Source organism: Bubalus bubalis, chromosome 2 (genome assembly GCF_019923935.1).
Source record: "Bubalus bubalis isolate 160015118507 breed Murrah chromosome 2, NDDB_SH_1, whole genome shotgun sequence".
NCBI lineage: Eukaryota > Metazoa > Chordata > Mammalia > Artiodactyla > Bovidae > Bubalus > Bubalus bubalis.
In genome coordinates, this window is record NC_059158.1 from 171,477,021 (window position 1) to 171,548,785 (window position 71,765).

Consider the following 71,765-nt stretch of genomic DNA (forward strand, 5'->3'; position numbering starts at 1 on the left):
TCGTTTTCCTTGGCCGACAGACTGGTTCCCTGAGATCAACTATCTACCAGTGCTGCTTCTGGACCTTGAAACTTTGTACCAGAAGTTTTAAAGGTGGGACCAGAGGGGACAAAATCTGCCGCCCTAAAATGTCTCTTGATCATGAGGATTACTTCCAGCTGAAAACAATCAAGGCTCACCCACCACCCAGTTGTATCTTCTGAGACTCCACCAGGGAGGGACCCCAGGGCTACACCAGCCAAACTCCCCTCCTTGAGGGCAGCTCCTCAGCACTGGAGGCAAACACTGCTCTTCCAGATGGGGTCACCCAACCATCCTTTGAAGAATAACCACAGGAGACACTTCCCTGGTGGTCCAGGGGCTAACACTTCTACTGCTGCTGCTAAGTCGCTTCAGTCGTGTCCGACTCTGTGCGACCCCATAGACGGCAGCCCACCAGGCTCCCCCGTCCCTGCGGTTCTCCAGGCAAGAACACTGGAGTGGGTTGCCATTTCCTTCTCTAATGCATGAAAGTGAAAAGTGAAAGTGAGGTCGCTCAGTCATGTCCGACTCATAGCGTCGGACTATGACTGCAGCCCACCAGGCTCCTCCGTCCATGGGATTTTCCAGACAAGAATACTGGAGTGGGGTGCCATTGCCTTCTCCAGGGGCTAACACTTTGTGCTCCCAATTCGAGGGGCCTGGATTCAATCCCTGGTCAGGGAACATAGATCCCACATACCCAACTAAGAGTTCCCATGCCACAACTGAAGATATTGTGTGTCCCAACTAAAATTCAGTGCAACCGAATAAATTTTTTTAAAAGTTCAGTTCAGTTCAGTCGCTCAGTCATGTCCAACTCTTTGTGACCCCATGGACTGCAGCACACCAGGCTTCCCTGTCCATCATCAACTCCCAGAGCTTGCTCAAACTCATGTCCATCGAGTCAGTGATGCCATCCAACCATCTCATCCTCTGTCCTCCCCTTCTCCTCCCGCCTTCAATCTTTCCCAGCATCAGGGTCTTTTCCAATGAGTTAGTTCTTCGCATCAGCTGGCCAAAGTATTGGAGTCTCAGCTTCGGCTTTAGTCCTTCCAATGAATATTCAGGACTGATTTCCTTTAGGGTTGACTGGTTTATATATATATGAAGCAAGAATAACCACAGGCAACATGCTAGGGAGGGCTAAAGTAGCCCGACTGGGCCTTCTCTGCCTCACTGGCTTCTGCAGAGTCTGTGGGAACCTCCCCACCTCCAGCCCACACCACCTGACTGCCAGGATTGATGTGATCCTTCTCCCTGACCCTCTATTTAGATGTGTCTTAACCTGGGGGCCACGAATTCAGGGGAGCCATAAACTTGGATGGGAATAAAACTTACAACTTCACCTTCACTGACTTTTAAGTTTCCTTTGATTGCAAACATAGGCAACAAACCACAGTAATCTTAGAAGTTCTGTGACTGTCACTATCAATCAGGGTTTTAAGCAGAGAAACTGTCAGCAGAAGATACAGTTAATGCTTCATCTTTGCAGTAGTTATGTTCTATAAAATCGGTGCACACACTGGATTAGTGAACACGAAAGCATTGCTCCTGGGGAAAATGTCATCAACCAATCAATACATAACCTTGCTTACATGTGTTTCTGCTTAAAGACACATGGACATATGTCTAATTTCACATATATGTTGATTCATTAACACTGAATTCAGAGCCAAGAGCGGCATAACTCAGGCCTGAGTGAAGCTCATCTAACACATTTTCCCCTTAAGGCACACTGCACACAGCTTAGAACTGTATACACCACTTCAGCACTGCGTGGGGGACCATTTCAAACAGTAAAATCACCAGCAAGAAGGACAAAAGTGCAAAACCATGGCACTACATGGATTGTCAAAAGGATACTTGCTTACAGTGTGAGAGCTGCACCAAAAAGGCAGAGTCGGGACTTCCCTCTCAGTCCAGTGGTTAAGATGCTGCACTTCCACTGTGGAGGCTCAGGTTCAATCCCTGGTCAGGGAACTAAGAGCCCATAAGCCACGTGACATGGCAAAAAAGAAAAAAAGGCAGGGTCCCCCCCAAAAAAACCCCACAAAGCAGGGTCACCTTATTCAACTTCACTAGATGCATGTTAGGCGTCTCACAAGTTCTGCGCGCGTCCTGGAGGACCATGTGAATGATCTTGTATGATCTCAAAAACACATGTGCATGGATTTGGGGCTTACAAGTAGCCTTTAGCAAGTGGTTGAATTTGCAAATACAAAAATCAAAAACTAATAATGAGAATCAGCTGTATATATCAAGAGATTTATTGCATTGTAAGTGTAAGGAACTGGCTTTCAGGCTTATGGGGGTGGGCATGTCCCAAATACATAGGGCAGGCTGTTGGGAAGGGACAGGGCTGGAAGTACATGGACAGAATTTCTTTGGGGAATCTAACACTCTGCTCTTAAAGCCTTTCAACTGTTTGAAATCAGTCCCACCCAGAGGATCTAAGATAATCTCCTTGACTTAAAATCAACTGTCTATGGACTTTCAGCCCATCTACTGAACATCTTCTCTGCAACACCCAGTTTATGCTTGACTAAAGAACTGGGGACTCTCACTTGGCCAGGCTGACACATCAGAAGACCAGCAAGGTCTCTGTAAGAAGTCACATTATAGGAGTAATACTGAAGTACTATACAGAGGATGTATTATCTGGTTTCACTTTTATTTATTTTTAACTGAAGGATAATTGCTTTACACTATTGTGTTGCTTTTTCCATACATCAACATGAATCGGTCATAACTGTTTCGCTTTTAGTAATGAACATGACAGGATACAAAAGCCTCAGTGTTTCCTGTACTGAAAAATTCTTGTGAATGGAAGAATGGGATCGGCAAAACGGAAAGGGCACGGCACATCTATCTGTCCTGAAAATCATTAAAAGATGTTGGGGTGGGGGTGGTGGTTATGTAAGGAAAACTCAATTCAGAAAAGCTGGAGCACTTCCAACACTTGGATTTGCTATGTCACAGTAAGCTTTTATTGGAGCATCCTCCAAACTGCTTACCAGGGGCCCAGAGGAAAATCTCCCACGCCATCGGAGGGACATATTAGACTCCAATGGCACGTGCAGAAATTACCAGGCTGTTTTGGGAATTGGATCAGAAGGAAACACTGGAAGCAGTTACCCTGTCATGTGGTGTGATACGTTCTAGAATAGATGGCATGCCTTTCAACATTTTGAAGCAGATCTTTGAGGACAGAGCTGCCTCATCAGTCCCAACAGAGGGGTCTTCTTGTTTGCCTCACTGTTGGCATGCTGGCAGTACCAAAGAATCCTGACTTTCTGAGTGGCTTTTGCAAACTATAAAGACTGTGGACATTTTGGAAGCAGTAAAAAGGGTCTTTGCCAAATAGAACTTTGCCTGGGAAGAAAAGCTTCATTCTCTGCCCAGATGGACCTCCTGCAAAGCTGATTTCATTTGGACTTAGTGATGAAACTCTCCATGTCGTCATCTCTCAATGCACAGGCAGTAAAGACTTTTCCGACGTCTCTGAAAGATGTTTTGTCAACATTCATAAAGTCAGCAACTTCTGAAGAATCAGGTCCCTCAATCACTCCATTTGCAAAAACCTTGTCAGGAAATGGGAACAGAGTCCAGAAAGTGCTCCTCACTGGCTTTCAAAGGACAAGTGCTTTATTCAAACAAACAGCAGAAGTCTTACTGTCTTCTGAAAGAAAAAGAAAGGCACTTCTGGCAACATTTTGAACAAAAAAAAATTTTATCCTTGAATTGGCTTACTTAGATATATTTAGGAGAAGGCAATGGCAACCCACTCCAGTACTCTTGCCTGGAAAATCCCATAGACAGGGATGGAGGAGTCTGGTGGGCTGCAGTCCATGGGGTCACGAAGAGTCAGACACGACTGAGCAACTTCACTTTCACTTTTCACTTTCATGCATTGGAGAAGGAAATGGCAACCCACTCCAGTGTTCTTGCCTGGGATTCCCCAGGGACGATGGAGCCTGGTGGCCTGCCATCTATGGGGTCGCACAGAGTCGGACACAACTGAAGTGACTTAGCAGTAGTAGCAGATATATTTAACCATATGAATGAAACTTACCTGAGGTCCCAAAGTCATCATTTATGATGCTCCTAAAAATCCACCTTTGCAAATGATCTGGGCTGGAAAAGTGCTGTCTTAGGATAGAGACCAGACACAAAACATCGACTTCTTTGCATAGAAAAATTTGCCAACACCTAGCAACAGTTCATACCTCTTTCAAAAGTTATTTCAATCGTTGTTGTTGTTTAGTCACTAAGTCTTGTCTAATTCTTGCTACTCCATGGACTATAGCCTGCCAGGCTCCTCTGTCCAGAGGAGATTTACCAGGCAAGAATACTGGAGTGGGTTGCCATTCCTTTAAAAACTGTGAGAGTATATAAAAATTTCAGAGTATCTTCCCGACCCAGAGATTGAACCTGTGTCTCCTGTATTGCAGTGCTGATTCTCGGCACTGATCCTGGTGCTGAGCAACCAGGGAAGATTTCAATCTTTAGGGCATCAAAATTGAACCATGAATTCACAACCTTTTCTTTCTGAGATAGTGTGTTTCTGAATTGTGATCTAGCTAAAGAACTCATTTTTCTTAGAACAAATATACTTATGACAAGTAGAGTTAAACTAAAAGAGCCTTGAAGAATGCTGGTATTCTTTGAGAAAAGCCTATCTTCTAGTAAAGAAAGCCCTGGAAGCTTAGATATTTATGTTTGAAAGTGAAGATTTTCAAGACTTATACCATTGAACTGGAGAAGGAAATGGCAACCCACTCCAGTATTCTTGCCTAGAGAATCCCATGGACAGAGGAGCCTGGCAGGCTACAGTCCATGGTGTTGCAAGAGTCAGACACAACTCAGCAACTAAACCACCACCATACCATTGAAACAGAAAATTGAAATCAATTGGATGTAAAAAATTGTGTATGTATTGTCTTGTCAAAGCCCACCCTATAATTTTTTTAAGTTCATGTATTTACTTTTCTAATTAAGTATAACTGATGTACAATATTACATAAGTTACAGGTATATAATATAGTGATTCACAATTTTTAAAGGTTATACTCCATTTATAGGTAAGATTAAACACTGGCTGTATTTCCTGTGTTGTACAATATATCCTTGTAGTTATATAATATAGTGCTTTATTTCAAACTAAATAACAACTTTAACACCAATATGTCTTTAAAAACTAAAATTTAACTTTAATTTGCTTGTACATTTTAAAAGTCAATGTATAATTTACATTCAATAAAATGCACAAATCATAATGTGCAGTTTTATGAGTTTTGACAATTGCTCAATCTGTAACCACCACCGCAATCAAGATTTAGACTATTTCCGTCACCCTAGAAATTCCCTTGAGGTTCTTTCCACTCAATCCCCTGCCAACCCCAGAGGCAACCACTGTTCCAATTTGTATTTAAAAGTGATTGGTTTTGCTTGTTCATTCTGCCTTCTCTCACTGGATATACTATTTTTAAGTCATCCATGTTGTTGAGTATTTAAGTCGTTTGTTTCCTTTTATTGCTGAGGAGCATTCCATTGCATTATACCACAGTTGATTCATCCATTCTCCTCTTGATGGACATTTGAGTGGTTTCCAGTTTTTGGCTATTATGAACAAAGCTGCTGCAAGCATTTTTGTACAAGATTTTTTTGTGGATATATTATGTTTCCTCCTGAGTAAATATTTAGGAGTGGAATTGATGAGGCACCAGATAGGTATATCTTTAACTTCACCTTATTATAAACTTCCAGTGTAGGTGTATATTTAACTTTATAACAAACAGTCAAGCGCTTTCCAAAATGGCTATATAGGCACACCTTGGAGATATTGCAGGTTTGGTTCCAGATCGCTGTGATAAAGCAGATATCACAATAAAGTAAGTCATGTGAATTTTTTTGGTTTCCCAGTGCATATAGAAGTTGTGATAACCATCATCAGGGAGTTGTAGTCTTTATCCTGGTGGAGGGTCTTGCCTCTGTGTTGATGGCTGGTGGTTGTTGCTGAAGGTGGGATGGTTGTGCAATTTCTTAAAATAAGACAACAATGAAGTCGATTTACTCTTCCTTTCATGAATGATTTCTCGTAGCATGTGATGCGGTTTGATAACATTTTATCAATGGTAGAACTTTCCACATTGGAGTCAGTCCTCCAGGACCATGCTACTGCTTTATCAACCAAGTTTCTGTCATATTCTAAATCCTTTGTTGTAATTTCAACAATCTCCACAGCATCTTTACCAGGAGTAGATTCCATCTCAAGAAACCACTTTCTTTGTTCATCCATAAGAAGCAACTCCCCATCTGTTAAAGTGTTATCATGAGACTGCAGCAACTCAGTCACATCTTCAGGCTCCACTTTTTAAAAAAAAAATTTTATTTATTTCTTTTTATTTTTGGCTGTGCTGGGTCTTTGTTGCTGTGTGGGTTTTCCTCTAGACTTCCCCAGGGGCTCAGCAGTAAAAAATCCACCTGCAGTGCAGGAGTTGCAGGAAATGCAGGTTTGATCCTTGGGTTGGGAAAACTCCCCTGGAGGAGGACATGGCAACCCACTCTAGTATTCTTGCCTGGATAATCCCACGGACAGAGGAGCTTGGAGTCCATGGGGTCGAAAAGAGTCAGACACAACTGAAGCGACTTAGCATGCACACATGGGCTTTTCTCTAGCTGTGACAAACAGAGGCTACTCTCTAATTGCAGTGTGGGGGCTTCTTATTACAGTCGCTTTTCATTGCAGAACATGGGCTCTAGAGCATGGGTTTCAGTAGCTGTGGCATGAAGGCCTAGTTGCTCCATGACATGTGGGATCTTCCCAGACCACGGATTGAACCTGTGTCCCTACACTGACAGGCGGATTCTTAACCACTGGACCACCAGGCAAGTCTGAGGTTTTACTTCTAGTTCTCTTGCTATTTCTGCCACATCTACAGTTACTTCCTCCACTGAAGTACTTAGGTAGCACTACACAGATTTTCAACTGTGAGGAGGGTTGGAATCCCCAGTCCCTGTATTGTTCAAGGGTCAACTGTACATTACCCAGGTCCATCAGAGGAATGACAATCCATGGCAGCTATAGCATATGAAATGTATTTCTTAAACAATAAAACTCGAAAATCAAAATTACTCCTCAATTCATGTGTTGCAGAATGGATGCTGTGGGACTTCCCTGGTGGTGCAATGGATAAGAATCTGACTGCCAATGCAGGGGACATGGGTTTGATCCCTGTTCCGGGAAGATCCCACATGCCTCAGAGCAGCTAAACTCGTGCCTCTTAACTGATAAAGCCTGTGCGCCTAGAGCCTGTGCTCCACAACAAGAGAAGCCATTGCAATGAGAAGCCTGTGTGCAACTAGAGAAAGCCCACTTGTGGCAATGAAAACCCAGTGCAATCAAAAATAAGTAAATAATTTTTTCAAAAAAAAAATGGCTGCTGCATTAGCAGGCATGAAAACAACACAAATTTCATTGTACATCTTCATTAGCGCTCTTGGGTGACCAGGTGTATCATCAGTGAGCATAATATTTTGAAAGGAATCTTTTTTTCTGGGCAGTAGTTTTCATCAGTGGGATTAAAATACTCAGCAAACCATATTGTAAGGTACTGTGCATCATCCAGACTTTGTCATTCCATTTATAAAGCATGGACAGAGTAGATTTAGCATAATTCTGAAGGGCCTCAGGGTTTTGGAAACGGTAAAAGAACTTCAGTTTCATTTTGAAGTCACCAGCTGCTTTAGCCCCTAACAAGAAAGTCTGCCTGTCCTCTGAGGCATTGACTTCTCGTCTCCAGCTCTGAAAGTCCTATATGGCATCTTCTTCCATTATAAAGGTGTTCCCTGACAGTCCGGTGGTTAGGACTGGGCATTTTCACTGTCAATGGTGCAGGTTCAACCCCTCATTGGGGAGCTAAGACCCTGCAAACAATAAAAAAGAAAAATATATATTTTTTTTAATTTGTTTTGTCTACATTGAAAATCCATTGTTTAGTGTGCTGTGCTACATCACTTCATTTCCTTCTCCAGGGGATCTTCCCAATCCAGGAACCAAACCCAGGTCTCCTGCACTGCCAGACAGACTTTTTACCACTAGCTCCACCTGGGAAGTCCCAGCAGGGACTTTGTTTAGCGTAGCCCTCCATTCAGGATCCTCGCTGGATCTCCCGGTTAACTGGCTACAGCTTCTACATCAGCACTTGCTGCTTCACCTTGCAGTGCTCTGTTGTGGAGAGACCGTCATTCCTTAAACCTCATGAACCAACCTCTGCCTGCTTCACACTGTTCTTCTGCAGCTTTCTCACCTCCTTCAGGCTTCACAGAAGTGAAGAGAGCTGGGGCTTTGATTAGGATTGGGCTTTGGCTTAAGGGAGGGCTTCCCTGGTGGCTCAGATGGTAAAGAATCTGCCTGCAATGCAAGAGACTCAGGGTCAATCCCTGGATTGGGAAGACCCCACTCCAGCATTCTTGCCTGGAGAACTTCATGGACAAGGGTCTGGCAGGCCATAGTCCGTGGGGTCGCAAAGTTTACAACTGAGCAACTTTCACTTTTTGGCTTGCAGGGGTGCTGTGGCTCATTTGGTCTTCCCTCCAGGCCGCTGAGACATTCCCCACGTCAGCAGTAAGGCTGCTTCACTTTCTCATTACTCATGTGTCCACAAGTCACACTTTTAATTTCTTTCAGAAACTTTTCTTCTCCATTCACAACTTGGCTAACTGTTCTGTGCCAGAGGCCTACTTTTCAGCCTGTCTCAGCTTTCCACATGCCTTTCTCACTAAGCTTAATCATTTCTAGTCTTGTATTTAAATTGAGGGACATGTGACTCTTTCTTTCACTTGAACACTTAGAGGTCGTTGTAGGGTTATCATTAATAATTGGCCTAATTTCAATATTGCATCCCAGGGAACAGGGAGGCCCGAGGAGAGGGAGAGACAGAAGGACAGTCCACAGGGGAAGCAGCCAGATTACACACACATTAAATTTGCAGTCTTATGTGAATCTGGTTCACTATGCCTCAAAACAATTATAATAGTAACATCAAAGGACACTGATCACAGGGACTTCCATGGAAGTCCAGAGGTTAAGACTCTGACTTCCACTGCGGGGGACTCAGTTGGGGAGCTGGGATCCCACATATCACACCATGCGAAGCAGCCAAAAAGTGAAAAGAAAAAAAAAATTAAAGCACAATAAAACAAGGTGAACCTAGGGAGTTCCCTGGTCACCCAGTGGTTAAGATTCCAGATTTTCACTGCTGAGGCCTGGGTTCAATCCCTGGCTGGGGAACTGAGATCCCACAAGCCAGGTGGCATGGCCCCCTAAAAATAAATAACAAGGGTGCCTATACATGTACATTCTGCCAGTAATTTCAGAGTTCTAGCTCTATATTCTTGACCACATTTAGCATTGTCAGTAGTTTTAACTATGGCCCCACTGCTGGGTGTGTAGTGGTATCTTGTTGCAGTTTTGTATTTCTCTGATGACAACTAATGTTGACCACTTTTTCATGTGTTTTTTTCCTAACCAGATAGCTTCTTTCTTAAAATATCTGTTCAAGACACTTGCTTTCTACTGTCCCATCTAACCCTTGTTCTTCTATCTTATTTTAGGTTATTTTTTCACATTTTGCCACTTGGAATTAGTATTCTATATTCTGTATTGATTCTTCAGCTATCCCTCTTTGTATGATTTCATTTAATGGTTGCTCTGGGGATTACCATCTGAGCCACCAGGGAGGTCCAAGAAAAAGAAAAGATAGAGTGGCTGTCTGAGGAGGCTTTACAAATAGCTGAGAAAAGAAGAGAAGTGAAACGCAAAGGAGAAAGGGGAAAATATACCCAACTGAATGCAGAGTTCCAGAGAATAGCAAGGAGAAATAAGAAAACCTTCTTAAGTGAACAATGCAAAGAAATAGAGGAAAACAATAGGATGGGAAAGACTAGAGATCTTTTCAAGAATATTAGATACTAAGGGAACATTTCAAGCAAAGATGGGCACGGTAAAGGGCAGAAACAGTAAGTATCTAACAGAAGCTGAAGAGATTAAGAAGAGGTGGCAAGAACACACAGAACTATACAAAAAAGATCCTAATGACCCGGATAATCATGATGGTGTGATCACTCACCTAGAATCAGACATCTGGAATGTGAAGTCAAGTGGGCCTTAGGAAGCATTACTACAAACAAAGCTAGTAGAGGTGATGGAATTCCAGCTGAGCTATTTCAAATCCTAAAAGATAATGCTGTGAAAGTGCTGCACTCAGTATGCCAGCAAATTTGGAAAACTCAGCAATGGCCACAGGACTGGAAAGGTTTTTATTCCAATCCCAAAGAAAGGCAATGCCAAAGAATGTTCAAACTATCGCACAATTGCACTCATCTTACACACTAACAAAATAATGCTCAAAATTCTCCAAGCCAGGCTTCAACAGTTCGTGAACTGAGAACTTCCAGATGTTCAAGCTGGTTTTAGGAAAGGCAGAGGACCCAGAGATCAAATTGCTAACATCTGTTGGATCATAGAAAAAGCAAGAGAGTTCAAAAAAACATCTACTTCTGCTTTATGCTGCTGCTGCTAAGTCTCTTCAGTCGTGTCCAACTCTGTGCAATCTCATAGACGGTAGCCCACCAGGCTCCCCCGTCCTTGGGATTCTCTAGGCAAGAACACTTCTGCTTTATAGACTACGCCAAAGCCTTTGACTGTGTGGATCACAACAAATTGCGGAAAATTCTTCAAGAGGTGGAAATACCAGACCACCTTACCTGTCTCCTGAGAAACCTGTACACAGGTCAAGAAGCAACAGTTAGAATCAGACATGGAACAATGGCCTAGTTGGGGAAAGGAGTATGACAAGGCTATATATTGTCACCCTGCTTGTTTTAAACTTATATGCAGAGTACCTCATGTAAAATGCCTGGCTGGATAAATCACAAGCTGGAATCAAGATTTCTGGGAGAAATATCAATAAACTCAGATATGCAGATGATACCATTCTAATGGCTGAAAGTGAAGAGGAACTAAAGAACCTGTTGAGGGTGAAAGAGGAGAGTGAAAACACTGACTTAAAACTCAACATTCAAAAAACTAAGGTCATGGCATCCAGTCCCATCACTTCATGCAAATAGATGAGGGATATGTGGAAATAGTGACAGATTTTATTTTCTTGGGCTCCAAAATCACTGAGAATGATGACTGCAGCCACAAAATTAAAATACACTTGCTCTTTGGAAGGAAAGCTATGACAAAACTAAATGCCATATTAAAAAGCAGAGACATCACTTGCCCGACAAAGGTCTGTATAGTTAAAGCTATGGTTTTTCTAGTAGTTATGTATGGATGTGAGAGTTGGACTATAAAGCCATAAAGAAGACTGAGCACCAAAGAATTGATGCATTCAACTTGTGGTTCTGGCGAAGACTTTTGAGAGTGCCTTGGACAGCAAGGAGATCAAGCCAGTCGATCCTAAAGGAAATCAACCCTGAATATTCACTGGAAGGACTGATGCTGAAGCTCCAGTACTTTGGCCACCTGATGTGAAGAGCTGACTCATTGGAAAAGACCCCAAAGCTGGGAAAGATTCAGGGTAGGATAAGAGGGAGTGACAGAGGATGAGATGGTTGGATGGCATCACTGACTCAATGGACATGAGTTTGAGCAAGGTCCAGGAAATAGTGAAGGACAGGGAAGCCTAGCGTCCTGCAGTTCAGGGGGTCACAAAGAGTTGGACACTACTGAGCGACTGAACAACCAGGGTTAAACATACACTATGTATTTTTAATTTATCACGGTTTACCCTGAATTAACTTTATACTAGCTTAAGTCTAACACAAGGATCTCAAAATCATACAGCTTCATTGACCCACTTCCTTAGTTTGTGCTATTTTTATCATGTATTTTACTTTTATATATATTATAAACCCCAGCAAATATGTGTTAGGTTTTTGCTTTATGCAGTAGTCTTTCAAACGGTATTATTTAGCATTCTGGTGCTCTTTATTTCTTCTGGAAAACCCAGCTTTCCATTTGATATCATTCCCCTTCAGCATGAAAAACTTTCTTCAGCATTTCTCGAAACTCAAGTATACTTACTGATGAGCTCTCTCGGCTTCAGTTGTTTGAAAATGACTTATTTCCCTTTATTTTTGAAAAACACTTTATAGATACAGAATTCTAGATTGATACTTTTCCTTTAACACTATCATCCATTATCTTGTCATTTTCCTGTGAGTCTTAGCCTTCATTCTTTTGCCTGGCTTTGTTTAAAAGTTTATTTTGTTTTTCAACAACTCAGTTATGCTATGCTGAGGTGTGTGTGACTTTCTTCTTGGCTCTGTAGGTTGTTTTTCATCAATTTAGATATTTTTCTGCCATTATTTTTCTAAGAGATTTATTTGTGCCCATTCCTTCCTTCCTCTCCTTCTTGGACTCAATTCCACATATGATAGACAATTTGATATTGCCATTGAGGCTCTGTTTCTTTTTCTCCCAACTTTTTCTCTTAGAGCTTTAGTTTGGATCATGTTGGGGAGGAAAAGTATCTTTTTCCTTTACATGTCTAAGTTCTTGGCTAGAGCCCTGTAACAACAGATTAAAAAAAAAAAAAAGATTTAAAAAGAGAAAAGCAGGTGGATTCTTTACCAGCTGAACCACAAGGGAAGCCAGAAAGAGAAAGACAAATATTGTATTCTAACACATATATACAGAATCTAGGAGAATGGTACTGAAGAACTTATTTACAGGGAGGGCAGCAACGGAGAAACAGAGATAGAGAACAGACTTATGGACATGGGGAGAGGGGAGGAGAGGGTGGGATGTATGGAAAGAGTAACACGGAAACTTACATCATCATATGTAAAATAGATAGCCAATGGGAATTTGCTGTATGGCTCAGGAAACTCAAACAGGGGCTCTGTATCAACCTAGAGGGGTGGGGTGGGAAGGGAGATGGGAAGGAGGTTCAAAAGGGAGGGGATTTATATAGACCTATGGCTGATTCATGTTAAGGTTTGGCAGAAAACAACAAAATTTTGTAAAGCAATTATCCTGCAATTAAAAAATTTAACAAGAGACAGAGAGAAAAGCAGGCCTTCCCTGGTGATCCAATGGTTAAGAATCTGCCTTCTTATGCAGGGGACTTGCATTCAGTCCCTGGTGGGGGAAACTGAGATCCCACATAACACAGAGCAAACCTGTGCACCACCAACAAAGACCTGATGTAGCCAAATAAATAAGAGAAAAGCAGACAGATTTATTTAAGTCTTACGAGACATGGAAGCCTTTATAAGGAAATGAAGACTTGAATAAGTGGTTAAACCTGAGTATTTTTATGTTAGGTTTGATGAATAATGGAGAGTTGTGGAAAAATAAGAAAGGACCAAAAAAAAAAAAAAAAAAAGGATATAAACTGAGTGTAGTAAATGGGGAAAACAGCAGGCCTATTCCTTAAAATTCCCTCTTGGTGTCCCTCTGTCTTCAGAGACAGAAAGTGAAATTGCTCAGTCGTGTCCGGACTCTGCGACCCAGTGGACTGTAGCCTACCAGGCTCTTCCATCCATGGGATTTTCCAGGCAAGAATACTGGAGTAGGTTGCCATTTCCTTCTCCAGGAGATCTTCCCAACCCAGGGATTGAACCCGGGTCTCCCACATTGTAGGCAGACGCTTTACCATCAGAGCCACCAGGGAAGTCCTTCTTCTGGGTATAAGGAGGGTACATTCATATGAGGGTTTTATGAGCTGCTTCAGGGGACACTCCAAAAATCCTTCATGTACTTGCTGTTTCTCAAGTTCCTTCAGCTTGAAATATTTAATATCTATTGATATCATATTTAGGAGTAGCATGTTTTGAACTCTATACTGCTATTGGTCTATTTTCTAGACCGATCCTTTTGGATCCTTACGGATCCTTTTTGCTGCTACTAAGCCTTTCTAGCTAAATTTTTAACATAGCACTTTCACTTCTAGGATTTCCACTCAGTTCTTAGAGTTTCCATTCTCTCCAGAAATTCCTCATTTCTTCATTCAATATACTTATCTTTTCCTGTAGATTCTTTAACATGTTTACAATGATTGAAGTGCTTGCTTACAAATTTCAACATGAGTTGTTTGCCTTTTTCTCTTGATTGTGGACAGTCATGGTTCATTGCACGTCTATTAATCTTTTTGCTTACTGGACAATATGAATAACATATTGCAGAGTCTGGATTGTTATCTTCCCCTGAACACTGTTAGATTTTGTTCTAGTATGCAATTAAATTCCCAGCAGACTCCCCCACTGATTATGTGGGGGAGTTTTAGGTTTTACGCTTTGTTAGAGTGAGTCTACTTCAGTTTCGTATTTTGCCCTTAGTCCTAGTCCTTAGTCCTTAGTCCTGGAATGCGCTATTCTGTATGTCTAATGTATGACCCTTCTGAGTTTCGAAGAAACACTTTAAGTGTTTACCAAACCCTTCTAACTGGGCAAAATTTGAACTCCAAACTTCCCTCCAGCACCAGGTATCTGCTGGAATCTATAGCCAGCTCTTTCTCACCTTTCCTGTTTTCCCCTGGGAGGAGAGTGAAAAAGTTGACTTAAAACTCAACATTCAAAAAACAAAGATCATGGTGTCCAGCCCCATCACTTCATGGCAAAAAGATGGTGAAAAAACGGAAACAATGACAGACTTTATTTTCTTGGGCTCTAAAATCACTGTGGATAGTGACTGCAGCCATGAAATTAGAAGATGCTTGCTCCTTGGAAGAAAAGCTATGACAAAACTAGACAGTATATTTAAAAGCAGACATCACTTTCCCGACAAAGGTCCGTCTAGTCAAAGCTACGGTTTTTCCAGTAGATGTGTATGGATGTGAGAGTTAGACCATAAAGAAGACTGAAGGACTGATGCTTTTGAACTGTGGTGCTAAAGAAGACTCTTGAGAGTCCCTTGGACTGCAAGGAGATCTAACCAGTCAATCCTAAAGTAAATCAACCCTGAAAATTAATTGGAAGGACTGATGCTGAAGCTGAAGTTCCAGTACTTTGGCCACCTGATGAGAAGAACTGATAACTGGAAAAGACCTTGATGCTGGGAAAGATTGAAGGCAGGAGAGGAAGGGGACGACACAGGATGAGATGGCTGGATGCCATCACCGATTCAATGGACATGAGTTTGAGCAAGTTCCGGGAGACTGTGAAGGACAGGGAAGCCTGGCGTGCTGCAGTCCATGGGGTCACAGAGTCGGACACAACTGAGCAACTGAACAGCAACAACATGAGAGTCTTGCGCTGCTCATAAATATAGGACTCAATCAAGAATTTGAAGGCAATTAGTTCTCTTCTCTACAGGTAGGTTGCCAGATTCACATTTGCTCCAACCTGACTTCTCAGTTTAGTAAGACCCCCTTTCTACTTAAAGTCTATGTCCAAAGATTCATGCCAATCCGTGGTGGGTGGGGGAAATATCCTCAAGGGAAAAGCTGGTTAAACATGTATCTTCCCCAGTGTCTTTAGCTTCTTTCAAGGATGGTACCTGTTTCAGCTTCTATTGTTTGGTCTTCAACACCTCAGAAGTTGATTTTTATATTTTGTCAAGTTTATAATTACCAACAGGAGGGTTAATCTGTTAAAAGCCACTCCATCATCACCAGAACCAAACTCCCTAACTATATTTTGGGCTTCTCAGGTGGTGCAATGGTAAAGAATCCGCCTGCCAATGCAAGAGATGCAAGAGACACAGGTTCACTCCCTGGGTCAGGAAGATCCCCTGGGGTAGGAAATGGCAACCCACTCCAGCATTCTTGCCTGGAAAATCCCATGGACAGAGGAGTCTGGCAGGGGGGGTCACAAAGAGTCAAACACGACTGAGCACGCATGTTACAGGAACTGTATTTTAAATGTAAATACATCTTACCTGGGGCTTTCCTGGTGGCTCAGATGGTAAAGAATCTGCCTGCAATGTGGGAGACCCAGGTTCGAACCCAGGGTTCGAAAACCCTGGGTTGGGAAAATCCCCTGGAAAAGAAAATGGCAACCCACTCCAGTATTCTTGCCTGGAGAATCCCATGGACAGAGGAGCCTGGTGGGTTACAGTCCATAGGGTGGCACAGAGTTGGACACGACTGAAACGACTTAGCATGCACGCACACCTACCTAATGCATTAGTGAACACGTAATTCTATCACAAATGATGTATATTAATATTTTGAAAACTTTTTTCAGTATACTTATTTCCTTTATAATCCTTTTTTTTTTTTTTAATGGGAAACATTATTTTGAAGTTTTCAAAGGCTTTACCCAAGAATTTCCAACACAAAAAGGTTAAGAACTTCAAAAATATGTTAAGAATTCCTGGCCTTAGACACTCCTTCCTGCTGCTGCCATAGGTTTCCTGCAGTTGAGGGAAGGCGTTTCTCCAGGATTTCTTCATTCATTATCTACTGAGTACCTACTATGTGTCACAGACTATCCTAGGGCCATGAGACAGGACAGTAAATAAAACCAAGTCCCTCCATTCAGAAGTCAGCAGTTATACAAGTGTTCTTTTCACATTTCAAGTAGAAGGATCATTAAGTCTTTCTCCTCTAATTACGGGGTTACCTGACATGGAGGAACAGCCACTAGCTCACACATATTAATTGGGTAAAATTCTGAGAGGCTCTACTCCGAGGGGTATTTGTTCTTGTCCCCCTTCACACTGGTCTACTGTTAGAGCCACCACCCCTTTCCTAAGTGGGAGAAAAGGAAGTTTCAGGCAGAAAGGAATTATCAGATGCTGCAGGGAAGCCATAACCTAAGGGAAGACCAACCACTGGATTTACAGCCTTTGATCATGAGAACCCATTAACGGATTCAATGCTGGTGTGGGGACAGCAGCCACCCTGCTGGAGGCAAAGAAGTGGGAAGCAGCAGTGTTACCCTTCTCGAAGTTTGGCAATAAAGTTTAGAGGGAACAGCTAGGAAGGGAGGTAGGGTGAAGAGACAAACTCTTTTCAGATGAGAAAAGCTTTGCACTTTTTAAGGCTGAAGGGAGACAAAGACTGAGTTACAATGAAGTTATTAGTGGGCCAAGTATGGATAAGTGACAACTCAGAGAGATAAAGAGCATAGGACAACCATTCAACAAAATTTAGTTCTTGGGCCCAATTAGTATCCACTTTTTTGTGGGGATTCCACAGCATTCCTGTGCTCTGAGTGGACTTTCTGCAGATTCCTAAACCCGGGGTTTCTCTAGTGGTTCAGTGGTAAAGAATCCACCTACCAATGAAGGACTTCTTGGACTTCCCTGGTGGCTCAGACAGCAAAGTGTCTGCCTACAGTGTGGGAGACCTGGGTTCGATCCCTGGGTTAGGAAGATCCTCTGGAGAAGGAAATGGCAACCCACTTCAGTACTCTTGCCTGGAAAATCCCATGGACGGAGGAGCGTAGTAGGCTACAGTCCATGGGGTCGCCGAGTCAGACACCACTGAGCAACTTCACTTTACCAATGCAGGAGACGCGGGTTCGGCCCCTGGATCAGGAAGATCCTCTGGAGAAGGAAATAGCAACCCACTCCAGTATTCTTATCTGGGAAATCCTGTGGCTAGAGGAGCCTGGAGGGCTATAGTCCATGGGGTCACAAAGAGTTGGACACGGCTAATGACTACCACCACCACTACTTAAACTGAGATGGAAGACGCATTGACCTGAAACTAAACTTCAGGCTTCCCCCCAGACTCCTCCCTGTCAGGTGTCCACATCTTTGTGGGTGTGCTGCCACCTACTGGAAGAGTGATGAAAGTGGCGACAACCATTTGCTGTAGGGAGCTGCTTTTCTAAAATGGCTGCAAAACCCTCACCAAGAGACCAGACAGGCGCTGAGAAGGCCTAGGATTAAGAGGTTTGTTGGACTCCCTAAATTCAAGTGCTACAGGGTAACCACCCTTCATCTTCATCCCAGTGGAAATCACCATAATATCCCTGGCTGGAATAACTGTAGTATATAGTGTTTGACAATCTCCTTCACTTGACGGGAAGGAAGAACAGTTAGGATTAAAGAACTGTTTTTCTGCTCATCCTGCCCCACAGCAGGTTAGACACTGAGATCAAAGCCTGGCACACCATGGGTACAGCATAAGCAGCATTAGCTGCTAGTGGGTTAGCAAGCCAGCAAATGCTAATTCATGTTTCTAGATGGCCAACTTGTTTATTACACCTTCAGGTTTAAACCCAGGAACTTGTCTAAAGTTGAGCTAAGCAGTCAGGGATGGTACCCACAAGAGACAGCTGCTGGATAATGGAAAAGGCCCTGGAGAACTAGAGACCAATCATACAGGCCCTTCCTAAATGTCCAGTTTGTGACAGACTGAGCTGCCGCTGATGCAAATTTCCACACGTCCAGTCAAAAATTCTACATGTTTGCTTCAAGAGGTAACAGACAACATGAGCCATCCCAGATGGCTCAGTGGTGAAGAGTTCATCTCCCAATGCTAGAGACACAGAAGATGGAGGTTTGATCTCTGCATTTCCCATGGAGTAGGAAATGGCAACCCACTCTAGCATTCTTGCCTGGATAATCCCACAGACAGACGAGCCTGGTGGGCTACAGTCCATGGGGTCACGGGGTCTGACACGACTGAAGTGCCTCAGCCAGCATGCACTAACACAAACAGCTCTAACCAATTAGATCTTTTAAATCTAGAAAATATAGGTCACAAAGGGTTCATTTTCGTTTTTAGGTTTGGTTAATCGGATGATGTCCCTATGCTGGCTTTTCTTTCTAGCAGAACCAAATTTTCAATCTTCCCTGCTTCAAAGTAGGTATTTATCCTGCCCTCCTGCCCTGTCGTACAACAGACCTGGTAGGTAGTCAAGTGACACTAGTAAAGAATCCACCTGCCATGGAGATGTGAGACTAAGGTTCAATCCTGGGTGGGGAAAATTTTCTGGAGTAGGAAATGGCAACTCATTCTAATATCCATCCTTGCCTGGAATACTAGAGCTGCCTAGTAGGCTACTGTCCATGGGTCCACAAAGAGTGCACCAGAGTGACCGAGACATGGTGCATCGCATGCTCAAGGTTTAGACACCCTCACTCCACCAGCAACTCAGAGCCAGAAATCTGCACCAAGGACTGGTCGTTTTTTCCCATGGGGTGGGGATAGGTTGGGGGTGATTCAAGTGACATTATTTATGCCACTGCTGACCTGACAGGAGGCAGAGCTCAGCTGGTAATTCTGTGATGGCACTGGATCACCTATTATTCAGCCCGGTTCCTAACAGGCTTGGTGACCTCTGGTTTCTAGCTTTCAGCTGGCCTTCTATTCTACTAGTATCTTTCATTCTTTCTATCACCTAGGGCACTGTTTTTCAACTAAAATGTTAATCCCTTGACCTAGGTCTCTCATGTGACCTTTATTTGGAAGTGGGGTGGGCAGGGAACACTTGGCAAATGTCTGAATTAACCCAGTGCAAAACTGAAGGCCTTTCTTGTCAGTTTTAACCAAAGTTGTTGGAAGCTTTCATTTTGGCCCATACACCCCAGAAGAATTCTCATAAGGCACTGCTCTTGCATGCTTATCTAAGAGGCTCAACCAAAGCGTTCCTAGCCCTCTTTCCAGAGCACTTTTTCAGGACACCTGACCCTCAGGACTGTTTGTAATTGGGATAAGATCATAGCAGGCTTTCATATGAAGACACACAAGGCTGCAAGGCTGCGGTTGTTACTTTAGTAGCCATTTCACCAAAACTTATGGCTGGGACACTCAAAACCAAAGCAGAAACATCTTCATCAGGGGTGGAACAGATGTGGAGTGGTAGAACTTGGCTCCACCATGCTCCACTCTCAGTGATATTCCAGGAGAAACACTCTAAGACAGGAAGTACAAGGCTGGCACCAGAGTTCTAGGACTTTTAATCTGTCCCAAAATTGCTGAAGCAAAAATCATGATAAAACATTCTGCTTTCCTTTACACCCCCCAATGCGCAAAAGAACAAACAAACAAAAAAAAACAAACAAAAAAAACCTCCGTAGGAAAAAAATGGTTTTGTACATGGGAAGAAACAATATAAATTCAAAACTTACAGATAAGGGTTAGCTCTATCACTCTTTAAAAAGTTTATACGAATATCCAGTCAACACCAACAGGGTTACCTCCCTTGAAATGTTATCTATACGGATTTCCAAGTAGACCACAGAGCTGTATACTGTCTTGGAATGTCCTCAGAAGGCTCTGTCATTGATCAGTTAACAGAGTAAAAACCCCAGAGTCCTTTCTTTCAAATGGAAGAGGGAGAGACAGGGATAGAAGAAACTATTCAAACTTCGTCTTCTTTCCTTGTGGCTTGTGGTCTCCTCCTCCTCCTCTGCCTCCTCGGAAGCCTCCTCGCCCTGCAGAAAAGCAAGGCATCATTAAACAGGCTCCAAAACTGCCAGTCATCCCTCCCCAGCAGGGTGAGTAAGGACTTGGGGACGGATGCGGAAACATGGATTCGCAGGTTGGGAAGTGCATGGCCACTTAAACAGCATCCCGTGAACATAGCAGGGTGGCCCTCCACGCTTCTTACCTCCAAAGCCTCCCCGGCCTCTGCCACCAAAGCCACCTCGGCCTCCTCTGCCACCACCTCGGCCTCCAAAGCCACCTCTGCCTCCTCCTCGGCCACCAAAGCCACCTTCACCCTTAGGTTTGGCCCAGTCCAAAGTGACTTTGTTTCCATCGATTTCACCATCTTCCATGGCCTCCTTGGCAGCTTTGGCATCTTCCTCGCTGTTGAAGTCTACAAAACCAAACCTAAAACACCAAATGAAATTGCCTGTTATAAAGCACACATATGCCAAGTTTAATCTCACATGTTCCATACCGATCCCATAAGCCTTAAACTGAGAAAGACCCAGGTGAGAGCACTTCCCTACAGAAAGTTGAAACAGAATGTCTCACAAAACAGCTGAATAGGCCTCTGTGAAGACAGAAGGCAACAACGCTAGCTCCGTGAATTCTCTCTTCTTCTCGTGCGAATCCTCAACTGTCACTGATTGACAGAAAGGAGCTCAGTGAGAAGACTCAAGGTGGGAGAGCCGCACATTTCCTGCCTCTTACCCTTTGGAGGATCCAGTCTCCCGGTCAGTGACTATCCTTGCTCGAATAGAGCCATCAAACGACTCTTTTAACGTCTCTTCTGTGGTATCCTCAGAGAGACCTTTGACAAAGAGAGTTTTGGATGGCTCTGGGAAATAAAAATAAAAACTGTATCAGTCACAATCCATGACAACACTGGATTTACGTTACAGTCTAGCATCTGACTACTGGCTAAGAATGCTTGCCTTAGCAAATGCTAGCCTTTCACTTAAGAGTTTCTGTATGAGAAAAAGCAGGTTAAAGCAACTTGGGCCAATTAATGCTTAATTCAGCAAAGGGTTTGGACCAAATTCCACGTAATGTTTACACTGATCACCAGAGCAGTTAAGAATCTTTTTATGGAAAACAGAAGCAGCAGCAACCCAAGTAAGTAACTGCAGTCCTAAAACAGGCAGCTATAAACACAAGACAGTAAACCACAGGTCAATGTGCTGCTCAGTGCTGACTTGGCTGGATCAGAACTTGACTATCTAGAGGAATTTTCTTGAGATTTCATCAGTTACTTCTCAGATAATCAGTCATCATATCCAGTATCATTTACTCAGCAGCAACAGAAAGAAGCAAATGTTCTTCTGTAGATCTCAGGACCCAACCACAAATTCCTGTTAACAAAGTGACTTACGGCTTCTTGCATTAGGTGATCCCCTGGGTCCTTGCAACTCCAGTCTGATGGCTCTGCCCTCAATTTCCCTTTTATTACATGAATTTAAAGCTTCTTTAGCATCTTCAAATGAAGCAAATTCTATAAATGCATACCTGAGGATTAAGTCAATACTTAGTTACCAAGTCAAGTAATAAGTCAATACTAAGTTACCAAGCACATGACTCCGCTACTGCCACCAAGCCTTTTTCCTCAAGCAAATCCTTAAACAATGCAGCTTCTTCTAAATGTCAGAACATGATTTCACCTCCACAAGATAACTCTTAAAAAGCCTGTAACTGGTGACATAAAGATACTTTACCCTTTAGATTTGCCATTTTGGTTCTGGGGCACCTTGATATGAGTTGCCTTCTCAAATACTTCCTGAAGAGTTTCTTCCGTTGCACTATAGGAGAGGTTGCTTAAAACCAGGGTTTTTGATTCACCTATAAATAAAGAAATGTCAAGTTAAGACTCTGAAGCAGTACATCCCAACTTAAGTCACAGCTGTACCGTGTTCTCCAAGAACTTCTGTGCTTCAGAGAGGTAACACACCAATGTTAACATAGGTGGAATCCTACTTGCTGCTGCTAAGTCGCTTCAGTTGTGTCCGACTGTACAACCCCATAGACAGCAGCCCACAGAACACTGGAGTGGGTTGCCATTTCCTTCTCCAACGAATGAAAGTGAAGTGAAAGTCAAGTCGCTCAGTCATGTCCGACTCTTCACGACCCCATGGATTACAGCCTACCAGGCTCCTCTGTCCATGGGATTTTCCAGGCAAGAGTACTGGAGTGGGGTGCCATTGCCTTCTCCATCCTACTTACTACTCAACATCAAATACCTGTTAAGTACTCACATACTGGTTCCCTCCATTCCTACTGTGCAGATATGCAAGCTGACTATAGCCCTGTGTCTTCCTAGAACAATATTCTAATTTAAATGCACACAATCTAAGTTCTTTACAGTATAAAACATACAGAGGAAGCTAGATTTATCTATATTCTAGCACAAATATTTCATATAGCTCTCATTCAAGACAATTACAAATAGAGGTATAGCATGCTGATTTACATCCAGTTTATCCACTATATCAAGTACAAAGATGCAAAGGATTTCTTTTCTCTCCTAAATTTCAGAACCCAGAAGGACAACTTAAATTCTTACCACTCCAAGTGCTATTCTTTCCACCTCTATGGTCTTGACTTTGACCTTTCTCTCCGGTGTAGTACAGAGAAATGGATCGCCCATCTATCTCTGTTCCCTGCTTTTCTTCCAAGGTTTTTTCTGCATCAGCTTCTGTCTTAAATTCAATATAAGCAATCCTACAATAGGGGAAAAAAAAAGTAAAGAACTCACTCGGTTTTAAAAAACATATTAATTCTCTCTTAATCTCAACAATATGACTTTATTTCAGACAAGTAAAATAAAAATGCCCTTTGTTTTATATTAATTGAAATGTTCAAGGTTTCTGCCATTTCCCACTTTTCAACTAAAACTTTCCTCCCACTACAGAAAGCTTACCCAATACTTCTAGAAAGCTAGGCCTTAGGTAGTACTTTTATGTTAGTTTATAATAAAATTATTCTGAATTAGGTACATTATCCTCACTGTACAGATAGGAAACTGAGGTTATAGAATAATTTGCCCAAAATCACAAACATAGGAAAGTTAAATCAACATTTATTCTATAAATTAAAGTGCATTAATTCTAATGAAACATTTCAGTAGACACAAAACATACCCTTTACTCTTTCCATCCTTGCTGACTAATCTGATCTCCACAGCATCTTCAAACACTTCTTTTAATTCATCCTGAGTAACTTTGTAAGGCAGATTTTTAGCCAAAAGTGTTCTTGCATCTCGATCTAGATTAAAAAAAAAAAACAAAAACATAAAAATAAACTGAATGGCTTAAAAGACCCTTCTTGTCCCAAAGATCAAAGACTGACCAATGTACAAGTCCTTGCTAAAATTTTTATGGACTACTCTGGTAGTCCAGTGGTGAAGACTGAGCTCCTAATGCAGGAGCACAGGTTTGATCCTTGGTTGGGGAATTAAGACCCTGCTTGCAACAGGGCACAACCAAAAAATAATAATAATAATAATAATTTTTAGCTTTCATAACATAAAAGGCACTCTGCTGTTATGTATTATGGAGATATAGCAATGGCAAAACAAACTGCTTTCATGGCTGACAGCTAACTATGTGCTGAACACTTAAAAAGAGAGCTAAATATTGTATGCTATGTATATAAAGTGTTTAGTATGTTTTAATTTAAAAGACAATGGGAAAAAATACTGTAGAGAATTCCCTCATGGTCCAATGGTTGGGGCTCTTGTGCTTCCACTGCTGCATGGGGCACAGTTTGATTCCTGGTCAGGGAACTAGGATTTCATAAGGTATACAATGCAGGTGCCCCAAATTTTTATTTTAAAAAATTTAAAAATAAAAAGGGGATGAACACACACTTGAAAGGTGACAAGTGTCTAGAAAAGGGTAAAAGATGCAAAGAGAGTAGTTAAGAGATCTGCTCTAGGTCCAGTGAGGAAAAGACTATTAATTTAGATATACTGAACCAATTATTTTTTAAGTCTAGCAAGCAGTGCCAAGCACTGATGTAAACATTTAACATTCTAATTCATTTAATCCTCAACATATAAGGAAGCCAAAAGAAAAAGGTTAAACTACTTACCCCGGCTTGTCTACATTAAATTAGATACATAACTACGAACAAGCTATCAGTATCAGCGTTACCCAAAGCTTTACATACCTTTCTTACTGTCTTTTCCCTTTGGTTTTTCTAGTTTAATTTCATTGCCAAAGACTTTTAAACCAGTGAGTTCCAAGGCTTTTTCCAGGTCTTCAGCAGATTCAAAATCCACATAGCCAAACTTCCTTTAAAGTGAAGGGACAAAAATTTTAAAAATCACAGGTCAGGGGGTGGTGGGACAAACCCACAAGAGTCACAGCTAACAAGTACTCTGGACAAGCAGTAACACTAACATGATAGTGCAAACAAAGATTAAGAAGCACCTATACTATTAACAAAATTAAGTTAAGCCCTTTAAGATGGGGCTATAGAACAGGGTCTATAAGTATCAAGACCTAATGATGCAAGTTCATCTCTGAGATCTTCATTAGCTTCACTGCTGCTTAACAACTAATAGCACATGATAAAAGAACCTGTTTAAGCACTAAGAGAATCCTGTTTAAAAGCATTCACTATTATGGCTTTTCAGGTCTAAGAAATATTTAGTTTGTGTTATATCAAAAATTAAGGGGAATTATGAAAATTTCAATTTGGGGGTTTCACAATTTGATAATCAAATTATTTAATTCAATAATGTCTAATCTTTGAAGACTTTTAGATATTCTTGTTTAAGGATAATGAGCTAAGGTCCTAAAATTGAAAGGAAAAAGCAACAGCAGACCCACAAACAATGTGTGATGTTATGACACAGGCCCCCCATACTTACCTAGACACACCAATTCTGACATCGACAACAGCAAGATCATTTTTAGCAAAAAGATCACTGATACCCGTTTTCAATTCAGGAGCAGATTTATTGAAGTTCAGGTTTCCAACAAAGAGATTGAAAGACGTAGTTGGTTCTGTGCCTGTACAAAAATTTTCTCAAATTAGTCAATTTTTCAGTATACTTAAGTATTAATCAAATTATTTCTGTACACAGCACATCAGCACGTTGAAATATAACATCAGGTTTCAGTATTAAGTCCCTTTATTGTTCATCACTTGCGCTATGTGGTATCATTTCCCAATCCCCCAATTCTCTAAGTTACCTTCCACTTTTTGTTTCTTGGCTTCAGGAGCTGCTTTTTGTTTGGCCATTTCCTTCTTTCGTTTTCCAGGTGCTTCTTTGACAGGCTCTGGACAAGAGTTCAAACAATCTATGTCATCCACAAGTGTCATCCACACATACTCAAGTACCTCCTTTTAAACAAAACTCATATCAATGTACTTGAGAATCCAACTCATTACCTTCTTCCTCCTCCTCTTCTTCCTCCTCCTCCTCTTCTTCCTCCTCATCGTCGTCATCCTCTTCATCATCGTCATCCTCTTCCTCCTCCTCTTCATCATCATCATCCTCCTCTTCATCTTCATCTTCAGCAGTGCTCTTAGCCTTCACAGGAACAGCCTTTACTGGAGCTTTCTTTCCTTTGGCTGGTACAATCTCCATAGGTTCTTCTTCAGAGTCTGAAAGAGAAGCCACCTAGTCAAAAACTGAGTTCTATCCCAGTTCTACGAAGACCTAAAGGAAAATAAGTGTAATCTTATTCATGCCACTGTGCTTAGAGCTATGATAAGTAAATAAAGAATGAGCTGTTTGAAGCATTCTACTCAGGAGCAGCTATAATCTGTGGGGTTGCAAAGCATCGAAAGGACTGAGCAACACAAGCAGGCAATCTTTCATGGGTCCCAATCTAGTGCATCACAATCAGTCCAGAGAATCCCTGGGATGATTCTTATCTAACCCCCCAGGTTTTCAGCAACATGTAGTTCTACCACCCACACCTCATCCCTAATGTACCTTGCAAACAGGAGTCCAGGAACTACCAATACAATGCCTTACCATCTTCGTCCTCCTCATCCTCCTCATCCTCCTCCTCCTCATCATCGTCATCATCGTCGTCATCCTCGTCATCCTCATCATCTGTGGCAGGAGCAGCACCAAAAGCAGCAGCTGCCTTCCTCACTGCTGGCTCATCCTCCTCCTCATCATCATCGTCTTCCTCTTCACTGTCATCTTCATCTTCTTCATCACTGTCTTCCTTCTTGGCATTCTTGCCGTTCTTTGCTCCCTTGCCTGGGGTGGCTGCTCCCTTCTTACCAGAGGTTGCTACCACTGCTTTGCCTGGGGTGGCTCCCTTTTTGCCAGGTGTTACCACTGCTTTGGCAGGTGTAACTGTCTTCTTGGCTGGCATAGCTGCTGCCTTTTTGCCAGGGGTGACAACTGCTTTCTTTGCTGGTGTGGCAACTGCAACCTTTTTTGTTGGGGAAGCCACCATCTTCTTTGCTGGAGTTGTGGTAGCCTTCTTGCCTTTTTTCTGAGGGATAACAACCTTTAAGAATAAATAAAAAACAACATAAGCTTGTTTTCAAACTCAAAGAGTTGTCCCATAAATGAATGATCAACTCTAGCACTGCCTCAGTTCACCACCACATGCACCAGATGTGAGCAAGTTAAAAAGTAGGGTCAAATTAACATGTTCTGTACACTTGAAGTAACACTCTTAATCTTGCAGGAAACTCTAACACAGACCCTGAAAATAGACTAGATGCCACTGCATGGGCTTAGACAAAGTTTTAAAACTTAATTTTAAGCCTCAATAGTTTCCACATCTGAAAATAACTGTTGTTCAGTCGCTAAATCACGTCCAACTCTGGACTGCAGCCAGCTGTCCCTGTCCTCACCATCTCCTGGAGTTTGCTCAAATCCACGTCCATTGGGTCAGTGATGTTACCTAACCATCTCATCCTCTTCTGTCTGCCCTATTCTCCTTTTGCCATCAACCTTTCCCAGCATCAGGGTCTTTTCCACTGAGTTGGCTCTTTATACACTGTTTTAAGGATTATGACTTGACACATAAAGCCTTAACACATAGAGAAGACAACCTGTTAAATGTTATTAAGTCATTTGGGGCTCTCACAGTGGGTGGAGGTAGGAAGTTCACTGAATGCTCATTCTTAGAACCAAAGAGAAAATGAACATCAAAAAAGGCAAGTGGGATAATCAATAGTGGCAAAGTTAGTGAAGAGCACATTAGCTTGATAAAAACCATCACTTGTCTATATTTAAAGTTACACTCAAAACTACTTTTTGTTAACTATTGGTTTTATCAGGTAACGTGTGCCAAAATAAAACCTTCATTAAATTCTAAATAAGAAATATGAACAAATAAAGCAACGAGTCGTCTTTACAGTGAGCCAACAGTAGCTCGGAGTTCTAAATAAGTGCTAATACAATGAAAGGTGGCAACTCTCAATCCACACCACTGTAACAATGATTAGTATTATCAAACCCATACAGGGTAACAGAGACCAACTGATCCTACTGGAAGCTAGAAGAATCTGATAAGGCTAACCTCAGACCTGAATATAATGCTCAGAGCTGCCATTCGCAGGACAGTTAACTGTCCACCCTGATTATCTGGTATGTAGAACTCACTCTGTTTATCTGGTATGTGGAACTAACATGTTGAAAGTGGGAAACTAGTGATTTACTACAATATATCACACCAAGCCCTGCAGAAGGTGTGCACGCATGTGCACACGCACACACACACACCTACAGATCTTTGCTCTCGAGTTCATTCAAATATTCTTGTGCCATCTTGACAGGTCAATACAACTTTGTGAAATGCTCGACCATTACAACAGGTCCTATGTGAATTAACAGAATCCTGGTTTTTCTGCCAATATTTTCAGACATCCAATACCACCTGCTTTAAGTCTCCATTTTGTAGTTCAAGGCAATTCAACATTGAACTATATACAATTACCTCTTCTCCACTGCTCTCATCGTCTTCATCTTCTGACATTTCCTCATCTTCACTATCTTCTTCTACCTCCTTTGGGGGAGGAGCCATTTTCTTGGAGTCACCTTGATTTTTACCGGCCTAAAACAGAAGTGACACATTACACCCTCCCTCATTTCAAGCCATTCTTCAGAGCAAAACGGCAGTAATGTCCCTTAGAATTCTCTCTACATACTGTTAACTACAATTTACATAAAAATTATCCTTCATACCAATGTTAACACAGGGCTTCCCAGATGGCGCTAGTGATAAAAGAACCCGGTTGCCAATGTAGGAGACATAAGAGACGGAGGTTCAAACCCTGGATCGGGAAGATCCCCTGGAGGGTATGGCAACCCACTCCAGAATTCTTGCCTAGAGAATCCCATGGACAGAGAAGCCTGGCGGGCTACAGTCCATGGGGCCGCAAAGAAATGGATACGACCAAAGCGACTTAGCACTCAATTTCCTACGTATTTTCTCTCAAATTCTTTAAAAAAAAAAAAACAAAAAACTTTTGCTTTGGATAAAAAGGCTACTGTCTTCTTGCTACGTTCTTCAAGCACACCCGTTTTAAAAATTACACCTCCAACCAGAATCGAACCTTGCTTCACCGCACCGTTTCTCAATGCGGACTACAACTGGACCAATGTAACTGCCAACAATTCAAGGCCCTTCACGTGAGGAAAACCACCTTGAAAAAGCCTTTGAGGTAAACTGTGGCACCAAATCCCACCACCCTACTCTGAAGGCAGCTTTAAAAAAAAAAAAAAAAAAACCACGTCTAACCCGTAGTCTTCTATTAAGACTTCCTTTCCCAGGTTACCAACCCCGCCCCTTTCAGCCCTGGAAGAGCCACGTGGGATAAGTCGCAGGCCACCACGTGCGCGCAGCCTGGCGCAGAAAGCATGCGGCAGGGCCTCCTTCCGGAGCCCCGCTCCCATCCACCCACCCCGCTGGACCGGGAACGGAGACGAGGTGCACCGCCGCCTCCTCACAAGGCCAGGTCCTTCCGCAGGCCGCCGGCCCCACACGGCACGGCCCACGTGGCGAACCCCGCGCCGCCGCACGTGCGTCAGGAGGCGGGGACCCGCTCCGGCCCGTCGCAGGAGTTTCGCCTCATCAGTCCGAGGCCCTTCTCCCCCTCCCCGCTCTCAGCCCTTAAGTCCTTCCCCGCCGCATTCACTACCAGCGCGGCACCTGCCGAAGCTCTTCACTTCGCTACGAAGCAGCTAAAAACGCGAGACCTCCCAGCTAATCGCGCGAGACTTCCCACAGCATGGCGCCCTCGAACGCGCCCGGGACGGCGCGCAGGCCCTCCTCCTGGCGGCGCAGCGCGCGCGCTCCTCGAAAAACGGGCCTTGATGTCCATGCTCGCGCGGGCAAGGCCTCTTACCTTTGCGAGCTTTACCATGATGGCGGCTTATGACGGCGGAGTGTGTGGCGAGCGAGTGGCGCAGACGAGCCCAGAGGAACCTAAGCACCGTCGATGGCGGCCGCTAATCCCTGAGCGCGTACGCTTGGCTGCCAGCTAGCGCTCGAGACTGAGGCGAAAGACTGAGCCTGCCCAGTAATCGCCTCTGGAAAGGCGACGACGGCACCCTCGTGACTCCGCCTCGACCAACCAGATTTCGCGTCCCTCTCATGAGCCAATCGCGAGCCTCTAGCTGAGAACGGCGCGGGGCGGGGCGCGGGCCGGAGTGGGCGGGCCGACGCGGCCAAGGAAGGGGGAGGGGATTCGTGGCGGCGGCCTGGGGCGGGACTCGCTTTGTGCAAAGCCAGCTCTGATTGGGCCATTGGCGCGCGGTATCCGGGGTGCCCATCCGCGGCCCGCGCTCGCGGCGCCTGCGCTTTAGGACGGACATTTTGGCGCCGCGTGTTCCGTAACTCCCGGGCGGTGGATACCAGTTGTCTCTTGATTTTTCAGTCAGGGAGGGTCTTACCTGCCTCGGAGGGCTTGAGTTTCCTGAGAGGCTTCACGGGCGGCCCCGGCCCACATTCTACACAAAGCTTCCTGGAGGCAGTGCAGATAAGAGTTTGTCCCGTTTCCTCTCTAAAGGGTCCGAGACTTTCGGGAATTCAGACTCCACCGCGTTGATCGCCCACCTTAGTTCCCCCGCTAATGAACCGCGCCAGAAAGTACCCTTGTCTGCTGGTGACTCCCCCGGTGCCCCATCTCAGAGACTGCCTCCTGAGAACTGCTGATATAGACAGTCTAGTATGTGAGGTTTACAGTGAGCAGCGCACAAATAATATTTAATCTCAAGAAACCTTATGTGCTAGGTATTTTTCACAGTAGGCAACACCCTGGTGGTCACGGGATAACTGCGGGCTGAGGAGAAGAACTTGGTGAGGCCAACCACAAAGCAGGGCCTTTGACCACTTAAAAGTTCCCTCTTTGTTATTTGGAACTAAAGCACCTACTTTTTAAAAACGTTGGCTGCTAAGTCAGTGTCAGATGGTCCAGGAGTTAGTCAAAAGAGTCTAAAGGAAGGTTCCCTGGACGGAATAGAAAATTGTCTTTGCGTTGTGCTTTTGCCAGCTATTCAGATGGATCATTGGCAAAACTTAATTGATGTAAAATTCAACCCAGAGCACTTTCTTCAGTTTAGAGCTGCCCAGGTAGGAAGTTATATCTGGCATCTGGTACCTGAAACAAAACCAAGCTATCTTCAGCTATGACGATGTTTCCCCAAATGAACTAATGTTCAGAATCACTTCTGGGGTTCCTAATTAAGGAGATGTGGGGCTGGGCCCAGGGTTTTTGTATTTTAACAAGGGCTGATGGGGATTCTCTGAGCCATCAAATTATTTTGCAGTTCTTACTAAAACACTCCTGTGACTGAATGAATAGGAAGCCCACAGCTACCCACTGGGGCTGTCTGATCAGGGAGGAGACGGGCCCATGCTCTGGTCTGCACCCTGCTTTCTGATATCTGGCGAGCATCCTAAGGAGGTTTTCATTTTGAACTCTGGGATGGAGCCAAGCGGACACGTACTGGGTGACTGGGGACAGAAAAAACAGCATAAGCCAAGGCGTGGTAGAATAAAACCCCAGTGTTTGCAAACAGTTTGGCACAGAGCAAGCTTTGGACACTCATGGGAAGAGGCTAGGGAGATAAGCAGGGAACATGCTCAAGTGACAAGGATGAGCTATAGAAACATTGGCATGGCTGACTTGTCAGTTCAGATCTTAGCTTATATCACCTCTTAAGAGGCCTTCCCCCCCCTCCAGTGAAAAGTGCCACGCAGAGGCTTCCTACCACACCACCCTAATGGAGGCAGGTTCTTAACCGCTACCTAGCATTTTTTGTCTGTTTACTGCCCATTTGCTATTTCCCCAGCCTCAAAGAATACAGCGTTTGTTCTCTGCTGTATTCCTGGTGCCTTAAGCATTGCTTGACACAAGTAGTGGTGAAGATTTGTTGAATGAATGAAGTATTTAGGTAAAGGGAGCACTGGAGGAAGTCTGAGTATATGAGTGTTCAAGTGCTTTGCTTTGGAGTCAGCCTGAGATTAAAAAAAAAAATAGTAATCGCTGATACTTACATAATAATTATGAATTTCTAAGCACTATTCCAGTTCTTTATACCTCTAAAAATAAATTACCACTGTTTTACAGAAACTGAGGCAGAGAGATTAACTTGTCCAGGGTCACATAGCTAGGAACTAGAATTTATTTTTTTGAGCATTTATTTGACCACTTTTATGTGGTCAAAGGCCCTGGTTTGTGGCTGGCCTGACAAGTTCTTCTCCTCAGCCCGCAGTTACACCATCCTGTGACCACCAGGGTGGTTCCTACTGTGAACAATTCCTAGTACTAGAGGTTTCTTGAGATTAAATATTGTGTGCTGCTCACAGTAAACCAAATAAATTTTAATATTTTTACATATTTATTAAATAAATATCTATTAACATAAAATAAATAATATCTGTTAATAAATAGAATCCTCAAACTACCGCACAATTGCACTCATCTCACACGCTAGTAAAGTAATGCTCAAAATTCTCCAAGCCAGGCTTCAGCAATACGTGAACCATGAACTTCCAGATGTTCAAGCTGGTTTTAGAAAGGCAGAGGAACCAGAGATCAAATTGCCAACATCCACTGGATCATCAAATAAGCAAGGGAGTTCCAGAAAAACATCTATTTCTGCTTTATTGACTATGCCAAAGCCTTTGACTGTGTGGATCACAATAAACTGTGGAAAATTCTGAAAGAGATGGGCATACCAGACCACCTGACCTGCCTCTTGAGAAACCTATATGCAGGTCAGGAAGCAACAGTTAGAACTGGACATGGAACAACTGACTGGTTCCAAATAGGAAAAGGAGTATGTCAAGGCTGTTTATTGTCACCCTGCTTATTTAACTTCTATGCAGAGTATATCATGAGAAATGCTGGGCTGGAAGAAGCACAAGCTGGAATCAAGATTGCCAGGAGAAATATCAATAACCTCAGATATGCAGATGACACCACCCTTATGGCAGAAAGTGAAGAGGAACTAAAAAGCCTCTTGATGAAAGTGGAGATCAGCCCTGGGATTTCTTTGGAAGGAATGATGCTAAAGCTGAAACTCCAGTACTTTGGCCACCTCATGCGAAGAGTTGACTCATTGGAAAAGACTCTGAAGCTGGGAGGGATTGGGGGCAGGAGGAGAAGGGGACGACAAAGGATGAGATGGCTGGATGGCATCACTGACTCGATGGACGTGAGTCTGAGTGAACTCCAGGAGTTGGTGATGGACAGGGAGGCCTGGCGTGCTGCAATTCATGGGGTCACTAAGAGTCAGACACGACTGAACAACATGACTTTCACTTTTCACTTTCACCCATTGGAGAAGGAAATGGCAGCCTACTCCACTGTTCTTGCCTGGCGAGTCCCAGGGACGGGGGAGCCTGGTGGGCTGCCGTCTATGGGGTCACACAGAGTCGGACACGACTGAAGTGACTTAGCAGCTTAGCAGCTTCCAAAGAAATCCCAGGGCTAATCTCCTTCAGAATGGACTGGTTGGATCTCCTTGCAGTCCAAGGGACTCTCAAGAGTCTTCTCCAGCACCACAGTTCAAAAGCATCAATTCTTCGGCGCTCAGCTTTCTTCACAGTCCAACTCTCACATCCATACATGACCACTGGAAAAACCATAGCCTTGACTAGTCAGACCTTTGTTGGCAAAGTAATGTCTCTGCTTTTGAATATGCTATCTAGGTTGGTCATAACTTTCCTTCCAAGGAGTAAGCGTCTTTTAATTTCATGGCTGCAGTCACCATCTGCAGTGATTTTGGAGCCCAGAAAAATAAAGTCTGACACTGTTTCCATGGTTTCCCCATCTATTTCCCATGAAGTGACCGGACCAGATGCCATGATCTTCGTTTTCTGAATGTTGAGCTTTGAGCCAACTGTTTCACTCTCCTCTTTCAATTTCATCAAGAGGCTTTTTAGTTCCTCTTCACTTTCTGCCATAAGGGTGGTGTCATCTGCATATCTGAGGTTATTGATATTTCTCCCAGCAATCTTGATTCCAGCTTGTGTTTCTTCCAGTCCAGCGTTTCTCATGATGTACTCTGCATATAAGTTAAATAAACAGGGTGACAATATACAGCCTTGATGTACTCCTTTTCCTATTTGGAACCAGTCAGTTGTTCTATGTCCAGTTCTAACTGTTGCTTCCTGACCTGCCTAAGGTCTTAGTTGCAGCATGCAAACTTTATTTGTGGCAGGGGGATCTAGTACCCTGACCAGGGATCAAACCTGGGCCCTCTGCATTGAGAGCATGGAGTCAGCCACTGGACCACCAGGGAATCCTAGAACTAGGATTGAAATAGACCCTACTCTGTCATCCCAGTTTCTTTATAAAATGGGGATGATAATAGCACCTGACTTTGGGGTTGTAACAAGAATTAAATGAGATGTATAATAAGCCCTCAATACTAGTTAGTGTTATTATTGACAGACTTGGTGACTTAAATTATGGGCTTCCCTGATAGTTCAGTTGGTAAAGAAGCCACCTGCAATGAAGGAGACCCCAGTTCGATTCCTGGGTCAAGAAGGGATTGGCTACCCATTCCAGTATTCTTGGGCTTCCCTTGTGGCTCAGCTGGTAAAGAATCTGCCTGCAATGCAGGAGACCTGGGTTTGATGCCTGGGTTGGGAAGATCCCGTGGAGAAGATAAAGGCTACCCACTCCAGTATTCCGGCCTGGAGAATTCTGTGGACTGTATAGTCCATGGGGTCGCAAAGAGTCTGACACAACTGAGTGACTTTCACTTCACTTCATAGAGAGGGATAAAGGATCATTTATTTCCATTATCTGTTGAATGTGTGTATGTAAGTGGATTGACACCAACAGGGCTGCAGGTTTGGGGGGAAGCTCCTGAATTCAGTGTTGGACATGCTGCGTGCATGAGAAATACCAGTCACTTTAGGCAATTGGCTCTGAGAAGGTGGCCACCTGGCTGCAGACAGATGACATAAGGGACCAGACTAGAATAGCAGACGGAATGAGAGGAGAAGGCTGGGCAGACCCAGGTCCAGTGGTGGGAAAAGGCCTGGAGTCAGAAGCCAAGCTAGGAAAGGGGAGTTTTGGAAGCCAAGGGAAGAAAGAATTTAAGAAAAAGGGAAGCAAAGAACAGTGTCCAGTGCCTCCAGAAAAGTCAAATAAGGTAAGGCCTGAGAGGGTCTACTGGATTTGGTATTAAAAGATATCAGAGGTTTTGGCAAGTGTGATGGATAGCAGCCACACTGCTGTGGATAGAGAAGTTGTAAGGCCCCTGTGGGAAGTGCCCCTGGGAGAGGGAGTAGTCACAAATTTCTCCATAGCTTATAGCCTATGGGAAAGGAGCCAGTAAAGGGAGACTTGGAAGCTCAGGAAAAAACCACGAGAAGACAAGACTGACTGAGGATTGTCAAACCAAGGGGCTTCCCCTTGGTCAAGACCAATTTGACGCTAAAGGTAAGTGTACCTGTGTAACTGATGCAGATGGCTTAATGCCTCTTAAGTGTCCAGACAGTTCCCAGTGCATAAAAGTGCATAAAATGGACATTAATAAGTGTCCATTCAATGAATGGAGTATGGGCATGAAAATTAGGATAATTCCTGTCCGCTGGTGTCTTCTTTGGGAAGAATCGGAGGCTGGATGGGCATTTGTGCAGGTGCTTAGTCACTCAGTCATGTCTGACCTCTTTGGGACCCCATGGACTATAGCCACCAGGATCCTCTGTCCATGGGGGTTCTCCAGGAAAGACTACTGGAGTGGGTTGCCATGCCCTCCAGGAGATCTTCCCAACCCAGGGATCAAACCCAGGTCTCCCACATTGCAGACGGATTCTTTACCTTCTGAGCCACCAGGGAAGCCCATGAGTACTGGAGTGGGTAGTCTATCCCTTCTCCAGGGAATCTTCCCAACCCAGGAATCAAACAAGGGTCTCCTGTATTGCAGGCATGTTCTTTACCAGCTAAGCTACCAGGGAACCCCAGATGGGCATTTACAAGGCATCAACTGGCTGGAGAAAAGGAGGGAACACTTTCTTAAATGCCAGAAGATTGATTTAAAAGTAATAGAATGTAAATTGTTGCAGCCACTATGGAAAATAATATGGAGGTTCCTCAAAATATTAAAATAGTATTGCTGAAAGATATCTGCACTCTCATGTTCATTAAAACACTATTGCAATAGCTAGGAGGTGGAGGCTATGGGGAGAAGTTGGTAAAAGGGTACTAACTTTCAGTTATAAGATGAATAAGATCTGGACTTCCCTGGTGGTACAGTGGATAGGAATCCACCTGCCAGTGTTGGAGACAGTTCGATCCTTAGTTTGGGAAGATTCCACGTGCTGAGGAGCACCTAAGTTCATGCACCACGATGACTGAGCCCACATGCTGCAACTACTGAAGCCCTCACACTTAGAGCCTGTGCAACAACAGAAGCCACTACGATGAGAAGCCAGTGCACCACAGTGAAGAGTAGCGCTAGCCTGCCACAACTGGAGAAAGCTTGGATGCAGCAATGAAGACCCACTGCAGCCAAAAAAATAATAATAATGAATGAATTTTTCGAAAAGATGAATAAGGTCTGAGGACCTCATGTAAAACATGGTGACTATGGTTGATAACACTGTATGCTGCTGCTGCTGCGTCGCTTCAGTCGTGTCCAACTCTGTGCGACCCCATAGACGGCAGCCCACCAGGCTCCCCCGTCCCTGGGATTCTCCAGGCAAGAAGACTGGAGTGGGTTGCCATTTCCTTCTCCAATGCATGAAAGTGAAAAGTGAAAGTGAAGTTGCTCAGTCGTGTCCGACTCTTAGCAACCCCATGGACTGCAGCCTACCAGGCTCCTCCGTCCATGGGATTTTCCAGGCAAGAGTACTGGAGTGGGGTGCCACTGCCTTCAATATTTAAGTTGTACTATTTTAGCAAATTTCAGTTATAACACTGTATAGTATAACTGAAATTTGCTAAAATAGTACAACTTAAATATTCTCACACACAAAAAAAGGATAAAAATGTGAGGTGTTGGATGTGTTAATTAACTACTTGGGAAATCCTTTCACAGTATATAGATCACTACAATGTACACTTTAAATATCTTAAAATATTGTATGTCAATTATACCTCAAAGCTGAAATTTAAGCAAAAAGCCAGAGCATCTAAAATTTTAAAAATAAAAGTATATAAACATCAAATGAAGTAAATTGCCTACAGTCATAACAAGGAAGAACAGAATATTGTTTTGAATGAAATGATGTCCCTAGCAAATGCACAAGACTTTGCAGGAGTAGAAATGGTAAGATGTGAACCTTCCCTGACATGTGGTGGGTGGGCAAACATGAAATGTTTCTTCACTGTGTGGATTTCTGCCTCCCTATTTTTCATCTATTAAATGAAGGCAGGAATGCCTGTTCCCTTTTGCAAGGGTATGCTCATGTACTAGGAATAAGGCAGAGTTGGTTCAATCCACATCCTCAAGCGACCTGAGTCTGAGAGTCTGGAAGGGAAACAGGTGGCTACCCAAATGCTCAGATGTGTAATTAAGGCTTCTCATTGTTCAGTCACTAAGTCGTATCTGAATCTTTGCCACCCCGTGGACTATAGCACAACCAAGCTTCTCTGTCTTCCATCTCCAGGAGTTTGCTCAAATTCATGTTCATTGAGCCAGTGATGCTATCTTACCTATCTCATCCTCTGCCGTCCCCTTCTCCTTTTGCCTTCAAACTTTCCCAGCATCGGGGTCTTTTCTGATGACTTGGTTCTTCGCAGGTGGACAAAGTATTTGAACTTCAGCTTTCGTATCAGTCCTTCCAAGGAATATTCAGGGTTGATGTCCTTTAGGATTGACTGGTTTGATCTTACCATGTAAGGGACTCTCAAGAGTCTTCTCTAGCACCACAATTCAAAAGCATCAATTCTTCAGTGCTCAGCCTTCTTTATGGTCCAGCTCTCACATCCATACATGACTACTGGGAAAACCATAGCTTTGACTATATGGACCTTTATTAGCAAAGTGATGTCTCTGCTTTTTAATATGCTGTCTAGGTTGGTCATAGTCAGCAACATGATGTCTGCTTTTTAATATGCTGTCTCAGTTCAGTTCAGTCACTCAATCGTGTCCAACTCTTTGCGACCCAATGGACTGCAGCATGCCAGGCCTCCCTGTTCATCACCAACTCCTGGAGTTTACTCAAACTCACATCCATTGAGTAGGTGATGCCATCCAACCATCTCATCCTCTGTCATCCCCTTCTCCTCTCACTTTCAATTTTTCCCAGCATCAGGGTCTTTTCAAATGAGTCAGTTCTTCACATCAGGTGGCCAAAGTATTCGGAGTTTCAGCTTCAGCATCAGCCCTTCCAGTGAATATTCAGGACTGATTTCCTTTAGGATGGATCTGGTTGGATCTCCTTGTAGTCCAAGGGACTCTCAAAAGTCTTCTCCAACACCACAGTTCAAAAGCATCAATTCTTAAGTGCTCAGCTCTCTTTATAGTCCAACTCGCACATCCATACATGACTACTAGAAAAACCATAGCTTTGACTAGATGGACCTTTATTGGCAAAGTAATGTCTCTGCTTTTTAATATGCTGTCTAGTTTGGTCATAGCTTTCCTTCCAAGGAGCAAGCATCTTTTATTTTCATGGCTGCAGTTACCATCCACAGTGATTTTGGAACCTAAGAAAAGAAAATCTGTCACTGTTTCCACTTGTTCCCCATCTATTTGCCATGAAATGATGGGACTGGTTGCCATGATCTTAGTGGTCTTAATGCTGAGTTTCAAGCCAGCTTTTTCATTCTCCTCTTTCACCTTCATCAAGAGGCTCTTTAGTTACCTCCAGCTTTATTCTGTTGCCAGCAGAGTCCTCCCAACCCCTCATCTCCAACCCGTAACCAGGACCATAGTACCTGTGCAGAGTAAATTGGCAGGGGTGTAGGAGGTTTGTTTCCAAATCTGCCTTTTTTTTTTTTTTTTTTAGTTTTATAAAAGCGAATTATTTGTTGAGTTTTAAAGCACACTAATGGCACAAAGTTCAGAAAGTTCGAGAAAATACACAATAAACTGTCTCCTCCCTCCCTGCCCTCTAGCCACTCTGTCCTAGGACAGGGCCAGCAGCAGTCTCTCTATCCTTTCAGATTCACCAGTGTGTTTACAATTAGATATATGTATTATATTTCATAGAAATGCAGTCATACTATATACACTGTGCTGAACTCTCCTTTCTTCTTCAGTAACTAAGTTTATGTCCTAACTCATTCCGCATCAATGCATGCAGAGCTGCCTCGTTCTTCTCGATAGCTACAGAGTGTTCCTTGAGTGGAAGGGTCATTTATTTAACCAGTCTCCATGCTGGACATTTAGGGTTGTTTCCTATGTTTTGTTATTATAAGTTTCACAGTAAATAATCTTAAAAAACTTCTTTAATCATTTATTTTGTTGTGGCTCTTGGGCTTTCTCTAGTTAGTGGCACACAGGTACCAGTTCCCTGACCAGGGATCAAACCTACGTCCCCTGCATTGCAAGGCAGATTCGTAACCACTGGACCACCAGGGAAGTCTCCTCTTTTATTAATACTTTTTTTTTTGGCACTCCATTTAGCATGTGAGATCTTAGTTCCCTGACTAGAGATGGAACCCGTGCCCCCTGCACAAAGTCATAATCACTGGATCACCAGGGACGTTCAATAAACCTTTCTACATACTTCATTTTGCACATGTGCAGATTACACTTGTAGAATACTTAATTGTAAACAGTTGGATCAAAGGGGATGGCCTTTCATATTTTGATAGATGCTTTCTTAAATGCTGCCTTTGGCTGGTTTTTTGGGCTTCCTTGGTAGCTCAGATGGTAAAGCGTCTGCCTGCAATGTGGGAGACCTGGGTTCAATCCCTGGGTCGGGAAGATCCCTGAGTCGGGAAGATCCTCTGAAGGAACTGGCAACTGACTCCAGTATTCTTGCCTGGAAAATCCCATGGACGGAAGAGCCTGGTGGGTTACAGTCAATGGGGTCACAAAGAGCTGGACACAGCTGAGTGACTAACACTTTCACTTTCACTTTGGCTGGGTTTTTTTGGTGGCAGTTCCACCTGAGAGTGATCCCACCTGCCCTGGCCAGCTGGGGTTATCTGCTGGCCCAGAGCACTATACCCCTTGGTAGAGGAGGGACTGGGTGGGGGAGAGGTGGGAGGCTACCATACCCCCTAGAGGCATCATTTTAGTTCTTTTCCCTGAATTTTCACAGTGGAGACTTTGACCAGCTTCTGATACCAGCCCAGAGCCCCAGGGGTACTTGAGTGGCTGTGGGCCACCTCTTCGGCTTGTGGCCTGGCACAGCCGCACTGCCGTGGCCTGGCCAGCCCCCAGTACCCACTGCCCCTGTCTGTCCTGAGGCTCCCACTCTGGGCATCTGTGGGCAGTTCTGGACCCTTCTGACCCACCCAACCACAATGGGCTTCATGTGAATGTGAGGGTCTCCCAGGCCCCTGGAGGAAGTCTGCTGATCTTCAGAAGGGTTAATGCCAGTTCCCAGTTCCCGGCCTCCAGGAGCCAAATGCCTCCGTTAGGCTCCAACCAGCAAAGAAAAGTCACATCAGATATTTACTTATTTTTAAATATTTATCTAGCTGCTTTAGTTGTGACACACGGGATCTTCCTTGCATCATGTGGGCTCTAGAGCACTCGGGATTAGTTGCCCCACAGCATGTGGGGTCTTATTTCCCCAACCAGTAATCAAACCCCCATCTTCTGCATTGCATGGCATATTCTTCACCACTGGATCGCCACGAAAGTCCACATCAGGTATTTAAAACAGAAGGAGTTTGGGAATTCCCTGGCAGTCCAGTGATTAGGACTGTGCTTTCACTGCCAAGGGCCTGGGTTCTGTCCCTGGTCTGGGAACTAAGAGCCTGCAAGCAAGCTGTGAGGCGCAGCCAAAAATGAAAAAATGAAAACAGGAGTTTAATGCAGGGAATTGGTTACCAGGTCGATTTGATCCCTGGAAGGCTTGTGCACTCAAGGTAGGTCCACAGTGGGGGGACCAGGGCTGCACCCAAGGAAGCTTCCCAGAGGACCAGTGGGCACCTCTCTTTGCTAGGAGAACAATTCACAGCCTGAAGTCCAGTGCTCAAGCCTGCCGGAGCCCAGAGGCCTGGGGTGTCTGCTGTGAGGCTGTAAAGATGACCAGGTTCCCTTGACCAACCCGGCCTGCTTCTGTCTTCTGGGGCATCCCTGAGGCCTCGAGATGCTTTCCAGAACTTTCAGCCAGATTTCTGAAGAGGGATCCTAAGCGCTTCCTCCCCTGCCAGGCCTTGCTTGGCATTTAGGCCAATGTTTTCATGCTCAAGGCAACTTAGGCCTCTACTGCCTGTGGGGCTCAGAGGCCCGAGTCAAAAGACCCAGCATTTGTCTTCCCAAGAGCCCGCAAAGCTTCATCCGCCAACTCAGGGGTCAGCCCTCAGGTCCCCAGCCACACAGGGACCAGGAGGCCTCTGAGCCTGATGGAGGAGGGCTGGCAGTTCAGGCCCCCAGTCAGCTCTCCCGTCTCCTACATCCCAGAGGTTGACCACACTGGGGAGAAATCTTGTGATGACACAGGTTGGGGATCTCCAACTGTTCCGCCCTCAGCAGCTGCCTATGAAGTTCCCCAGGAGCTCACGTTCCCACCTCTCCAGCATCTGTTCCGAGTCTCTTCTCCCAGGAGGCTCCTCACCCTTCCCCTTCCACAGTCACCCCCCCCTTCTACTTCCTGAGAAAAACAGACCCTCCCCCAGGGCATTCCACTTTCTCATTTACAACAGCCTTAGGCCCTGGCTCTCCACCCTCAAGGCCCAAGGGAAGCTAGAATCCTTCTCTAAAACAACACCTTTCCCTGGGGCCAGGAGTCCCTCCCACCCGCCTCCTGGGCCCTACTTCATAATTGGCCTACTCCTACTCATCAGCCACACCTTTCATTTCAGTATCCTTCCCTTCCTTGGTCCTTTATAGGAACTAACTTCCACCAAGAATGGAGAAAAGTTGCTGCCAGACCCTGCAGGGCCTCCAGCACTCTTCCCTGGGAGGACCAGGCACCCTCTTGGGGGCCAGCCCAAAGGACACTTTCTGACCTTAGCTTCCTGGACCTCTTTCTCTTGACCACATCTTCCCTGGGACTTCTCGGCTGCCTCCTTCCTCTTTGCCTACCTTCTGTCTGCTCCCTCCGTGCTCTCTCCCTGGATGAGCTCTTTGGCCTCGTGACCTCAACTCTCTTCTGTCTATACCCCCACCTCCTGCCCTCTGCTTGGGGCACCCTCTCTGGTTTACGCTCCACCTTTCAGGGACGACTGCCCCCATGATGGCACCCAAACAGGGTCTCTGCAGGAGCCACCTTCCTCCTGGACTCCGGGCAGCTCCCTTTGGTGTCCTATACATCTTCAAATTCCAAGGGTTACAAAGTCAGTTTCTTCCTCCACTCTGAACTGCCACCTTGTGTACCTCCGTAAATAAGACACAGCAACCAGTCCTCCCAGGTCAGAGGCGGGTGTCTTAGACCGCTCTCTCCCCAAGGCAGGGGCTTCCCACAGCCTGGCCCTCAGGGGTCTTTGGAGTCCTCCCCCTACTTTTCCCTCTGCTTCTCTCTTACTTCAGGCTTCATCATCCTGCTTGGATTAAAGCAGCAATTCTGAACTGGCCTCTCTGACACCTGTCTCTCCCCTGTAACTTACTCTATCTGTAGCCACATGAGTATTTTTTTTAATCAATGGGCCCAAGCATATTCTAATAATTAAAAGATTTCAATGACTTCTAGGCAACAGGGTGACCCTCCAGTGCCTCAGCCTGAAACCATTTACCACAGATTGGGACTTGAACCCACATGGTTTGGACTCAAACCCAGCCAAAACCCAGTTTGGGACTCGTACTCACATGGCTGGGACTCAAACCCAGCCAAAACTCTGGGACTTGAACCCACGTGGCTGGGACTTGAACCCAGCCAAAACCCTGCTTGGGACTTGAACCCACGTGGCTGGGACACAAATCCAGCCAAAACCTTGCTTGGGGCTCAAACCCAGCCAAAACTCTGCTTGGGACTTCAACCTGAAGGAGGAAACAGACAGAGCTGGACTCCATCTTAGGCCAGGCTGCGAACATTAGGCTACACGCATGGTCACCCTCCCAATAGACTCTGAACTTTGTGCCCGCTCTCTATAGAAATGGCATACCAATGGAAAACCAGACCCCCCCCCCCCCGCCCCGCCCCGGATAAAAGAGCCTCAGGACTTGTACTTGGACTCTCCCATCGCCTAAAAGAATATGCTAATTATCTCTGTAACAGAGCAAAATCATAAATTCCATTATGTTTATCGGGATATGACCACAGGCCTATTGATAAATGTCCACTATTTAACTATCTTTTCTATGGGAATGGTCTTGATCCCTGTCTCCTGCACAATGTCATGAACCTCATTCCATAGTTCATCAGGCACTCTATGTATCAGATCTAGGCCCTTAAATCTATTTCTCACTTCCACTGTATAATCATAAGGGATTTGATTTAGGTCATACCTGAATGGTCTAGTGGTTTTCCCTACTTTCTTCAATTTCTTCAGTTGGCAATAAGGAGTTCATGGTCTGAGCCACAGTCAGCTCCTGGTCTTGTTTTTGCTGACTGTATAGAGCTTCTCCATCTTTGGCTGCAAAGAATATAATCAATCTGATTTCAGTGTTGACCATCTGGTGATGTCCATGTATAGAGTTTTCTCTTGTGTTGTTGGAAGAGGGTGTTTGTTATGACCAGTACATATTCTTGGCAAAACTCTATTAGTCTTTGCCCTGCTTCATTGCATATTCCAAGGCCAAATTTGCCTGTTACTCCAGGTATTTCTTGACTTCCTACTTTTGCATTCCAGTCCCCTATAATGAAAAGGACATCTTTTTTGGGTGTTTGTTCTAAAAGGTCTTGTAGGTCTTCATAGAACCGTTCAGCTTCAGCTTCTTCAGCGTTACTGGTTGGGGCATAGACTTGGATTACTGTGATATTGAATGGTTTGCCTTGAAAACGAACAAGATCATTCTGTCGTTTTTGAGATTGCATCCAAGTACTGCATTTCGGACTCTTTTGTTGACCATGATGGCCACTCCGTTTCTTCTGAGGGATTCCTGCCCACAGTAGTAGATATAATGGTCATCTGGGTTAAATTCACCCATTCCAGTCCATTTCAGTTCGCTGATTCCTAGAATGTCGACATTCACTCTTGCCATCTCTTGTTTGACCACTTCCAATTTGCCTTGATTCATGGACCTGACATTCCAGGTTCCTATGCAATATTGCTCTTTACAGCATTGGACCTTGCTTCTATCACCAGTCACATCCACAGCTGGGCATTGTTTTTGCTTTGGCTCCATCCCTTCATTCTTTCTGGAGTTATTTCTTCACTGATCTCCAGTAGCATATTGGGCACCTACTGACCTGGGGAGTTTCTCTTTCAGTATCCTATCATTTTGCCTTTTCATACTGTTCATGGGGTTCTCAAGGCAAGAATACTGAAGTGGTTTGCCATTCCCTTCTCCAGTGGACCACATTCTGTCAAATCTCTCCACCATGACCCGCCTGCCTTGGGTTGCCCCACGGGCATGGCTTAGTTTCATTGAGTTAGACAAGGCTGTGGTCCTAGTGTGATTAGATTGACTAGTTTTCTGTGAGTATGGTTTCAGTGTGTTTGCCCTCTGATGCCCTCTTGCAACACCTACCATCTTACTTGGGTTTCTCTTACCTTGGGCGTGGGGTATCTCTTCACAGCTGCTCCAGCAAAACGCAGAGTTCCAGAAAAACATCTATTTCTGCTTTATTGACTATGCCAAAGCCTTTGACTGTGTGGATCACAATAAACTGTGGAAAATTGTTCAAGGGATGGGAATACCAGACCACCTGATCTGCCTCTTGAGAAATTTGTATGCAGGTCAGGAAGCAACAGTTAGAACTGGACATGGAACAATAGACTGGTTCCAAATAGGAAACAGAGTTCATCAAGGCTGTATATTGTCACCCTGTTTATTTAACTTATATGCAGAGTACATCATGAGAAACGCTGGACTGAAAGAAACACAAACCGGAATCAAGATTGCCGGGAGAAATATCAATAACCTCAGATATGCAGATGACACCACCCTTATGGCAGAGAGTGAAGAGGAACTCAAAAGCCTCTTGATGAAAGTGAAAGTGGAGAGTGAAAAAGTTGGCTTAAAGCTCAACATTCAGAAAACGAAGATCATGGCATCCGGACCCACCACTTCATGGGAAATAGATGGGGAAACAGTGGAAACAGTGTCAGACTTTATTTTTCTGGGCTCCAAAATCACTGCAGATGGTGACTGCAGCCATGAAATTAAAAGGCGCTTACTCCTTGGAAGGAAAGTTATGACCAACCTAGATAGCATATTCAAAAGCAGAGACATTACTTTGCCAACAAAGGTCCATCTAGTCAAGGCTATGGTTTTTCCAGTGGTCATGTATGGATGTGAGAGTGACTGTGAAGAAGGCTGAGCCCCAAAGAATTGATGCTTTTGAACTGTGGTGTTGGAGAAGACTCTTGAGAGTCCCTTGGACTGCAAGGAGATCCAACCAGTCCATTCTGAAGGAGATCAGCCCTGGGATTTCTTTGGAGGGACTGATGCTAAAGCTGAAACTCCAGTACTTTGGCCACCTCATGCAAAGAGTTGACTTATTGGAAAAGACTCTGATGCTGGGGGGGATTGGGGACAGGAGGAGAAGGGGACGACAGAGGATGAGATGGCTGGATGGCATCACTGACTCGATGGACGTGAGTCTGAGTGAACTCCGGGAGTTGGTGATGGACAGGGAGGCCTGGCGTGCTGCGATTCATGGGGTCGCAAAGAGTCAGACACGACTGAGTGACTGAACTGATCTGAATGAGTGGGAGGACTGTTCCAACTCTTTTGGAGAGGGGCGGAGATTTCTAGGATTGGGGCCACCACCCACTACTTGGTCTTTTAACAGTGCCTTGGAACTGTCATGGCAGCTCTGGGTGTGTCATTTTACTTGCTGATTGGGGATCAAGGTCTAGTCTTGTCTGTCGTCGTGGTCCCATTTGATTCTGATCAGTTTATGTTGTGTCCTTGGGTTATGTCATGCTTTCAAAAGTTGTGCCCTGACCCTTTCCCTCCTGTTACAATCCCACCATTGAAAGCCCACTTTCTGCTGCAGAGAGGGGACTAAAGTGTGTCACCTAGGTCCTGGTCCTATACTCAACTGTGATCTCCAGGCTTCAGCCAGCTGGACCACTGACCTTCCGGGAGTGGGCCCTCTGGGCTGTCCCACATGCATCCTTCTTGCATGCCTTCCCCTGAGACCACCTCTCCTCACCTCTGCCTCCTGGTTAACCTTCCACACTCAGCCACCTCTTCCTGGAGAGACCCCTGTTATCTGCAGACTGGCTCGGAAACTTCTCAGCACCATCCGTCACAGTGCTTGTGGAAGCACAGTTTGCTTCCACTTCTGTTTCCCTATTCAGCAGTGAGCTTTTTGAGGTTGTATGGAATTCATTCTTTGAACCCTGGGCTCTGCAATGTCAGCAAACAGTTGGTGTTCAATAAATGTTGATTCTGTGAATGCTGTTCACATAGGTTAGAGCTGTTGGACGAACTTGGGATTAGCCAGAAAGTACTCAGGAGTTCTCATGGGTATTCCAGAGTGTGGAGATCACAGATACTCCAGAGAACAAGGCAGCTGCTTCCAGGCCCTTCAGTCTAACCTCAGTCTGTGGCCACCTTATCTGAGCCCTGCCTTTCCTGAATCCCCACTGTCCCCTACTGGGTCACCACCTCTATTCCTGTCCATTCCTCCAGTTGTCCTCCTGGATCTGGGAGAGTCAAACCTAGATCTAGGGCCCTACCTTGTGTGGAGGATTGAAAGACGGTGAGATTGAAAGTAGTGGAGGTCTGGATCTCAGTTTTGTAGATTCAGAAACCGGAAATTTTAAAAGATAATTTATACTTCATGTCTATTAGGATGACTGCTATTAAAACAAACAAAACAAAACAAAACAAAACAGAAAACAACAAGTACAAGTAAAGAGGTGGAGAAATCTAGAACCCTGTGCACTGTTGCTATAAATGTAAAATAGTGCAGCCATCATGGAAAACAATGGCCCTCAAAAAATTAGAAACAGAACGACCCTATGACCCAGCAATAACCCTGCTGGGTATGTATCCAAAAGAACTGAAGCAGGGTCTGAAAGACTTTTGCACACTATTTTCAACAGCCACGTTTAGCTATTATAATAGCCTAAGGTCCCAAATGTTCATCAGCAAGTGAATAGATAAACAAAATGAAAGGAAATTTTAATGCATGCTATGACATGGATAAACTTTAAAGATATTATGCTAATAAGTGAGTCACAAAAAGCAAATACTATATGATTTCACTATATGAGGTATCTTGAGTAATCAAGGGCTTATTCCCTGGTGGCTAAGACAGTAAAGAATCTGACTGCAACGTGGCAGAGCTGGGTTCGATCCCTGGGTTGGGAAGATCCCCTGGAGGAGGGCATGGCAACCCACTCCAGTATTCTTGCCTGGAGAATCCCATGGACAACAGCAGAGCCTGGCGGGCTACAGTCCATGGGGTCCCCAAAAGGTCAGACACAACTGAGTGGCTAAGCACAGCAGAGCAGAGCACAGCACAGAGGAGTCAAACTCATAGATACAGGAAGTAGAAAGGTGGTTGCCGGGGGCTGGGAGGAGGGGCAGCTGGGAGCTGTTGTTTGTTAATGGGTCTAGAGTTTCAGTTTTGCAAGATGAAAAGGTTCTGGAGTTTGCACAACAATGTGCACACACCTGACTCTACTGAACTGCAGGTTTTAATGTGTTCAAGATGATGGACTTCACATCGGGCTTATGTTGCCATAATTTTCTAAAAGAGAATTTCATCTTTGAATAAAAAATACATGCAGGAAACCAAAAAAATAGAAAAGAATACACAGTAAAAAGTCTCCCTGTCTCCTGTCTCCCATTCTCCTGGTTCCTATTCCTCTACCTGCCTTTAAAAATGTATTAACCAAAAAAAAAAAATATATTAACCATAAAGGACAGAAACCATATACTGGGCTCACTTCAAATAGCACAGGAAAAGCATTTCACAAAGTCCAAACCCTTTCACGATAAAAACACTCAGCAAAGAAACAGAAGGGTACTTCCTCAATCTGATAATGGGCATCTACACAAAACCCACAGCTAACATCATACTCCGTGGTGAAAGACTGAAAGTTTTTCCCCTTAAGATTAGGGACAAAACAAAGATGTCTGCTCTCACCACTTCTATTCAACATTATACTGGACGTTATATCCAGGGTGATTTTGGGGAGAAAAAAAGTCATCCAGTTTGAAAAGGAAGAAGTAAAACTATCTCTATGTTCAGAAGACATGATCTTATGTATGTAAAATCCAACGGAATTCATAAAAACACTAACAGAGCTAATGAAAAGTTCAGCAAGATTGCAGGATACAAGACCAATGTGCAAAAATCAGTTATATTTCCTATACAATAACAATGAACAATCAAAAATGGAATTAAAACAATTCTGTTTACACTAGCATCAAAAGGAATAAACCACGTAGGAATAAGCTTAATGAGGATTTTCCTGGCAGTCCAGTGGTTAAGACTCCTTGCTTCCAATGTAGGGGGTCTGTGTTTGATCCCTGGTCAGGGAACTAAGATCCCACATGCCTTATGGCAAAAAAAAAAAAAAAAAAAAACAACCTGTAGGAATAAGTTTAACAAGAGTAAAAGACTTGTACACTGAAAACTATACTGAAAGAAATCCTGTGTTCATGGATTGGAAATCTTAATTTTGTTAAGATGGCAATATTCCCCAAATTCAACACAATCCCTATCAAAATACTACCTGCCTGCTCTGTAGAAGTTGACAAGCTGATCCTAAAATTCATACAAAACTTCAAGAGACCCAGAATAGTCAAAACAATCTTGGAAAAGAACAAAGATGGTAGACACACTTTTTATCTCAAAACTTACTACAAAGCTACAGTAGTCAAGATTATGTGATATTGGCATTAAGAACAGACACATAAATCAGAGGGATAAATCTGAAAGTCCAGAAATAAATCCATGCTTTTACAGTCAATTGATTCTGACAAAGGTGCCAGGATAAATCAATGGGGAAACAATCTCTTCAACAACTGGTGCGGGGACAATTGGATATCCACGTGCGAAAGAATGAAATCGGATGCCTGTCTCCTACCATTGACAAAGATTAAGTCAAAATGGATCAACAAATGTAAGAGTTACAGCTGTAAACTTAAAGAAGACAATGTAAGCAGAAATCTTCCTGATCTTATGGGAGGCAAGGTTGTTGTTCCTAGATACAACACCAAAGGCATAAGTTACAAAAGAAAAAGGAGACACACTGGACTTCAGCAAAATAAAAAAAATTAAAAATAAAAAAGTTTGTGTTGCAAAGGACACCATCAAGAAAGTGAAAAGATAATAATATATACTGTGAGAAAATATTTGCTAATCATACATCTGATAAGGGATTAACATCAAGAATGCACAAAGAATTCCTATAACTCAACAACAAAAATGAAAACAAAAACCCAGTTAAAAAACGAGCAGAGGGTTTGAATAAACATTCTCCAAAGAGATATGACAAATACTGAGTAATGAAGAGATGCTCACTGTCATTAGCCATCAAGGAAACGCACATCGAAAGCACAACAAGATACATCTTCACACCCACTGGGATGGCAATAATCAAAAAGTCAAATAATAAAATGAAATGGTGAGGATGTGGAGAAATTGGAGGACTAGTATACTACTGATGGGAGTGTAAAATGGTGCAGCTGCTCTGGAAAACGGTCTGGTAGTTCCTCAAATGGTTAAACACAGAGTTACCACATAATCCAGCCAATGCACTCCTAGGTGCATTTAGCCTAGAGAAATGACAGTGATGTCAGGAGTTCCCTGGTGGCCTAGTGGTTAGGATTCCAGGCTTTCACTGTATTGCCCGGGTTCAGTCCCTGGTTGGAGAACTGAGAGCCTGGCAAGCCACACAGCACAACCAAAATGAAAAGAAGGAAGGAAAGGTGAAAGAAAGAAAGAAAATGTTCATACAAAAACTCACACATGAGGAACTTTCCTGGTGGTCCAGGGGTTGAGAATTCTCTTTGCAATGCCGGAGATGCGGGTTCAATCCCTGGTCAGGGAACTAAGATCCGATGTGCCACAAAAGACCTCCTTGATGCAATTAGATCTGATGAAGCCAAATAAATATTAAAAAAAAAAACCCTCACACCAGACTGTTCATAGCAGCATTATTCCTACCAAAAAAAAAAAGAAGAAGAAGAAAACAGCCTAAATGCCTAACAGCTAATGAATGGATGAATGAAATGTGTTCTCTCCAGACATGGGCATGTAATTCAGCAATAAAGAGAAAGTACTTATCTATGCTACAATATGGATGAATTTTGAAAATATGTTAAGTAAAAGAAGATGCAAAATACCACGTACTTTATGTTTCCATTCATACGAAATAGCCAACATTAGCAAATCTTTAGAGACAGGAAATAAGTAGTTTCCAGGGACTAAGGGAAAAGGGAAATGGGGAGGGGACTGCTGATGGTATAGGGTCTCTTCTGAGGTCACAAAAATGTTCTAGAATTTAGATAGTTGTGATGGTCACACAACTTTGTGAAGATACCAAAAAACAAATAAACAAAAAACCCACCCCACTGAATTGTACACTTTAAAAGAGTAAGTATTATGGTATGTGAATTTTATCACAATTTAACAGTCCATATAAAAATATGCTAACCTGTAAATATAAGCTGGGAAGAAATACAGCTCTCACTGGGTCAGGACCAGCTTATTTGCAGATCTACTATGGAAGCTGAATCAGCAGGTTGCTTGGGACTTCCCTCGTGGCCCAGAGGCTAAGACACCACACTCCCAGTGTAGGGGGGCCCGGGGTTCCGTCTCTGATTAGAGAATTAGATCCGCCTGCTGCAACTAAGAGTTCAATTGCCACTGGTGGCTCAGATGGTAAAGAATCTGCCTGCAACATGGAAGACCCGAGTTTGATCCTAGGTTGGGAAGATCCCCCTTGGAGAAGGAACTGGCAACCCACTCCAATATTCTTGCCTGGAAAATCTCATGGACAGAGGAGCCTGGTGGGCTACAGTCGATGGGGTCGAAAAGAGTTGGACACGACTGAGCGACTAACACACACACACACACACACACACACACAAGATCCCACGTGCTGCAACTAAGACCTGGCACAACCAAATAAATAAGTAAAGAAACGAGCTTGGCAAGCACAGAAAGTCAGTTGACATCACAATATATCTAGAACCTTAACCCTCCTCACCACTTCTGTGCTCCTCCAACTCCCTGACCCAGCTTTCCAGTCTTATTGGAGACTCACCCAGTCACACTCCCACTTCCAGGTCCAGGTCTCTTCCTCTGAGGACATATGCATGACTCTGATTCACACTGCAGCATCTCCGGAGTCCCCTATGTGGCTGGGGGGTGATGGTGTGGGGGCAGAGCAGGGGGAGGGGCCTAACCTGGTACCTGGCAGAGCAGAAACTCAGCACGTGTTTCTAGAGTGAATCAGAGTTAGGAAGAGCCTCGCTGAGGAGATGCCTTCTGGGCTGGGACCTTAAGTGTCCATGAAGTCTGTCAGCTAGATGGGGAAGGGAGAGCGCCCTGGGCAGGCATAGTAGCCTGTGCAAAGGCCCTGGTGAGAGGAGCCCTGAAAGAGGGGCCTGGTGCCTTTGAACACTCAGGAGAGTGAGGGGCTTAAGGTCTTGTGATCATCACAGATGGGGCTAGACACAGATGGAGTTTCTAGGGACTTTTGCATTAGACACGTTTCCTCATAAGCAGCTGCTCAGAACTGTTTAAATATGCAAGGAGATTCACTGGCCCTCAGCACTACAGAGTGCTGGCTACCCTGACTCTCAGGGCTTGACCCAGCAGCTCAAAGATGTCATCCTATACTTGCTTCTTGCTCTTTCTTTCCCCATTTCTCCATGTCAGTTTCATTCTCAGAGCAGCTTTCATCCTGGTGGCGAAACCTCTTTCTGCATTCAAGCAGTGACCCCCATGTCTACACTTCTTAGTCCAGAGGGGGCTAGGAAACATCTTTTCCAGCAGCCACAGCCAAAAAGAAGTCCCCTTCACTGTCCTTGGGTTCGAGGCCACTCCTGGGCTGACGCTGCTCTGTGAGGGCCTGGGCCGCCCGTCCCAGCCCCAGGCCCAGTTCATACCTAAAGAACCGTTAGGGAAGTGCCCAGACAAGAGAAGGGTCATAGGAGACAACCACAATAGCCAAGAAAGTCAAATTCTCTTTTTCTTTGTATTATTTATTTGGCTGTGCTGGGTCTCAGTTGCGGCATGCAGGATCCCTGATCTTCATGCAGCGTGAGGGATCTCTTAGTTGTGGCACCTTTTTTGTTGTCGTTGGTCCACATTCCAACTCTCGGTTGCAGCATTTGGCATCTAGTTCCCTGACCAGACGTAAGTAACGCAGGTTCGATCCCTGGGTCAGGAAGATCCCCTGGAGGAAGGAATGGCAACCCGCTCTAGTATTCGTAACTGGAGAACCCCATGGACAGAGGAGCCTGGTAGGCTACAGGCCCTAAGGTCACAAAGAGTCGGACACAACTGAGCGACTTAGCACAAGATCACCCCTGACCAGAGGGCTTCCCAGGTGGTGCTAGTGATAAAGAATCCACCTGCCAATGCAGGAGGGATGTGAGACTCTGGTTCGATCCTGGGTTGGGAAGATCCCCTAGAGGAGGAAATGGCAACCCACTCCCAAGCCCCCTGCATTGGGAGTGCAGAGTTTTAGCCACAGAACTACCAGGAAGTCCCTCAAATTCTTAACTTCCTTTCCTCATCTGCATAGGGGTATATCAGCTCTACATTACAGGTTCAAGCACGACAGTTCTGTGCTGTGGCCAATGCGACCTGGGGCAGAATATCCCCTCCAGGGCTGTTTTCAGTGAAAGTAAGGGCTGAGTCACTTGGTGATCAAGCCGCTTTTGCTGTTCCACCCAAGGTCCTTTTCTCTGAAAGGAGATGCAATGGCCAGATAAGACCAGCAGATGGCAGTCCTGAGGCATGTCCTGGTTCTGGTAGAGCCTGGGAGCCGCAGCTGCAGAGAGCCAAGCTGGGCCTCTCCAGCCAGAACCTGTGGTCTCCTGTGCCTTTTTGGGAACCCAGCTCTCAGGTGGCAGCAGGGCCAGCTTCATGAGCATGCCACCCACACTTAGAAGGGCCCTGGGACTGGTTTCAGCCCTGCCACCTTGGAGTCTTACTAACTGTTGAACAGGAGCCCTCACTTTCACTTTGCGGTAGGACCTAAATTATGGTGCTGGGTGGCAGGACTCTTCCCAGAGACGAGCTGGGCCTTTCCCCTTGCTGTGCCTTCCATCAGCCTTCCTGGGGCTCCAGATTGTGCTGGTCTCCTCAGCTCACTGTCTGCTGGGAAGCCTAGAAAGCGTGGGGCCCAACGTGGGGAGGATGAGATCCCAAGGGGGGAGGATGGGGACCCCAAGGGGAAAGGGTGGAGACCCCACGTGGGGAGGGCTGGGGCCCCACAGGGGAGGATGGAGACTCTAAGGGGAAGACAGGGGCCCTACATGGGGAAGACGGGGACCCCAGGGGGAGGACAAGGACCCCAAGGGGGAAGGACAGAGACCCCATGTGGGGAGAGCGGGGACCCCATGTGGGGAGGGCGGGGACCCATGGGGAAAGACAGAGACCCCACGTGGGGAGGGAGGGGACCCCGAAAGGAGAGGATGGGGATCCCATGGGGGAGGACGTAGATTCCAAGGGGGATGACGAGGACCCTACGTGGGGAGGACGGAGACCCCACGGGAGAGAGGACGAGGACCCCATGGGGGAAGACGGAGACCCCACGTGGGGAGGGTGGGGACCCCACGTGGGGAGAACGGAGACCCCAAGGGGGAAAGGCAGAGACCCCACGTGGGGAGAGCAGGGACCCTATGTGGGGAGGGCGGAGACTCTAAGGGGAAGGCAGGGATCCTACATGGTGAGGATGGGGACCCTAATGGGGAGGACAGAGACTAAGGGGAAGACAGGGACCCTACATGGGGAGGATGAGGACCCCAGGGGGGAGGACGAGGACCCCAAGGGGGAAGGGCGGCGACCCCACATGGGGAGGGCAGAGACCCCATGTGGGGAGGGCAGGAACCCCATGGGGGAGGACGAGGACTCCAAGGGGGAAGACAGGGACCCTACGGGGGAAGACAGAGACCCCACATGGGGAAGACGGGGACCTACAGGGGGCAGATGGGGACCCCAAGTGGGGAGGAGGATGGGGATCCCAGGTATGGAGGATGGAGACCCACATGGGGAGGATGGAACCCCACATGGGGAAAAAAAGTCCTCTCTGATCAAGGTCATCAATGGCCTGGTTGTGGGCCTCATCTTACTTGTCCCCTCTGGTATCTGACACTCAATTCCTCCATTCCATAGTGTCTCAGGGCTCAGTTCAGGGTCCCCCTCTCTCCTCTGAACACTCCTCAATCACTGCCTCACAGCCATCACAGTCCCCTAGGCTTCCTTCCACTTTATTAGAAAGTCACTTATTGAAGTGTAATTTACACACAGTGAAACTCACCCTTTCAGATGCACAGTTCAGTGAGTTTTAGTAAACACATGCAGTCACAATATAATCCAGAGTCCCAGGCCCTCACTCCAGCCCCCGGCAACCACCGATCCATTTCCTGTCTCTCTTGTTTTACTTTTTCCAGAATGTCATATAAGTAGAATCATACAGTGGTAGCCTTTTGGGTCTGCCTTCTTTCATTTAACATCATGCCACACTCTAGTTTTGCTTTTTGGCCACACTCACGGCATGGAGGATCTTAGTTCCCCAATCAGGGATCGAACCTGAGCCCCCTGCATTGGAAGCTTAGAGTCTTCATCACTGGAGCACCAGAGAAGCTCCCATACCTGTTTCTGACTCTCATTTCTTGGTATTCCATGTGCAGCCATCGTTAACCACCACCCAGAATTCCCTGGCTTCCATGCTTTCACTGCCGAGGGCCTGGTTCAATCCTTGGTGAGGAAACTGGGATCCCACAAGCCAGATGGCGTGGCCAGAGAAATAAATAAAAATAAATAAAGCACCGTTCTCTGTGATGTCACACACCCCCTACCATGGCCCGCTAACAAGCTCTGCCTGAAACTCAATGAGGCTCTCAGGTTCCCTCAAACCAGATCCTCTGCCTTCACTCTCTCCCTTGGTCCTCTGCCTCACTCTCTCCTTTGGTCACCAAGCTAGAAATCTAGGAGGCATCTGTGCCTCTGTGCCTCTGCCTGCTGTCCCCACATCTCTGGATGTCGCCCTCCCCAGTTGGCCCCTTCCCTCTATCTTTTCTGCCTCGGTCCAGGCCGATGCCACTGCAGGGTCTCCTGGCTGGTCTTCTTGTCTCCTCACCCTGGCCCTGGCCCTGGCCTCATCCCAGTCCATCCTGTACCACTTCATGAGGGCAGCAAGCAACCTCCTTGGCCAGGATCTGACCCTGCCTGCCTCTCCAGCCTGACCTCTCTCCACAGCCCCTTCTAAGATGGGGACACTGTTGAAATGAACTGTTGGTGAGTAAGCAGGGTCATAATATAATAGCCCAAAATGTTTACTACTGGTTGCTAAGAAACTGCAAAGTGAAAAAAGCAAAATGCAAAAGTGATCTATTTATTACCTATCATGTACAGAAGGGGAACTAGAAATTATACACATGTGCAAAAAGAAATACGGTAATAAATGCAGATAAACCAGAAACCAGTGAGATTGCTTACTTGCGGAAGGGGCAGGGTGTGAAGAACGGGGCCAGGGAGAAGGCATAGGGGGAGTGACACTTCTCTGTGTATCTCTGTGTAGTTCCGACTTTGTTGTTGTTACTTTGGGGCCATGCTGTGTGGCCTGTGGGATCTTGGTTCCCTGACCATGGATGGAGCCTGCGCTCCCTAAGATGGAAGTAAACTGCTAGACCACGAGGGAAGTTCCAGTTCCGATTCTTAGAATCATTACTGTGTTGCAAAAATTAAACAAAATTTTAATCAACAGGCAGTTGGGAATAGGGGAGTGGAGACGACCCAAAGTGGAATATAAACAGGAACAAAAGAGCCCAACTGTGCAACAATGGAGACCATCACGACACTGAGGACACTGGGGGACACTCAGCTGAGCGACTTCAGAAAAGGGTATTTGACCATCTACTCTAGGGAAAAACAGAACAGCATGCACTCTAAGTAGCAGGTTTGTTTTTCACAGAGCTGAGTTAAAAATTCAGAAACTGCTTATGTGTATTTTAGCACTAAGCAAGTAAGTAAATACATGGTGACTAATAAAAGCCAGATTTCTCACTGTCAAAGAAACAAGTTAGAAATAAGGAAGAAGGGACCTCCCTGGTGGTACAGTAGATAAAGAATCCACCTGCCAAGGTAGAGGACACAGGTTCGATCCCTGGTCCGGGAACTAAGATCCTGCATGCTTTGGAGCAGCTAAGCCCATGTGCCACAACCATTGCACCCAAGCTCTAGAGTCCTCGAGCCACAAGCTCCAAGCACACACACTGCTACTGCTGAAGCCCATGCACCTGGAGCTACGTGTGCTTCACAAGAGAAGCCACCACAGCAAGAAGCCCTCGCACCGCAAGAAGAGCGCCTGCTGAAAGCAGCAAGAGGAAGCCATGCAAAGCAATGAAGACCCAGCATAGCCAAATAAAAAGAGGAAAGAAGGAATGAGGGTAGGCTAAAATGAACACCATGGTGTTGAACTGGAACTGGGGGCCCCAGTGTGAACTCATGGTTTTCAAAAATATATATTGATAAGATATAGAAATAGCTTTGGATGAGAATGTGTGTGCATATATGCTTCCTAACTCTGACCACTGAGATGGGTTGAAACTCATATTGCCCAACACCAGTGAACTCACCCAGCTCCTAGATCTTGGCGTCTAACGCCATTCTCCAATAACAGGCACCAAGACTCCTCGGAGAAATGGCTATTTCTAGGGCTGTGGCAAGGAAAGTATAAGATGAGCCTCCAACAACTTATGGGGTCGGAAGGGAAGGAAGAGCTCAAAGAATAATGGGGGGCATACTGAGACGTGTCAGTAGACCCAAGGAGGCAACCTGAATGTCCCGTCCCCATGCCAAACCAGGGACAATACAACAGACAAAACAATGATAGTAATGGATGATAATCCATAGAATAAGAACCTACAGAATAAAATAAGAATCTGCGGATCCACATCAATATAAATATTTGAATGAGTGAAGAAATAAATAAATAAAGGCAGCAGAATTCCCTGGCAGTCCAGTGGTTAGGACTCCATGCTTTCACTGTGAGGGCCCAGGTTCAATCCCTGGTCAGGGAACTAAGAGTCCCACAAGCCGAGTGGTGTGGCTAAAAAAAATAGAGTAAAAAATAAATAAAATAAAGGAGGGTGGAGGAAAAATCCTTTCTCATGGTAGACTCTAACCCATAAATGTAAAATGAGGAAACCTGAAAACCACCACTTGGCAAATACCCTGGTAATAACAGTGTCAGCACATTAAAAAGCAGAGACATTACTCTGCCAACAAAGGTCCGTCTCGTCAACATTACGGTTTTTCCAGTGGTCATGTATGGATGTGAGAGTTGGACTATAAAGAAAGCTGAGCCGTGGGGAGTGAAGTGGAGGTCAGAGAGACAGGGGAGCCCCTATTACATGGGGCTCTGTGGTCCCATGTTAGGTGAGAAGTTTGGGAGTTTCTTCCTTCGATTTTTTTTTGTGTATGTGGTAAAATACACACAACAAAGTTTACCGTCCTAATTTTTTTCAGTGCACAGTTCGATGTTATAAAATATGTTCATAATGTTATGCAATTATCACTACCATCTATCCACAGAACTCTTTTCATCTTATAAAGCTGAAACTCTATACCCATGAAACAAGAACTTCCCAGCCTCCCGCCCCACAGACCTGGCAATCACTGTTCAACTTCCTGCTTCTATGATTTTTGACTACTCTAAGCATCTCAAATAAGTAAAATCATACTGGGTTTTTCTTTTTTTTTTTGAGTCTGGTTTATTTCACTTAGCATAATGTTCTCAGGTTCATCAATTTGTAGTATGTGTCAGAATTTTCTTCCTTTTTTAAGGATGACTAATATTCCATCGTATGTATAAACCACATTTTGCTTATTCATCAATCCATTGAGAGACACTTGGATTTTAGTTATTGTGAACGTGGGTGTACAAATAACTCTTAGAGACCATGCCTTCCCTGGAGGAGGAAACGGCAATCCACTCCAGTATTCCTGCTTGGGAAATCCCATGGACAGAGAAGTCTGACAGGCTAGAGCCCATGGGGGTAACAAAAGAGTTGGACACGACCTAGCAGCTGAACCACAACGAACAGTGAATGAGTTTAGAAGACCCCACACCAGGGTCCATGGCATTGGGAATGTGGAGTCTTAGCCACAGGACCACCAGGGAAGTCCTCCATGGTCATGTCTAATTTTGGTGGAAGGAGCCAGTACCACCAAAAATCCCAGAAATACAGAAAGGTAGAGGATGGAGGAAAGCCCTAAAAAGGCAAGGGATGGAGACTGGGGTACAGTGAGGGGTGGAGATCAGTCAGGGGCAGGAGGAAGGCACCTTAAGCGGGGAGGAGGCTGCAGACCCACGAAGAGTGTATAGGTGATGGGAGGGGAGGGGTTCTATTAGGGCTTTATTTAGTAGGTGATGCTACCAAACGAGAGAGAGAGAAGAACGGTCTGGCTTCGGGGGAGAAGAGGGGGTCATGAGGACAAGAGAAATGGAAGACTTCTGGAGACCACTGATGGCCCAGCCAAGACTGGAGCCATGGGTTTAGATCTGTCCTAAAGCCTCCATCCCCCTTTGCTCCGTGGTGACTGTCCAGCTAAGTTTCTCCTCCTTAGTGGCCAGGACCTCCGCTGGGAGGCTGTCCTGAGGGTCATTGATGCCATTTGCCTCTCCTTCCCTGGACGACAGGGTGGTTCTCTGGCCTTCTCAGAGCCTGGCAGAATGGAAGAGGAATCCCACCCCTGGAAATCAACCTTGTGGCTCATGTGGTGCCCAGAGAATTTACTCTGGTGAAGGCCTATTGGTGCACACCTGGCCTGAGCCCCTCGTTCGGTTTGGTATGTCTGTCTTCCTATGGGCAGGGTTGCACAAGGTGTCTAAACATTCTATTCTTCAAGCTGACTCCCTGGTTCACATCCCTGCTTCACAAGTACCTTTAAGGAAAGTATGGATGCCTTTAGGGCAGAGGTTTATCAATTTGAATAGTCTAAGTGCTAGAAAGGCGAAGTATAGAAGAAAATAAACTGGATATAGGATATAATCAAATGTTATTTTTATATCCTATAAGGTACAAATATACAATGCCAGAGATTGCACTTTAAATTTGACATTGAAAAAAAATATAATTTGGAAATAGAAATAACTGTTCAAAGTTCCAAAATTTATTACTCTTCAGATTTGAAATTCAAAATCTGACATTCCTTTCTTATTCCACAAGATGTCAGTCAACAACAGGCTGTGGACCTTGTGTTGCAACACACAGCAGAGAATTCATCCTTGAATCCTTTAACTGGGAGCCACATTTAGGTTTTCTTTAGTTTCATAGCAAGAATAGCTGCTTACAAACATAAGTACTTCCAAACATGGACAGAATCTCTGCACAATGGTGTTTATATTTAGGGTAACCATTCCCAAGATATCTGTAGAATTCTGGAATCTCAACATCGTGGTATTTGGCTTTCAGGTTGGTACTGCACTGCAATTCACTAACTTCCATTTGTAGCTCTTCATTCACATTATGAATCCTAATTGAGAAAGGGGAACGGAACAGTATTAGTTCATTCTCATAAAGTGTGAAATCGGAGAACCTTTTTTGGAATTTAGTCTTCAACTCTTTAATTTGAGGAATGTAGTGCAGGCCATCATTTTCATTTTCAGAAACTAACTCCAGCATAGGAAAGTGGGTCAGGTTGCTCTGTGCCAAATGAGTCTCCCAAAGACACAATTTCACCAGGAATGAGTCAACTGAATTACAGGGTTGTGTCAGCACCTGTGAATGCCTTTCTAGAGAAATAGCCAACATGTTTAGATGTGTCACAATGACAACCAAAAAGGCGAAGTCTCTGACCCAATCTCTGCTCGTGAGCTGAGGCACAGATTCTCCTCCAGAGGACATCAAAAAGTCAATTTCTTCCACCAGTTCCAAAAACTGCCTTATGACTACACCACGACTCAGCCACTTCGGTCCAGTGGAGCAGAATACGCTTCCATATTGGGCATCTAACTCATCAAATAAAGCACAGAACTCTCTGTGGTCCAAGCCATGGGAGCGGATCCAGGCTATGGTATGATGCTGGGAAAGACTGAAAGCAAAAGAAGAGGGTGACAGAGAGTGAGATGGTTACACAGCATCACCGACTCAATGGGCATGAATTTAAGCAAACTCTGGGAGATAGTGAAGAGCAGGGAAGCCTGGTATGCTGTAGTCCATACCAGGATCTTCCCTGGTGGCTCAGCTGGTAAAGAATCCACCTGCAATGTGGTTTCAGTCTTTGTGACCTTCCTCTTCCTCTCAGCCTTTGTCATCATCCTCAGGATCCTGATCATTTTCCTCCACCCCCAGGGAAAGGCTCATCTCCCCTTGGCCCTTATAGGACACAAGGTTTCTTTTCTAGAATCTAAATGAAAACCCACCTAATCAATTACTACTGCACAGACTTGCTGAGAATGAAAATAACAAATTCATCTTTGGGAGTAACTGCTCGTAAGTCTGACTATATACACACATCTCAGACAAAAAAATTCACTGTCATTTAAACCTTTTATTTTGAAATAATTAAAAATGTACTGCCACTGTATTTTAATACCAATGCTGAGAATTACTGCTTTGGAAGCAATACCATTTAAAATGTTACACAGATGCTGTTAGGATAAAAGAATCACTGAGAGTCAAATCTAGGGGACAATTAACCTGCTTGGTTTACAAGCACAAAGAGAGAAACAAATAATATACAATATTCAAAGATAAAACTCTGAATCTGCTCATGTGGAGAGAAGAAGCCTAATGTCCACTGGGACTCCTCAAACCAAGTCTGGGGAATCGGCCAGGGGTGCCAAGGGTGGTACTTCCACAGAGGCCCTCCAAGAGCCACGTGCCATGGCACTGCAGTCACCAGCAGGGACGCCCCAAGAAGGGTCTGTTAACCTCCCTCATACTGATCCAACTCACAGTTTCTACCTTCATCCTCCCCAGAGTTCTCAGCCGCCTTCTCATGGTCCTTGAGCTTGGCAAGCCTCCTGTCTCTTGGAAACCTGGCCCCTTCCTGCGTGGTGATATTAACTTCTCAGCAAACAGGACCGAGAAACTTTTTTTTTTTTCTCATTTTATTTCCTGGAGCGGTAGTAATCTTCCGACTATTCTTCTGAAGGACAACAACCCGGAGGAGGAAAGTGAAAAAGTGAAAGTGAGAGTTGAGTCCGACTCTTTGCAATCCCATGGACTGTCCATGGAATTCTCCAGGCCAGAATACTGGAGTGGATAGCCTTTTCCTTCTCCAGGGGATCTTCCCAACCCAGGGATCGAACCCACGTCTCCCTCATTACAGGCAGATTCTTTACCAGGTGAGCCACAGGGGAAACTCAAGAATACTGGAATGGGTAGCCTATTCCTTCTCCAGCAGATCTTCCCGACCCAGGAATCAAACCAGGGCCTCCTGCATTGCAGGTGGATTCTTTACCAACTGAGCTAGAGGAAGAGCAACAATAAAGAGATATCTCCCCCGTGGCCAGGAGGTGGCAGTCACACTGCAGAGTCAGCAAGTGCAAAGTCTGCTCAGGCCCACGTGTTAGCATCCACGCTGATTTCTCCAGGATGAATTTGTGCAGTAAAAGAGCTCCCAGCCCCAGGATCACCTGGCATGCTTGTCTAAGAAAAAAAAAGGGAGGGGGGCGGAATTCTTGGGACTTCACTTAAAACTTTCAAATCAGAATCTCTACAGGAAAGGATATAGATTTCTAAAACCTATGCAAGATACCGCCTAAGAAAACACACCAAATCAACTACTGTCTAAGTGGCTCCACGTGCCTGTGGAGTCCCAAATCTCCACACACAAGTAAAATACTAAAGGGGGGCTTCCTTGGTGGCTCAGCAGTGAAGAATCTACCTGTAATGCAGGAGATGCAGGAGACGCAGGTTCCATCCCTTAGTCGAGAAGATCCTCTGGAGTACTCCAGTATTCTTGCCTGGAGAATCCCATGGACAGAGAAGCCTGGGGGCCTACAGTCCAACCATAGCGTTGCAAAGAGTCAGACATGCTGAGCTCTGCAAAACACCACAAGAGAGGGCCCCACACTGGCACCTGAAACATACACAAGAATGAGAGCCAGGCCCCCGAAGGCGGAGCTTGTGCTTCCCAATCACACCATCAATTCCCATCCAGAGCCACTAAAAATCGGGCATGGTATTACAAAACTCAATGACTAAAGATGAAAATTTTAGCAGAACACTTAATGAAGACTCACCATATACAAAAATGAAGAACTATGGGCAGTAGATGACCTTGTGAAAACACAGCCAAAGGTCAGACATCTGCATGCCAAGGAAAGGTGCCACAGAAGTAACCAATCTGCCAACAGCTTGATCTTTGCTGTCTGGCCTCCTGAACTGTAAGAAAGTAAATTTCTGGTTTTTTCAGCCATCCATACATCTGTGATATCATGGCAGACCCAGCAAAACATAAAACATAACTGATTACACATACAGATCTGAACCCACATCACAGGAAGAGATGAGTAACTATAATATGATGTGATTAGCATTACTGGTTATGAACAAAATCTATAGGCATAAGATGAAGGACCAGTTCACCGGGCATAGGAATGACATGGGATCGGGGAAAGCATGTGAAAGGGACCATATGCTGCACCAATCAAAGCAAACTGTTACAGGCAACACATTTTAAAGAGGAACGACCAAGGGTTGCCAGTGTGAACAGTCTAGAATCATATCACGTGCATTTCAATTTAAGGAAAGTATAATGTGACTACTCCTATTTTCCTCTGAGCTAATACAGTCTGGGTTTCAAAACAAAAGTTACGTTCATCAGGAAATTTTTTGGCTCTGACTGGTATAGAGAGTTAATGCACCATATTGTGGACACCACAGAACAGTAGTTGCTCTCCTATCTTTGTCCACTTAACTATGTCACACCAAGCTACGTCTGTGAAAGGATTAAATGACCATCTCAATTCCAAACAAGAGTTACTAACTTGATAGCTGGGAGATGCAAAACACGTATGGCTAATGGGCTACTACATGGTACTCAGTACACCTGGGCATTTCTGTCCCCCATGAGCAGAAATAATCTTTAATAAGCTTCAGCTATCTTTGCTTGAAAGCTTGTATATGACCAGAGTATTGCAGTTTCAATTACATAATAAATTTCATATAAACCAATCAAATTAATCCAAAAAGTTATTGAATCTAGGAAAACAAATTTGAACGCTTTGGACACACTTGATAATGCTTAAAAACTGCAGTCAAATTAGGTGTGGGTGAGCAACCATGAAAGAATGGAAAAAACTGTAAAAATGTAGATGTAGGAGTCTATTCAAATTGCTTTCTTGGGTTGTTTTTTTCAGTTTTGCTTTGCCTTAAAGCAACAAATTTTAAAGACAAGGCCTTGCAGAAGATACACTCTGGGTATACTTTATACCGAGAAGATAAACTCCTGTAACAGTGACCCACACCAAAAGACTAGCAAATGAATACACATATTTTTTTTTAAAGACTTTTTTATGTGGACCATTTAAAAGTCTTTATTGAACTTGTTACAACATTGTTTCTCTTTTTTTAGTATTTTGGTTTTTGGGGCACAAGGCATGTGGGATCATCTCACCAACCAGGGCTCAAACCTGCACCTCCTGTATTAACCACTGGACTGCCAGGGAAGTCTCCTGAGTACACATTTAATGTGTTTTCAATTACAATCAAAGGTGTGTATGGATAATTTACTTTTTTTTGAGGTATTGATATTACCATACAGTATCATGTTAGTTTCAGGTGTACAACACAGTGCTTGCTGTGCTTACTTGCTCAGTCCTGTCTGACTCTTTGCAACCCCATGGACTGTAGCCCACTAAGCAAGAATACTGGAGTAGGTTGCCATGCCCTTCTCCAGGGGATCTTCCCAACCCAGGAACTGAACCCAGGTCTCCTGTATTGCAGGCTGATTCTTTACCATCTGAGTACAATGCAGTGATTTCATATTTTTACAGATTATACACCATATGAAGTTATTACAATATTATTGACTATATTCCCTGTGCTGTACCCCTGTGACTTTCTTATTTTATAACTAGTAGTTTCTACCTCCTAATCCCATTCACCTATTTCAACCATCCCCCTCCCCCCTGGATAATTTACTTTCCATTCACTAACCCTATTCAGTCTACCTAACAAGGTCACTGTGAGGATGAAATGAGATAGTGTATCAAGTCCTAACACAGTGGCTGCACAGAGGAGGCATTCAATATTCTTTAGCTGTGTACCCAGTCACCCACCTCAATTCTTCTAGACCCAACTTAACCTATCTATGTTCAAATATTAATGAAGAGGCTCCCTTGTGGCTCAACTAGTAAAGAATTCACCTGCAATGCAGGAGACCTGGATTCAATCCCTGGGTTGGGAAGATCCCCTGGAGAAGGGAAAGGTGACCCACTTTAGTATTCTGGCCTGGAGAATTCCATGGACTGTATAGTCCTTGGCGTCACAAGGAGTTGAACACAACTGAGCGACTTTCACCTAGCCAGAAGCAGACCATTCTAGGGACCTAAATACATGCCAAAAGGATAAATATGGAAACATTATGTTTGATGGGCATGCAAACTAATGGAATTTAAGAAAGCAATTTTAAGAACCAAGAAACTGTCTTTCAAACCAGTATCTCTAGGTAATCACTATCACTTTTCAAACAAATAACACTTTTACCAAATAAACCGCACTTAGTCACAATGCATCATCCATTTTACATAACACTGATGCTCAACTTGCTAACATTTTGTTTGGAATTTTTGCATCTATGCTCCTAAGCTGCTGCTGCTGCTAAGTCGCTTCAGTCATGTCCAGCTCTGTGCGACCCCATGATGGCAGTCCATCAGGCTCCGCCGTCCCTGGGATTCTCCAGGCAAGAACACTGGAGTGGGTTGCTATTTCCTTCTCCAATGCATGAAAGTGAAAAGTGAAAGTGAAGTCGTTCAGTTGTGTCCGACTCTTAGCGACCCCATGGACTGGAGCCCAGCAGGCTCCTCCGTCCATGGGATTTTCCAGGCAAGAGTACTGGAGTGGGGTGCCATTGGAGTGGTCTCCAATTTTTAAAAAATGACTTTGTTAGATTTTGGTACGGAGTTTACAGTGGGCTTGTGAAACTAGTTGGAAGTGCTCATAAAACCACTTTTTAAATTAAATAGTGCAGTTTAAGTGCTTTACTCTGGATTTTGACTGTTAAAATTAATGTTAGTTACTCTGCTCCACACTGTACATATAGATTTCTCATCTCTACTGCCACGGTCCTTATCTTCTGACATCTCATCCGCCCCATCTTCTATCTCCTTTGGGGAAAGACTCATTTTCTTCAGTTTCACCTTCATCTGTGTTCCTGCTTAAAAAGGACAAGACTATCAAGCATATCACAGGGCCTTCAACATTTCATGCTATATACCTCTTGCCTCTAATATTTGCGTTGTTTCCATTTGGAATAAATCTGTGTTAGGCCTCACCCTAGTTATTTTCATTCGGAATCTTTTACTCACACCAGCTAATATCAAAATGCATTGCAAAGATTATTTTTGGTATATGTTTGTAGGTTAGGTCTCCCAAACCTCTCTCCTTTGCCACCATCTAGAAACGGAGCGACTTCCCTTTCACTTTTCACTATCATGCATTGGAGAAGAAAATGGCAACCCACTCGTGTTCCTGCCTGGAGAATCCCAGGGACGGGGGAGGCTGGTGGGCTGCCGTCTATGGGGTCGCACAGAGTCGGACACGATTGAAGCGACTTAGCAGCAGCAGCAGCAGAAACGGAAACTCCTCAAGATAAAAAAGGAATGCCTCTCCTTCTGCTCCCTTCACCACACGTTTTCAGACAACTTGGATGTTCTTAAAAATTTGTTAACTTCATTACCGACTGCTCAAATGGAAGCCCCCATAGCGGAACAAAATCAGCCTACATTTCAAGTTCCTTTAACTCTCCAGACTTGAGAACTCATTGTTAACTGGAGCAGCTTCCAGCTGGACTCCCATCAAAATTAACAACATAAATACAGGAGTCTCAAGCCAGGACCCTTAACCATCACTTCCAAAATTAATCCGCACAGGGTAGTCACAGACGCGTTCTCCTCGCCTTAAAACGATCGCCGGTGTGGGGCCCCGCCCACTGAGCCCGGAGGGCTTTCAGGCGCGGCCAGCTGGGACTGCACGCCCCGGAAGAGGCTGCCGCACACCGCAGCTGCAGACGAGCCGAGAGAACACTCCCAGGCACCGCTCCACAAGCTAGACCCTAGCGGCACACAGCCGGGAAGAAAATGGCGCCCTCGTGACTAGGCCTTGCGCAATCAGAGCCCGTGCTGCCTTTAGGCCCCTCCCCAGCCGCCCTGGGAGGGGCGGGCGGCTAGCAAGCCTGGGGGCGGGGTCACCAGCCCGGGGGACCCACGTACTGCGCCTGCGCGCAGGGGGCCAGTTGGTCTTGGCGGGCCGTTTACACAGGTGAATGGTCCGTCAGTCACCCGGCGTGAGTTCAAAGTTGCCGCCGCCGCTGCCGTTGAGGGCGGCAGGGCGTGTGGTAAGCGGAGTAGAGTAGGCGAAGGTTCCCATACGTGCGGGGACCTGGCGGCGGTCACAAGCTAGGCACTTACTGTTGGTGGAGCTGTGGAAAGCAAATACGGCTCATAGAAACAGCCACTCTTCGCGGGCTGGTGAGCCAGGGGAGGTTCCAGGAGCTCACGTCCGTTAATCCGGTTGGGCAGCCACCTAGTCACTGCGGCGTGGTCGTATTATCCGCCATTTTCAAGCCTAGAAGGAGGCAGGGCCCTAACGCGAGGCGGAGTAGAGACTACAAACTGGCAGTTGGCCTCTTGACCCTGGAGAATTTCCCCTCGCTGCCCACCAGCGTCTGAAGCTGCCTTCAAAGCAGTTAGTGACAGTAATGTAACCAAAAGTACGGTTCTGCTTGCTGCCCAAAAGCCAATGAAGAGGCAAGGTTTGTGGAAAGAAAAGCTTGCTTTATTTTGGATGCTGACAAGCCAGGGAGGAGGAGGAGGCAGATACCCATTCAAAGGCTGACCGCCTCCCCCGTACCATACCCCACCCTCTCCCACCTCTCCGGGCACCTCCCTCTCACCACCCTCACTAGCCCCCCCAAGCAGTCAGGGGGCAATAGGTTTTATAGACAAGGAGGGGCTTACACATAGAAACGGAGACAGTCATCTTCGAATTGGTTGTTAGTCTGACCGTGGTCATCTTCAGTGTTTTAAGTAATCTTTAGTTCCAGGGTCAGTTACTGTTTCAATGAAACCAGTTCTTGAAATTGTGGCAGCTTATATCATGGGCACCATGTAGTTAACTTCCTCCAGCTGGTGGAGGGGTTTCAGTATTTATAAGATGGCTCACAAGATGTGGCTCAAATATTAATCTATAGCCCTTGAGAAGGAGCTAAAGGTCCTTGACTTTGCTTAATGACTAAGCTATTATTATTTGGTCTCCTTGACTGTTTTCCTTTGTTTCTGCATTTTGTCATTTTTCTGATTAAAATTATTCTTTGTCTAAAGTTTTTCCACAGACAAAAGGCAGGCAGAGGACATGGAGGGCAAGGACCATAGCATTCTGCTCTGTTTCAGTAATGATCAGAGCTAAAACATTAATACCTGTATGTGTGCCAGGCATTGTACTGGTTGCTTTTCATATAGTTTATCATGGGCTTTTCAAAACAAATCTGTGACTCAGAATCTTCAGTTCAGTTCAGTCGCCTCCTACTCTTTGCAACCCCATGAACCGCAGCACGCCAGGCCTCCCTGTCCATCACCAACTCCCAGAGTCCACCCAAACCCATGTCCATTGAGTCGGTGATGCCATCCAACCATCTCATCCTGTCATCCCCTTCTCCTCCTGCCCTCAATCTTTCCCAGCATCAGGGTCTTTTCAAATGAGTCAGCTGTTCGCATCAGGTGGCCAAAGTATTGGAGCTGGTTTCATTTTACATTTAGGGAAATTGAGGCACACAGAGGTTAAGGAACTCATCCAAGGCCATTGATTTACATCCTCAGTTGCTTAATATGATCTCCTAGTTTCTTTAAGCCGTCTTTAATACGTGCTTTCTCAACAGTCATTTGCACCATTAGGCCCTGTAGTAACGGATCAAAATTTTAGAAATTATACCCACATTGGGATTTTAAAAAGAGAGCCTTGAGTCACGTGTGTGTTTTGGGGAGTGAGAAGGCATGGCCCTGGATTAGGGACCCTGCCCTTGTCCTAGCTTCAGAAAGTCCCAAATTAGGGGAAAAAGAAAGCTCAACTTTCAGAAAACTAAGATCATAGCATCCAGTCCCATCATTTCATGGGAAATAGATGGGGAAACAGTGTCAGACTTTATTTTTGGGGGCTCCAAAATCACTGCAGATGGTGATTGCAGCCATGAAATTAAAAGACACTTACTCCTTGGAAGGAAAGTTATGACCAACCTAGATAGCATATTAAAAGCAGAGACATTACTTTGCCAACAAAGGTCCGTCTAGTCAAGGCTATGGTTTTTCCAGTGGTCATGTATGGATGTGAGAGTTGGACTGTGAAGAAGCTGAGCGCCGAAGAACTGATTCTTTTGAACTGTGGTGTTGGAGAAGACTCTTGAGAGTCCCTTGGACTGCAAGGAGATCCAACCAGTCCATTCTAAAGGAGATCAGTCCTGGATGTTCTTTGGAAGGAATGATGCTAAAGCTGAAACTCCAGTACTTTGGCCACCTCATGCAAAGAGTTGACTGATTGGAAAAGACTCTGATGCTGGGAGGGATTGGGGAGGAGAAGGGGACGAGAGAGGATGAGATGGCTGGATGGCATCACTGAATCAATGGACGTGACTTTGAGTGAACTCCGGAGTTGGTGATGGACAGGGAGGCCTGTGCTGCAATTCATGGGGTCACAAAGAGTTGGACACAACTGAGCAACTGAACTGAACTGAAGAAAGACTTGCCTACATATTTTAGATTTGGTACTTGACTTAGTGACTAAACAACAACAACAACTTGACTGAAGATAGTAAAAGAATGTTGACCAATAGTATTTATCTCTGAAATGCAAGGTGTTTCAAGTAAGTCAAGGTCAAACTAACTAAAGGAATAAAATACCATATTATTTTAGATAAACTGTATGTGTGAAAATGTAAGATAAACATTTGGTGGCAAAAAATTAAGCATTCTTATTAAAATCCATGATCAATTCAGATCAGTTGCTCAGTCTTGTCCAACTCTATGTGACCCCATGGACTATAGCACAGCAGGCTTCCCTGTCCATCACCAACTCCCCGAGCTTACTCAGATTCATGTCCATCGAGTCAGTAATGCCATCCATCCAACCATCTCATCCTCTGTTATCCCCTTCTCCTGCCTTCAATCTTTCCCAGCATCAGGGTCTTTTCCAAGGAGTCAATTCTTTGCATCAGGTGGCCAAAGTATTGGAGTTTCAGCTTCAACATCAGTCCTTCCAATGAATATTCAGGACTGATTTCCTTTAGGATGGACTGATTGGATCTCCTTGCAGTCCAAGGGACTCTCAAGAATCTTCTCCAACACCACAGTTCAAAAGCATCAATTCTTCGGTGCTCAGCTTTCTTTGTGATCCAACTCTCACACCCATACATGACTACTGGAAAAACCATAGCTTTGACTATACGGACCTTTGTTGGCAAAGTAATGTCTCTGCTTTCAATATGCTGTCTAGGTTGGTCATAGCTTTTCTTCCAAGGAGCAAGTGTCTTTTAATTTCATGGCTGCAGTTACCATCTGCAGTGATTTTGGAGCCAAAAAAAAAAACAAAGTCTCTCACTATTTCCTTTGTTTCCCCATCTATTTGCCATGAAGTGCTGGGACTGGATGCTATGATCTTAGTTTTCTGAATGTTGAGTTTTAAGCCAACTTTTTCACTCTCCTCTTTCACTTTCATCAAGAGGCTTTTTAGTTCCTCTTCACTTTCTGCCATAAAGGTGGTGTCATCTGCATAAAAACTTGGGATGTGGGTGTCACTCAAGACAGCAAAAGTATGACAGGGCAAAAAAATTATGACAGATTTGGTCACGTTACAGTTTAAAACTTTGGATGCAAGATAGCTTGCATAAAAAATTTTAAATATAAGGAACAAATTGGGAAGCAATACTTGTAACATAATAAAAATTGAGTATCAGAATATGACAAAACTATGAGCTTCCCAGGTGGCTCAGTGGTAAAGAATCTGCCTGCCAAGCAGGAGATACTGGTTTGATTCCTGGGTCAGGAAGATCCCTTGGAGAAGGAAATGGCAAACCGCTTCAGGATATCTGCTTGGGAAATCCCATGGACAAAGGATCCTGGCAGGTTACAGTCCATGGGGGTCACAAAGAGTTGGATACAACTGAGCAACTAAACAACAACAAATGAAAAACTATAATAAGAAAGAGGCAAGGAAATAATGGGCAAAGGATATGAAACATAGTTTCAGGAGAAATGTAGGTAGTATAAAAAGAATGAAGAGGTACAACCACCAGGAAAACATCATTTAAAACAATTATACGATACCATTTTATCCATCAAATTAACAGAAATTAAAATATCAACAAGTGTTTAAGGATTGTGGGAAAACTGGTGAGAAGGCAAGTTGTTACTGTAAGAGGAGGAAAAATATCTACCTATCAAAATTTTTAGCTAGGACCCTGTAACAAAAGGCAGATTAAAAAGATAAAAGAATACAGATTTATTTAAGCTTGTTGTGACCAGGAGCCTTCATAAGGAAATGACCTGAAGAATTGCTTAGAGCTGAGTGTTTTGCTATGTTTGATGAAGAGTGGAGGGTGTGACAAAATGTGATAGGATGGAAAGGAGTATAAGTGTGTCACTAGCGGAAACAGCAAGGCCTCTGTGTTCAGATTCCTGTTGGTGTTCCTCAGTCTTGGAGAAAACATACTCCTTCCCTCTGGGCAGAGGGAGGGCACCTCTCATGTGAGGGTTTTATGACCTGCTTCAGGGGAAGGTCAGGGAGTCCTTTCTGCACTGCTGTTTTTCCAGTTGGCTTAAAATATCCAGCCTGCCAAGGGGCTTATTTTGGGGTATAATATCCTGAATCCCTTCATTACAAACACCTGGAGAAAAATTTGGAAATTTCTTGTTGAGGTGAAAATTCTCCTTCCTTAAATTTAGGAATTCCACTTTTCTCACCTAGAGATAAGGGATCCCACTGAGGAAAACACAAAATGAGTCTTTATTGCAAGTTTAAAATTTATTATGGGGAATTCCCTGGTGGTCCAGGGACTAAGACTCTGTCCTCCCAATGCAGATGGCCTAGGTTTGAGTCCTGATCAGGGAACGAGATCCTACATGCCACAGAGAGTCCATATGCTGCAACTAAGACCAGGCACAGCCAAATACATTGTTCAAAAAAATCTTATGGACATTTTCAAACATACATTATTAAGTAGAATATATACTGCATCCCCTTTTACCCATCACCTCAACCACTTCAATATTTTTGCCACTCTTTTTTCAGCTACTCCCTGCCCCACTTTTTTCCTCTCCTTTTAAAATTTTTTTTGCTTGAGTATTTTAATATGAATTCCAGGCATCCTATTATTTTGCCTATAAACACTTTATTAAATACTGCTACATGCTGTCAGG

At 44.6% G+C, this 71,765-nt stretch overlaps 1 protein-coding gene, 1 long non-coding RNA gene and 4 other non-coding genes across 8 annotated transcripts; 1 reads left to right on the forward strand and 5 right to left on the reverse strand.

Annotated features, from left to right (window-relative positions):
- Nucleotides 1–19,874: 19,874 nt before the first annotated feature.
- On the reverse strand, nt 19,875–29,862 carry NCL (nucleolin). Its single transcript, XM_006041866.4, has 14 exons — nt 29,691–29,862; nt 28,280–28,396; nt 26,350–26,839; nt 25,758–25,973; nt 25,559–25,645; nt 25,234–25,375; nt 24,528–24,652; nt 23,498–23,621; nt 22,921–23,078; nt 22,076–22,199; nt 21,736–21,869; nt 21,075–21,201; nt 20,545–20,768; nt 19,875–20,368 (listed from the first exon to the last, which is right to left on the reverse strand). Exons 1-14 carry the CDS (start codon nt 29,706–29,708, stop codon nt 20,292–20,294), a joined length of 2,163 nt encoding a protein of 720 aa, XP_006041928.4. The 5' UTR covers nt 29,709–29,862; the 3' UTR covers nt 19,875–20,291.
- On the reverse strand, nt 20,905–21,038 carry LOC112583072. The gene has a single exon (XR_003107428.1). It is a non-coding gene; the product is annotated as a small nucleolar RNA SNORA75 (small nucleolar RNA).
- LOC112583095 lies at nt 21,564–21,643 on the reverse strand. The gene has a single exon (XR_003107443.1). It is a non-coding gene; the product is annotated as a small nucleolar RNA SNORD20 (small nucleolar RNA).
- LOC112583087 lies at nt 25,449–25,518 on the reverse strand. Its single transcript, XR_003107435.1, has one exon. It is a non-coding gene; the product is annotated as a small nucleolar RNA SNORD82 (small nucleolar RNA).
- Nucleotides 29,863–57,135: 27,273 nt separating the features above from the next.
- On the forward strand, nt 57,136–57,207 carry TRNAE-UUC. Its single transcript has one exon. It is a non-coding gene; the product is annotated as a tRNA-Glu (tRNA).
- Nucleotides 57,208–59,229: 2,022 nt separating this feature from the next.
- On the reverse strand, nt 59,230–67,147 carry LOC102400360. 3 transcript variants are annotated; one of them, XR_006548983.2, is made up of 4 exons: nt 66,771–67,147; nt 62,382–62,523; nt 61,099–61,282; nt 59,230–60,223 (listed from the first exon to the last, which is right to left on the reverse strand). It is a non-coding gene; the product is annotated as an uncharacterized LOC102400360 (long non-coding RNA). The 3 variants fall into 3 exon arrangements; XR_006548984.2 differs by lacking the exon at nt 66,771–67,147 and adding an exon at nt 66,087–66,456; XR_003107281.3 differs by lacking the exon at nt 61,099–61,282.
- Nucleotides 67,148–71,765: the final 4,618 nt, after the last annotated feature.

Bases quoted from the DNA above. Each gene is read 5' to 3' on its own strand.
- NCL (XM_006041866.4), bottom strand. The intron at 24,653-25,233 runs GTAAGTATGGGG...TTCACTTTAAAG, and splicing joins GTCAGAATTGGTGTGTCTAG to GAAGTTTGGCTATGTGGATT. The intron at 21,202-21,735 runs GTAAGTCACTTT...TTTATTTCCCAG, and splicing joins ATCACCTAATGCAAGAAGCC to AGCCATCCAAAACTCTCTTT.